Source organism: Arachis stenosperma, chromosome 2 (assembly GCF_014773155.1).
Source record: "Arachis stenosperma cultivar V10309 chromosome 2, arast.V10309.gnm1.PFL2, whole genome shotgun sequence".
Taxonomy (NCBI): Eukaryota; Viridiplantae; Streptophyta; class Magnoliopsida; order Fabales; family Fabaceae; genus Arachis; species Arachis stenosperma.
The window spans coordinates 115,388,864-115,460,952 of record NC_080378.1 but is presented as its reverse complement, the minus strand read 5'-3'; the positions used below and the strand labels follow the sequence as shown (position 1 = coordinate 115,460,952).

Sequence of the window (72,089 nt, the reverse complement as noted above, 5' to 3'; positions counted from 1 at the left end):
TGACCATAGACCCTTTTAGGTTACCCCCTAAAACCGTGACCATAGATCATTTTAAGCCACCCCTCAAAACCGTGACCATAGACCCTTTTAGGTCACCCTCCAAAACCGTGACCATAGACTCTTTTAGGTCACCCTTCTGAAAAATCGTGACCATAGGCCCTTTTTGGTCACTATAAAAAACCGTGACCATAAACCCCTTTAGGCCACCCCCCAAAATCGTGACCATAGACCCTTTTAGGTCACCCTTTATTGAAAAACCGTGACCATAGCCCCTTTTTGGTCACTGTAAAAAACCGTGACCATAGACCCCTTTAGGTCACCCCCAAAACCGTGACCATAGACCCTTTTAGGCCACCCCCCAAAACCCTGATCATAGACCCCTTTAGGCCACCCCCCAAAACCGTAACCATAGACCCTTTTAGGTCACCCTTTTTCTTAAAACCGTGACCATAGACCCTTTTTGGTCACTGTAAAAAACCGTGACCATAGACCCCTTTAGGTTACCCCTCAAAACCGTGACCATAGACCCTTTTAGGTCACCCTTTATTGAAAAACTGTGACCATAGGTACTCTATGGTCACCCTTTCCAAAAAAACCGTGACCATAGCTTTTTTTCTTTGGTCACCCTAAAAAACCGTGACCATAGAGGGTCTATGGTCACGGTTTTTTACCGTGACCAAAAAAACCGTGGCTATAGACCCAAAATGTTGTAGTGATTTATACAAGTATAATTATTAAATTATCTTTAACAAATAAATTTTATTAATTTATGTGTGCAAAAAGACTTTTAAATCTAAATTCTATCAAAGATTAATTTTTCTTTTTTGTAAATTGAAAGTTTTTTCTTATTTTTCTGTAAAAAAGAATTAATAGTGAATTTTTTTACTTTTAAATATTTTTATTGTGTGGTCTTTAAGACTAGTTATTTTAATTTCAAAAAATACTTGTTTTTTGTTGTCTTTTTTGTATTATAGTCACAACATATTATAACACTTACATTTAGTTTAATTTTATAATAGTATCTCTGATGTTTTAAATATATTTTAGTTTTATCTTCAACAGCTATTTTAGTTATACCTCTAAAAATATTAATACCATATAACATGACAAATTGAACTATTAGTAATACCTGAGTTAAGTACCGCTATATATAAGTGAAATTAGCATAACATTATGAAGTTATTAATTAGCTACATTAACTATTGGTTATTAATCCACTAAAAATCAACACTAATTTTTTTTATAAAATTAGTCGTGTGATTCTTATTATGAGTAATACAAAGCAAAAAAATACAAAATTAAAAGAAGAAAAATGTGCTTTCAATTATATTAAGTATAAAATAGACATAAATTTTATATTTAATTAGATGAAATTAAAAAAATACAAATGCGTGATCTTTTTATTTTAATTAGCAATTGAGGTATTATATATATATATATATATATATATATATATATTTTACTTATAATCTCATATAATGGATACTTACTCTTTTTTTTAGAGAAAATTTTACTTTCCTTCTCTCCGAGATGCTAAAATGACACTCGTCTTCCCTCTATTTTATAAATGTACATTCTCCTCCCTTCTAACTTTTAAAAAACTTCTTCTTTAATCCATTTTAAATTTTTTGTGTTAACTAATGTTAATTTTATTCATTTTTTAAGAAAAAATAAATTATTTTTTAAAAAAAATATCCATTAAAAAAATTTATTTTTTATCATTAAATTTTACTTACCAAAATACCCTTTAATAAATTATTCTTTTATTGATTAAATTGTATTTTTAAATATATTCATTAATCGTCAAAAGAAGAACCCCTATTGTACTTAATTTAAAGTATTTTATTTCTTATAAAGTCTATGACTTTACTTTATTTTTGATTAATATTCAAAATTTCTACTAAAATAACTTTTTAGGTTTCACAAAATATAACATACATAATTTTGATTGCAAACAAAATTAAGAACTTACCATGATTTTCTATCAAATTTTAAATAAATTTTTAAGCTCATTACAAACATATTTGTAAGTTAAAAAATACTATGTACATACAAAAAATTAAATATTAAGATAATTACTATGTATTAAAGTAACATGTAGAAACGGAGTTATGTTATATTTTGAAAAAAAAAAGACTAAAAATTAATTTTATAAAAAGAGAGTTAAATAAAAATGTATACATAATTTGTTAAAAAAAAATTAAGAAGGGACATTGCGCCTCTTCCTTTACACAAGATTTTGTCTTTATTTATACATATTAATTTACATATTTTTAATTAAATAATTAGCTATTAAAATAATTAAATTTCACATAATAGAATAATCAAATAATAAATAAATAATTTAATTATTTTATAGTACTATAATAAAAAATTTTATGAAAATTAAATGATATTTTTATACACAATAACTAAATGTTTTTTATATCATTGCATGATTTTTGTTGTGAAACTCGTTAAAAAAAATAAATAAATAACGCCATTTAATGCAGCTCAGCCAAGACATATCATATGTGGCGGCTGCGAAAATGGCTTTTAAAATTTGTCTACAAAGACAAACTAAGCTGACTTCAATCATACAAAACTTGTTAAAGGAAAAAACGGTTGCATGTCTATATATACCACCCAGCCTTCATGTTTATGTGTGTTTCACTCGCCAAATCTGGACCTTTTATTTTTTTATTATTATATCTAAATGGTTAACGTTGTTGGAATATCATATTTCAAAAAGGACATTGGCATACGTGAACATCTTCCTTTACTTTATTGCAGGGACATTTATAATATTTCACTGCATGCTACAAGACAAAAATAACACCTGCTACTTTACCGTACATGGATCATCAGAATTCCAAAAAAGTAGTTTGGACCATTTGAAAACTTTCCTAATCTTTTAACAAGTTATGGCTTAGCAGCTTTGATTTAATTGTTATAAAAAGATAGCAGAAACACGTGTCTTAAAATTAGTATACAAAAAAAAAATCTGTATATTAACTCTGTACGTAGTGTGACCCATCAAGAAAAAGGAGGCCATAATCGTATAGTACAATCTTTGGCATGATTGTATTGTATTTACCTATTTGGCCCTTAATTTTTTTAGTTTTCCTAACTAGTATCTACTTTACTTTCTTTCATATATATATGCACATCGAATTCCATTTTTTTCCCTTTTAAATGTTAAAAAAAATATAAAGTTAGATTAGAAGCAGAAAATAATAATCATGTAAAACAAATCTATTAAACTAAAAAGAAAAAAAAAGAATATATTAAAAATAACAGATTTTTTTTTACTTTTTACAATATATTTAATTACAAATACAAGTTAAAATTGTAAGGATCTTTTTATTTCTTATATAAAATACAAACGAAAATAGAAAAGAATTAGTTGAAAATTTAATACAAAAAATAGGTAATATAAAAATACCACATCAAACATATTTCACAAATATGCCTATAAAAATTTTAATTATGTTAAAAATTTTAAATTTTAATTTTTAAAAAGATTAAAATACTTTTATAAATAAGTTTTAAAAGAACAAAATAATTTTTGAAGATTGATTTAAAAAAAACTAAAATACTTTTTAATTTATTTTTAAAGGATTAAAATATTCTTTTAAGCATTAATTTAAAAAATATTAAATTATCCTTATATGATTAACTAAGATTATTAATTGTATTGGCAATTACGAATTTAAATTTAATATTAAAAATACTAAAATAACTTTTTATTTAATTCTAAAAGAATTAAAATAATATTTTAAAATTAATCTTACAAACATTAAAATTAACACTTTAAATTAAGATTATCAAATTATATTAGAAATTATAAAATTCAACTTTTAAGAATACTAAAGTACTGATAAAATTTATTTTGGGAGACTAAAACGTTATTTAGCATGAATTTAAAAAATTTAATTTTGATGCTATCACTGCAAAATAGTTTTACACGTACATGTATTTAATTATGTAGTGATATGTCAGCAAAAATAATTATATTTTATATTGATAGTTTGAATTGTCATTTAAAAGAAAGAATGTAATTGAATAATTATGTAAAATTATACAATTAATGTATTAAAATTATATTTTAATTAAAAAAATAAAAATATAATGATTGTTTGATTGAATTATAAATTAGAAATTCAAATTTAATTTTTAAAACACTAAAATACCATGTTGATTAATTTTTAAAACACTTAAATAAAGTTTTAAGATTAGTTTTAATCAAAAGAACAGAATACCAATTTAGGATTAAGATCATCTAAATGCTTTAGAAATTAATGCAGGTATGTTCTCACCAATTTTTGTGGTGGTGGCTATCTAAAAAATGAGCATCACTTTTGGAATAAGGATAAATGTGGGTAATTTTGATTTTTTATTCATATTAGGTCAAAGAATCAGTCCATTGTACGCATTGTATATTTATTCTATTGGCTCCCTAACGGGATTCTAATCTTAACCATATGTAATCATATACATATTAATATAAATTTAAAAATAAAATAATTATATTTATAAATTTTATTTTAATATAAATATTATTATATAATTTTTTATTAAGATTTTTACTGTTTCAAAATTTTTTTCAAGTTCTGCCATTGCATATTATAGAATCATTGAATAGGGATTATAAAAATATCTTTCATTGAATATTTATAATTTCATCAAATTTTTAATTAAATTTTTATATTTTTTTAATTGAATTCTTATATATTATTTTTTCTTTTTAAAAATATACAAGTAATTTCACAAATGACGTTTAATGTTAACAAAGATAAAATTAAAAGTATTCAATTATTATTTATCAGTAGTAAATTAGGCACTACCAGTCAAGTGTACTAAGTTGGAAACGCAGGTGAAAAGTATTTGTATTCTTGTGATTGTAGTGCAGACATACTTACTTCTTAGAAATGATGGCCAATTGAGACATATTACATCAACACCACCCACCAAGAAGATGCAAGATCATAAATTTTCATGTCTATGTGCACTTAACATTTCCATTGCTAATATGCCAAAACGTGTTTCTTGTGATAAAGTAGAAGTACCTCATGATAGTGCACCTATATGATTATAATAGAATAATCTCTATTTTGTTTTATTTCAACACTACTCCTCCTAAAGTTTTGGGTAACAATCACATTTTAACATCCTATCTTTTGTTCTTTTGCTTTTAGATTTAAATAATACTTAAAAGAGTGCAAGTTATTCTACTTTTAAATGTATAATATGAGTACTTTTTTGTAACTATATATTATGCCTTCATACTTTTTCTCTATAGTTAGATCAGATGTGCATGATGCATGTGTGAATTAGTTTAATTTAAATTCATATTCTATATATCCAATACAATAATAAAGATGTGTTATTAAGGGGAAGGGTGAAAAAGAGTAAAATACTAAGACAAAGCATTTGTATTGAAATCTTGAATTTGTTGATGTCCAAATAAGAAGAGTCCACATGTTTATGGTGACAATTAAAAGAGACTAGAAATGCACGATTTACATACATGATATATGATGGTTGCTTAAGATGAGTGCATTGCAGTGTGTACCTATGGAGAATTATTATTATTCTCTTGCGTTTCTGATGATATCATGCATATGTGTAGAGGTCCAATGGAGAATATACCAACTTTGTACATGGATTGATGGACATGGACTTGTCTTATTCACAGGGGTGATTTTAAAGGATGTTAGAGTTGGCAACTAGAAGTCTTAGCACAAAGTGATTTTAGTGTACTGTATTTTATTTATGTTATTTTTCTGTCTAATTCCATCCATATATACTATAAAATTATATTCATTCTACAAATAATACTCTTGAAAGAGTAATAAATTATGTCTTTAATTTAACTTCGTAAAATTGGGTGAGGATATTATATTATCACTGTTAATTATTAGCACTACATCTGTTTTAGGAAATAACTTTTTTTGAGGGTCAAAAATTCAAAAATTTATTTCATATATTATTAAATTATAAAAAAATTAAATATGAAGTGATCAGAAGCAAAGTTGTATATATATTAAAACCAACTCTTTTTTCTATAATAAAAATTTATTTTTCATATTGAAATGGATATTTTTTTAAATTTTAAAATTATTGTTTATAGATTTTATTTAATTTAAGTTTTATTATTTAAATTATATTAATTTATTGCTAAGTGTTTTTTATTATTTGAGGAATATGAATTTAATATATCTTATGTGAAATATAGATAAAATCTCATTAAAAGATTTTAAAATAAAATATTTTGAAAAAATTGAACAAAAAGTATAAATAAAATTTAAAATCTATTAACTTTAATTTTAGTTGTATAAAACTATAAATAAAACATGAGAATATATTTCACCCCTGCCCAACCCTTATAAATGAGAAGTCCATCTCCATGTGATGCTTTTGCAAGTTTTTTTGGGTGAGATTACAAGTTTAAATCCTTGGTTTTCGGTCACACAAACATCAGTTATGTGACCTTTCTTTTGGACATTTTGTCCTCGAGTGAGTACAGGGACTTTATTATTATTTTTTTTTGTCTAAACAAGGAAAGAAACCAAACAAAAACTATCCTAAATCCAAACGGATGATTCGTTGGAGATCAACACAAGGCTCAGACCAAATAATATGATTAGAGTTATTCTTGGCACCATATTTAGCCATCCAATCCGCAGCTCTATTTGCTTCTCGGGACACCCATTTAACGTGAACAAGCCAAAGACGAGATAAAAGTTCCTGAATCTTGTGAACGAAATCTGTTACTTCAGATGAATACCCACTTGTAAGCTCATGCATGATGGCCAGAGTGTCAAGGCAATCCGTTTCACATATAATATCCCTCAAACCGCAATCCCAAGCTAACACCAGCCCCCTCCAAGCAGCAAATAATTCACATCTGATTATAGATCAAGGGGAAATGCTTCCAGAGCAGCCCGAGATCCAATCTCCCTTAGAATCTCTAATAATACACCAAAATCCCGTTAAATTTGAATTCATATACAAGCTTGCATCACAATTAACTTTAAAACTATTACCTACCGGTGGTTCTCAACACAGGCAATTTCGGAGAGACCTAAAGGCATTGCTTCGATTCCTGTAAAACTGTAAGTTCTTGGCGGTAATTCTGGCCAAGGCAACAACCTTGTGGTCTGTCCAAGGGTTGTCAGTATTGAATATATCATTGCACCTATGTCTCCATACCCACAAAAGCCCTGCACTAAAGGACACCTCATTGTTAGCCAAGACCTTCCGAAACCACTCTTCAAGAGCAGTACCAGCCGTCGAGTCCAGGATACTAAGATCCAACATATACCAAATTGTTTTTGATCGTTCACATCTAAAATGTTCCTATAAAATATTAGAACATTACCATCCTAATAAACAAGGGAGCCACTCACATATGCTTATCCTAAAACATTTTTTGCTTTCGACGGTGAGGTGGCTTTTTTAAAACTAGGGAAGCACTACTGTAAAGACACCATTTTAATTTTTGGAGACAAGATTTTATACTTTATAAAATAAATCTTTTTTTCTTAAAAATTGTTTCTATACATATATTTCAGCTTCTTTTGTAAGAGATTAATTTATATACTAATAGCATAATAAAAATCTTATAATATTAACTAATCAAATAAATTGCAATAAATCAACAAGAAATGATGCTAAGCAGGCATGGAGACAAATACACAAGAATTAGCCAAATATGTTATGGGAAAATTCGAAGGGAAAATATTTCAAAAGTATTTATCCATTAAATGAGATGTCTAGCTATTATTTATGTCTATATTTTCTATCTCTGCACCTTTGCCTTGCATGTAGTTGTAGCATTATCTGAGGCCAGCATGCAACATTATTATGTGGGATACAAACCATTTTAGCAACTTTCATAAGAGTTTGAAGGTGGGGTTAGTTTTGAGGTACTAGGCCTCATTTGACTTAAGATCAGATTCAGATATCTTAATGAACCCAGTTCTATGATGTTATGTTTGTATGTTCTGGATTTTTGGTTACAAGTGTATATAGATCTTATATATATTGGTATGGGCCTACATTTCTCAATAACAAAACTATGTTCACAAAATCACAAAAAAAAACCTATGTTCACAAAAAAACATTCCATTTGCATTAACCAAGTTGGTTATTTCGGTATTTAGTTCATTAAATCGCCTAAACAAATATGCAGCGAGTCATAAAAAAAAAAAACAAGTATTTACTGTTAGAATTTTACTTTATACATGCAACAATTTAATTATAAAAATACTCTAACTTTTAAAACTTTTTGAATTTCTCGTTTTCAAGTTCTTCCAAATTGTATTATTAGGTTCTAATTTAAATTGACATTTTATTTATAATAAATGACCATATTATCATTTAACATTATAATTCTTAACATTTTAATAAAAAATAAAATTGTAAAAATATATAATAAACTCTCCAAACCTCTATTCTTTATTTAATTGCAATTTTGTTAAAGTTTAATTGTGCAAAAAACCCTTAATAATTTTAACAATACTTTCTTTATTAAAAATATATAAAATAATTTGGATAAACATAATGGCTGATTTTGTAAAATCTTAAGTATTATTTTTGTTTTTTTTTCTCTTCAAATAAACTATTATTTGTACCAATAAATATTTTAAATATCAAAAAAATAATTTATAAACAAATTTAACATTATATCCATAAAAAAATAAAATTTGATAAAATAATTGAGGTAAAATATACAAATAAACAATTAAAAGTATTTAATTAAAAACAATTTTTTTTAATAAAAAATGTAAGACAAGAAGTTAACCAAATTATTTTAAGGGAAGAAAAAAAAGCATATTTGAAAGCAAAAGATTCCCGCAGTTGTGCATGCACTTGGTTCCAAAGAGTAGATGAATTTTGTCGCATTTGACAGTGTTTGCAGAAAAGAGCACAAGGACACATCTCACACACGCGCCTTCACTACTTTCAAGCTTTTTCAAGATGTCAGAACCTCAAAGCATTACATAGACTGATGGACCTTATTCATAAGGGTGATTTTAAAAGATATTAGAGTTGGCAGCTAGAAGTCCTAGAACAAAGTATCCGATTTTAGTGTATTATATTTTATTTATGTTATTTTTCTGTCTAATTCCATATATATACTATAAAATTATATTCATTCTACAAATAATACTCTTGAAAGAATAATGAATTATGTCTTTAATTTAACTTCGTAATAGTGGATGAGGATATTATATTATCACTGTTAATTATTAGCACAATATATCTTTTTTATTAAATAACTTTTTTTGAGGGTCTAAAATATAAAAATTTATTTCATATGTTATTAAATTATAAAAAAATTAAATATGAAGTGATCAGAAACAAAGTTGTATATACATTACAGAAATTATTTTTCATATGGAGAGGTCGTTGGTGTTTTGGGAGATTATTGGGAAGTGGAATGATTTACCGGGGGGTGGAGGTAGCAGCCACCACGCAGGGGACGTGTTGTCCAAGCAGCCAAGCCGCGTGTATCACCGAAGCACCATGCAGGAGGCGTGCTGACCAAGCAACCAAACCGCGTGTCATCGCCCAAACACCACGCAGGGGGCGTGGTGAGGCCGCGTGTCATCGGGAAAGCACCACGCCGGGGGCGTGGTGACGTGCCAGGCATGCAAAATTCTGACACCACGGGGGGGGGGGGGGCGTGGTGGAGGTGGCAGCGTAGATTTCCAAGGCGATCTTCACCACGGGGGGCGTGTTGACTGTACTTCCATGCAGGAGACAATCCTCCACTCTGGGAAGCAGCAAGCAGAGACTAGGGGCTCTATATAAAGAGCCTCTCGGACATTGTATAGGCAATAGTAATAGCGTGTAATGTTTTAGAGAGTAGGAGGTTGCTGAAAAGAGTAGGTTGTTGAAGTGTGTTCTAACTACAAGGGAGATTAGTGATCAACAAAGAGGAGAAGGAAGGTTGCAGTGGAAAAAGAGGAAGATTGGAAAATAGGAAGAAAAAAATTTTTTTGTCTTTATTTTAAAAGATGGTTCGTAATTACTGTGCTCCGGAAGAACATATTATAAATTATTTGGATCATCTAATTTATGTAAGTTGGTACATTATATTTTTATTGTGTTTTAATTTTCTGTTATTTTTTGTTATTTAACATAGTAACGTATATTTATTTTTTTGTTATTTTGAGATTAATTTTATGTTATAAAAAGACTATAATATAATAAACTGTATATTATATGATGTAATAAAAAATTTATAATAAAATATATATTTTTTACAATAAAATATAAAAATACTATAGTAAAATAAATATATATTCTGTTAATAAACAAAAAATGTATGTTACAAAAAAGTAGAAAAATATTAGTTTTTCATGCATGAGTAAAAAAAATCGCTCATTTATATCAATTTAAAAATATAATAATAATAATAATAATAATAATAATAATAAAATACAAATAATAACAATATAATATAATATATACATAAATTTTTTAAATAGTAAAAATTTTGAATTTTTTAACATAAATATGCGTATGTTAATAAATAAATAATATTATAATAAATTAAATAAGTAAGGCGTATAAAATATATTTAAAAAATAAATATTATAATAAATAAGGATATTATAAAATACATATCTTTACTAACATTTTAAGAATATTCAACTATTTTAATTTTTCGCGATTCGGTTAGACCGGTTAATCGAGATTGATCGGTTTTCATCGGTTCATTTCCGATTTCACCGATTCATACTGGTTCGTTTCCTTATTCGGTTTAATTAACGGACCGGACTGGTTTAATATTTGGTTCACCAGTTTTTTCGGTCGAACCAGCCAGTTCAGTCCGGTCCGGTTAAGACAACACTGTTTATTACTCAATCGAACGTATAAAGTAACAAAAAATTATTATTTAGTGACCACGTACCTATGTTTGTATATTCCGGAAACTCGTCGGCATGCATGGCCTCGAGATCCAACTCACGCATAAAAGGTGGAACGTCCATCGGTTGACTGCTCGACGGACCCACCACTACATTCTCTGCTACTGCCTCAACTCCCACATTACCATCCTCATATTCGTCGCCGGCCTCATAAGTGGCTTCGAAGTCATCTTCGCTGTCACTATTCATTCCTTGGTACACTGCATCTCTATCATCATGTATATCTATATCATTCTGAACCGCCACTGCCTCTACAGTTTCAAAATCAACGTACACCTCAATCTGTGGGTGTCGCATCTGAGTCTGCTGGTGAATTTGAAACATCTTCTGTATACTCGCTTCATCAGTGATCGGCATGACATCAAACTATATTAGACCACCAAAAACCACAACCGGATTTCGGTACAGAATTCTGCTCACTCTCATTAACGTACCATTCTCCATGCTTTGACAGAGGCCCTTCTGCAGCTCCATTAATGTCATCGTGCATGGAATCACCAACGAAAACGGATTCTGGGACACAAACCTCACTCCCTCATGAGTATTATGTATTATCTCCCCGTTGCGATACACCACCAAATTTGTAGTTCCCTCCATTACACCAACAACAGCCTCAAAGAATCCTCACAACACACTCAAAACTCACTCACTATGGAAAACACTCTCGAGCTATTTCTTATATAGAGCAGTGCTGCCTGTCTCAACCAATCACGCTTTGACACGTGTCAAAACGCCCCTGTGTGGTGACTCATCACGCCCCCTACGTGCTGCACCTCCTGGCCAATCACTCGTCGCCACGTCAGCACGCTCCCTCCACGTGCTGACTCACCATGCCCCTACCACGTCAGCACGCCCCCTGCGTGCTGACTCAGCACGCCCCTTGCGTGCTGCCACGTGCTGCAACGACATTCTGCCACGTCAGCACGCCCCCTGCGTGCTGACTCAGCACGCCCCCTGCGTGCTGCTTACGTGGCTCAACCACAGCGTGCCACCTAGCCTCCACGCCCCCTACGTGTTGAAGGCACCACACCCCTTGCGTGTTATCCCTTCATCTGACACATCCATCTATTTGTAATACACACAGTAAGTCCATTTTTACCTAATACACCAAAATATTTCTCATATTTAAATTAAGGAGCCTATATATTAAAACCAACTCTTTTTTCTATAATAAAAATTTATTTTTTATCTATGGCAACAACTATAAAAACTACACGGCTATAAATAACATATAGTTAAATATAAACACACACTCTTTCGAAACATGGTGACAACCTCACCAATACCAGTTATCATTAGCCACATATCCCATTCTACTGTATTATTCTTAGTCGTATCTCTTCTGTCTTTTTATGGGCTTTTTTGTCTTTAAGCACATGCAAGACGACAACAATTTTACTTGCCACCGATCCGTACATGATAGTCTGCTGTACGAGTAAAGCAGCTAGTACATAAAATACAAAGTTTTTTTTAACTTTCATGTTTACAAGATTTAAAATTTAAAATTCAGATTTAAGATTTAAAATATAAAATTTGTGATATAAGATAAATATTAATTTAAAAAACTGAATGATATTAATTAAAAAATTATTTCTCTAGTAGATTTTTTAAAAACATATATTTGACATGTATTTTATTAAAAGAGGAGTGTTAGAGAGCCAACAATTTTTATAATTTGTAGTCATCAAATAGTCATAAATAATGATTTTAATGGTGTGAGATTGGTGTGAGATTTCATCCAATGATTCACTTTTTTTTGCTGGTTACATATTAGTCAAAATTTAATAAAGTTGCTGGTTTCCTAGACTTTTCCTTAATAAAAATTAGTATTTACATTAAATTATTTTGTTTAATTTATAATATTAAAATAAACAATTGGTTGTTAATATTTATAATTAATAAATTAAATATATTTTAAGAGTGAATATTATTAAAGTATATACCCGGAGTAAAATAACATATATTAACATATGAGGAGAGTTGTGGCTAATTTTTTTTATATTGTGTTGTTATTGGTGTTTTTTATTAATATTATGATGTTTTGGTGTAATACAGTGATATGGGATAAAAAAATCGTGAATAACGATTTTAAATAAGACAAAAAATTAAAAAAAGTTAACAGAAATTCTAAATTACGATTTCAGATAAGACAAAAAAAAAAGAAATCGTGAGTCATGATTTTAATTTTTTAATTAAAAAATATAATTTATAAAATCGTGAATAATGATTTCTTTTGTTATGCAAATCGTAAGTAACAATTTATATTATATATCATACTTATGAAATACATCTATTTCAACTCATATCAACGTATTATACCATTTTATCAGAAGAATAGAGAAATAGGAAAAGAAATGGCCAAACAAATGCACTATAATTAATTAATTATGATAGTGACCCAGCTCACTCCAGCAAGCTAAAGTACCTAAACTAGAGCAAAATACAATTTAACCTTTTGTAGAGCAGAAAAGGGTGTCTGACTCTACCTGGAAATTGAGGTGAGTTTTGTCTTTAGGTCATGGAAAAGACACAATCTAACTAAAAAAGAAGACTAAAATAATATATTGTCGTATTAATAAAAAATATTTATCCAATATCCAAAAAAAATTAACCAAAAGTTGTTAGTTGTTACGATACATAAAAACTTTGTACGAAGTGTGAAATAGACATGTCATGAGAGAGTGAAAGAAATGGGAACCAGCGCCGGTGCATTTAATTGCTTCCCATGTGTTATCTTGTCATTTTCCATTTCCATGTTGATCATCAGGAAAAATATTTTTTTAATTAATAAATATGAATTATTTTTTATTTTTTAAATTATTTTGTTAACTCTCATATATAAAAGATTTAGGATTCATATTAATATTTAGAATTTAAAATTTATAATTAATAAATTAAATATATTTTAACAAAAAGAGAAAAAAAAGATAAAAAAAGACAGAACTATAATAGAAAGGTAAATATAAGGTACAGATCAAAGTTTAAAGATATGCTTACGTGGCAAAATATAAATCATACATTCTAAAATCACATTTTTCACTCAAAACCGTAACTCTTCACAAAGAAAAGCGTCACCTAATGAAAAAAAATAAATTAGAAGATTTAAGAGAAGAAATAATTAAATTATCAAAATTAATAGATCAAAAATTAATGATTTTAACCAATGTTAATTGTAATGACACCGAATTCTTAAAATTAATACAAAATAATTTTTCTCAAAATCTTTATTTTACTATAAGTTTTATTGAAGGACTTCAAAAACCTGAAAAAACTTATTTTTCACACGGAATTTCTAAAAAATGCTACCATGGAAATGATTCCCCACATCTTTATCATACTTTTAACCCACAATTAAATTCTATAGTAGATATGCTTGAAGAAATATTAGTATCTATAAAATTTCAAAGAAATAAGGAAAAAGAGAATCCCAAAGAAGAAAAATTTCAAAATATAATCAACATAACAGACTTAAAAGTAAAACCACCATTGAAATTATGAATATTGAAGAAAAATTAGAAGAAGTTACAATGCTTTTTAAACAATTAAAAATGGCTCAAGAAAATAATATTATGGAACATGGTTTTCAAATAGAAGAAGAATTAGTAAATTCTGAAAATATAGAAAATGAAGAACACATTCTAGATTATTCAAGTGACGAAGACCCAGCAATTTCAATACAAGTAAAAAATGAAACTGGAACATCTAAGGATAATCAATCTCAATTTAAATGGAAAATAGGTTTTGATAATTATGCTTTTAAAAAAGGGTTTATAAATAAAGATTCAAAATATAAAAAAATACCATCAAAATACGTTCCTAAAATCCAGGAAATAGAAGGAGAAAGAATGCTTGACTTAGACTGTAAAAAGAATGAAAAAGAAATTTTCGAAAATTGGTTGAATTCCTTTTTATTAAAAGCTTTTACTAATCCAAAGCTTAGTGATTTGTCTGGAAGAGATATTTGGAATTACATAGGGTTTCATACTAAAGGAACTATAAGAGATTATATGACATCAATAGAAAATCAAATAATAGAAGATTTAGCAACAAAAACAACAGCTTATGATAAGATATTATATATAATGATGATTCTATATAAATAATTTTTTGGAAAAAATATTATAGATCATAGACAAGAAGTCTATAATAAAGAATATCAAGAAGCAAAAAACCATTTAGCTAATATTCAGATATATGATCTATGTAATGTGGAATCTTATATATGCGAATATAGAATACATTATTACAAATTAAAAGAAGAAGATAAAAATCATTATCTTAGTATGTATATAACAAAACTTCCATATCCTGCTAATAAATTTATAATGGGAAGATTTATAAGAGAAATAAATAGAGGGACAATTGAAAATAATTTTGGTGGAGCAACCTCTGCAATAAGAGAGGAAATAAAAGAACGTTGTATGCAAGATGCGACTCAAAAAAGATTTGCAAATATAATTAGAATTTGCTGTCAGGATAATGAAGAAATACCCCAAAAATATGGTTTTAATAAAAATTTTCAAAGAAAAAGAAAATATCAATTTAGAAAAAGAAAATACTATCCAAACTGGAGAAAAAAGAGGTACTTTAGAAAAAGAAATAACAATAAAAATAAAAGATCTTACTAAGCAAATAGAAATTGCTAAGTCTTGTTTCATGGAACCATTAGAGGAATCTGATAATAACTTAGACTATATTTTTTAATATGTCTCAGAAACAGACTCAGAGATTGAGTAATAATGCCACATTTATTACTATAAAAATAACAGAAAAGTTTATAAATGCTTTCATAGATTTTGGAGCAACACAATGCTTTGCTAGTTCAAATATAAAACTTGATTGAAAAAAATTAAAGAAACCATTAAGAGTTAGAATAGCTGACAAATCAATACATAAAATTGACCAAAAAGCAGAGATGGCTGAAATGTTTATTCAAAATTATAGGTTCATTGTTCCATCTATATATATGTTAGATTCTGGAATGGATTTTATTATAGGAAATAACTTTTTAAAGCTATATCATCCATTCATTCAAGAATTAACATATATAGTTTTAAAAGCTCCACACGATTCTTCAATAAATAAAAAATCAAAACGTATAAAAATACCAACTACTACTATAGATAAGATCTTAAAATTTAAAATATTTTCTATATTAGAGATATGTTATTTAAATTTATACTTTCAGATAAATATCCCAAAAAATAATCTTGAAATAAAGATAGAAGAACTTTTGGATGAAATTTGTGCTGAAAATCCTTTAGATATTAAAAATACAAATAACGAATTAGTAAGTATTAAATTAAAAGATCCTACAAAAGAGATAAATGTTCCAAATAAAATTTCTTATTCCGCAAGAGATAGAGAAGAGTTTTCATTAGAATGTAGAGATCTTTTGGAAAAAAGAATTATAAGATTAAGTAAAAGTTCTCATGCGGCTCCAGCCTTTTATGTCGAAAACAATAATGAAATTAAAAGGGAAAAACGAAGAATGGTTATTAACTATAAGAAGATGAATGAAGCAACTATTGGTGATGCTCATAAACTTCCAAGAAAAGATTCTATTTTAGAAAAAATCAAAGGAGCAACTTGGTTTTCATCTCTTGATGCAAAATCAGGATATTGGCAACTTCGTTTAGACGAAAAAACAAAGAAATTAACTGCTTTTACTTGCCCAACAAAAGAATCAACAAGTGTGTTGCTCTATGAATGGAATGTATTACCATTCGGATTAAAACAAGCCCCAGGTATTTATCAAAGATTTATGGAAGAAAATCTAAAAGAGTTAAATGAATTTGTTTTAGTGTACATTGACGATATACTAATTTTTACAAAGTAGGATAAAGAAGATCATCTTCAAAAATTATTAATAGTTTTAGAAAGATGTAAAGAAAAAGGATTAGTTCTTAGCAAAAAGAAAACAAGACTAGCAAAACAAGAAATAAAGTTTCTTGGATTAATTCTATCCACTCAAGGAAAGCTAAAACTTCAGCCAAATGTCTTAGAAAAGGTAAATTTATTTCCTAATAAAATAGAAGATAGAAAATAATTACAAAGATTTTTAGGGTGTATAAATTATATTTCTGATCAAGGATTTTTAAAAAATATAACAGAATACACTAAAAGCTTATTTTCAAAAATAAGTACTAAAAAAGAATGGAAATGGGATGAAAAAGACAGTATGCAAATTCAAAGGATTAAAGAATTATGTGAAAAACTTCCAGAACTTTATATTCCAGAAGAAAATGACTACTTAATAGTAGAAACAGATGCTTCAGACATAACCTGGTCAGGATGTCTAAAAGCTAAGAAAGCTATAAAAAGTTTGGAACAAGAAAAAGAATCACTAGATTCTAAATATTCCCCAAAGGAATTACTTTGCAGGTATATTTCAGGGACTTTTACTCCAACAGAACAGAGATATACCACTCATGAAAAGGAAACTCTAGCAGCAATTAAATCTCTTAAGAAATAGAAAATTGATTTACTACCCAGAGAATTTACATTAAGGACAGATTCAAGTTACCTAACAGGTTTCATACGATATAATTTAAAAGTTGATTATAATCATGGACGATTGGTAAGATGGCAATTATTTTTGTTACAATATCCAATAAAAATTGAATATATTAAGGGTGACAAAAATGTTATTGCAGATACATTAACAAGAGAATGGAGTTCGTCTACAACGCATTAGATCAAGAAATTCAAAAATATGAGCAAGAACTCGAAAAATGCAAGCATTGCCAGCAAATAAGGACACAGATCCAATCTCTCAAGAAGGCCATTGAAGCAATGAAATCAACACAACAAGCAAAACCATCAGAGTTCAGCCAGCTAAGCATGGTGGACAAATCAGGTGAAGAAAAAATTTCGAAAAATAAAATAATTGCTGAAATCATTAAAAAATCCACCCAAGATAAAAAATATTATGTAATTTATAATGGCCCCATGAAAGGAATATATGATGCCTGGGAGAAAGCAACACCATTCACACACCAGTCAAGGATAATTAATAAAGGAGGATTTTCAACACTAGAAGAGGCAAAGGAATCCTTCAAGGAATATGAAGCTCTTCGTCCAAAACAAACTCTAACAAGAGCAGATAAAGCTCCGATTCAAGCCCAGAGAACAGGAATAATGAGAAATATTCCTACAAGAGCTGAAATCAAGGAAAAGAAAAGGGTCTGTAGATCAAATCTCTGAGAAACCCTTAACATAGTCCTAAATTGGACTGAAAAAAAAGGACAATTTTGGGATATTATCCTATTGCCAAAGAACAGCTAACAAAGCTGGTTATATTTCCAGATGCTTCCCCATCGGACACATATCAGTTTTTCCAGTATGGATTAATTGATAAAATTTTAATTTTTAATGATCTAAAAATTATTAGTGAGTTTCCTGCAGGATTTGTTGATGCAGTAAAGAGATTTAAAAATATGATTGACAATGTAAATCCAAGGGATATATCCCTAAAATTTACGAATAGTCAACCTATTTTTTATGAAGAAGAAGAATGCTTGGTTCCAGCACATCAAGTAATATTCATGTCCGTCTTCCCATAAAATTTTCAACCAATTGATCAAGTTCAAGATTTAACAATCTACAGTCATGAAGGTAGACTAGCCAGCACACTAGCAAGGGTCTTCGAAAGAACTTAAAAGATAACAAGGGAATCTCACACAAGAATCAATTATAAAAGCAGAAATACTCTGCTTGTGTCCAGTAAAAGAAATGAAATTGAAGAAAGAGAGATGAGACTCTTGGTAGAGTTTGAATCTGCATTCTACAATCTATCCGGACTCTTAGAAAAACTCCCTGAAGGGATAAAAAGGAATCTCTGCTATTTGATAAAAAACAGAGAAGACCACAAGTGCCAGCTGTGTGTCTCAGAAATATCTGAAGAAAGCAATAATGAAATGGGATCCACCCACATGATAAAAGAAGAAGACAGCTCATCCACCCACATAAAAGAAGAGGACAGCGCATCTGAAGCATCCCTCGACATTATTGCATAATGACGTAAGCGCTTAGGTCATAGAGCACCAACAATGTAGCTGGTGCAAGATAATAAACAATGACGTAAGCAATGACGTCATAAGAAGGGTAAGGATGAGAATTGTCCATCAGACCCAACCATTATAAATAGATTGTTTAGGCAATTGTAGAAGCCATCAGACAATAGAAAGCAGGAGGCTAAGAGTACTCATATGCTAGGAGAGCAAGGAGGAAACTGCCGAGGCGATTCTGTAGTCTGACAAAAGAATTTCCTTAGGAAAAATAGTTTTAAACTCCCCTCTATAGTTAATATCTATCATCTCCCCTCTGGAGATAAAAACATCCTATGTAAAATATACTAAATAAAGGAAGTTTTTCTCCAGAAAGGTACGCCTTTATCCTAATCTCTTAGTTATGAATTATTTATAAAGCTTAGAATTAACGGAAGAATCTGATTATTATAGATTATCTGCCTTATTAGATAATGAAAAACAGGTTGTTCTAAAAATAGAATTAAATCTCAAATCAAATGAAAATTTTAATAAATAAAATTTTTTAAAAGAAGTTTTTAATAGAAAAAATATAATATACTATAGAAAAATTCAACTTGAAGCCCCTATAAAGATAAAATCCGCCAATGGAGAACTTGAAATAGCTTTGATAAATGATGAAGAATTGAGTAAACAGATTGAGAAAATTAAGGATCAACAAAAAAGATCTAAAATTGGATAGATTCATATTAGTACTATACAAGTCTTAATCAAATCGACATATATGAAAGGAATTAATTCACCAATAAGCTTAGCAATTTGTGATAAAAGAATTACTGATGACCCAATAGATCAAATAATTGGAATTGTTCATGGAAACTTGGCAAACGTAAATGTTAAATTCAATGCCCATCTTGGATACGCTATACCTTTATCAACTGAAAATCTTGGAAGATCTATAAGTTTAGCTTATAAATTTCACAGAAAGAATCTAATGGAACAAGATGATGAACCATTTTCAATTACATATGCAATAAATTATGCTTTAACAAATAGCCATCATAGTATAATATTTAAAAATAGAGAAAGAATTTATGTTGATGAATTATTTTAGAAAATTGTAAAAACAGAACTACCAAAATATAAAGCTATTGAAAACCCAGTTCTATTATTAAAAGAACCATCAGAAAAATTAGTTTCATCGAATTTTCAAATAAGAGAATATAAAATTAATAGCCCTTTAAGTTTATCTAAGTTAAAAATTAAAGAAGAAAATTCTGAAATAAAAGAACTAACAAAAAAGGTTGAAAAATTAAATGAAACCCTAAACACTAAATTATGACAATAGATAAAGAAGAAATATATGTAACTTATCAAGACAAGAAACAAGAGCTATTTGAAAGAAAAAATCGTTTGAATTATTTACAGTTTTCTGAAATAAATCAAAGAGCATTTGAAGCCCTAAAAATAATCTATGACAAGTTGAAAAGAGAAGTTGAAGAGCTAGAGAAATTAATAGAATTTCTAGAAAATAGTGATGAATCAATGATAGAGCTTGCAGAAATTTTAAAATAAATAATGAAGCATAAAAAGATTGAAAAACCAGAAAATAAAATAAAAAGAAATAGGACGAGAAAATTAAAAGGTAAAATAAAGGAGTATAAAAGGAAATTAAACAATCTTCAGATTGAAATTGATGATCTTATAATAAAAAGGATAGAAATAAGAATAAATATAAACAAGTTGGAATTAAACTTAAAAAATTTATAAATGCCTGAAAAACCATATTATGACTTAAAAGAATTAAAGCTGTTGAAAGAAAAAATGAGAATGAAATTGAAAAATTAAACAGATATTTAGAAACAGGAGAAAGTGTAGAAATAAAAGAAGTTATTGAGGATTTGAGAAATTATATTAAAGAAAAAGATAAACAGATAAAAGATTTTATATACAATAATCCATGCAAAAAATACTATTATAAACTAAAACAAGATTGAAAAGTTATAAATCAAAACATCAAAGACTAGTAATAAATGCAAGAGAAATAGTAGAAATGGTCAATACTTTTTATCAAAATCCTTTAAATAAAGCACTTATACAAATTATAAACTTATTCAAAATAAAATATGAAGAGTTAATAGAAATTTTAAAAAAGAAATTAAAAGAAAAGTCGAAATAAAAAATTGGTATTAGAGCCAAGTTAACGATTAAAGATAACACTTTCTCTTTAAGCAACACTTTTAGGCCTTGTTTGGGTGAGCTTCTAAGAAAAGATCTTTTTTCGAGTTATCTTTTTTTAAAAGATCTTATAGAGAAGTAAAAGTAATTTTATGTTTGGATATCTCATGTAAAAAGGTCTTTTTATCTATCAATTATGTTTGGGTATAACAATATAAAAGTACTTTTTTGTTTATTTATTACATGAAAAACATCTTTTTTTTAAGGAAAAAAGATCTTTTAAAAAAAGATGTAAATTACAGCTTCTCAAAAAAGATCTTTTTTTTATTTTACTAGTGCTTTTACTTTTACTACTAGAAATTTGCCAAACACGTTAAAAAATAAAAAAAAGATTTTTTTTCATTGAAAAAAGATCTTTTTTTAACAAAATAATAGCGCCCAAACATGCACTTAGTGATACAATTTTAAATCAATAAATAACCATAAAAGACAAAAATCTGGACATCTACATCTGTACACTAAATGGACTCTAATAAAAAAGTATCCAACCCATCTTCACGCGTGTTCCTTTTTATCCATAAATATCTCCCTCGTTATTCTCAAGTATCTCAATTACTATTGCATTTATAATATGAAATAATTGTTTTCTTTATTTTCAATGTGTTCTTTATTTTTTTTCTTATTAAGACATTGAAAAAAAATTAGATATAAAAGTCTTTTTAATTTTTATTAATCAAATCAAATTGTTAAAAATAAAATCTTATTCACATGCTACTCTCTTTTATTATATTTATTCTCTCCCTCATTTAATAATAATAGCTCACTCTCGATATTTCTTTTTTCTTTTTCTTTCTATTTTTCGTTGTATTCTGCTGAATTTTTAGTATATTTTATTCATTTTATATTAATTATATTTTATTTCAAAATTTTTAATCTACAACGTAGTGCATGAGAAATTAGATGAGTTTTTATTAAATATAGAAATCTTATTTAATAATAAAAATTCTAGTTCAAATAAGCAAAATCAATGTAAAATTTTTAGAAAGTATTACTTAAAAAAATATAAATAAAAATATGACTTTAATAACACTTAATAAAATTAATAAAAATTCGTGTGATGTTTTAAATGATTTTTTTCTTATATATTGGTATAATTTTGGTGTAATACTTAATTATTGGATTTTATGGTGTTTTTCGAAATTGTGAGAACAGTACAATACGCCCTCTTGTATTGACAATACGCCTCCCTTGTATTGTATATTTTAATTAAAATATACAATACATTGTATATTTTAATTAAAATATACAATATAAAGATGGCGTATTGTCAATACAAGAGGGTGTATTGTACTGTTCCCACAATTTCAAAAAACACCATAAAATCCAATGAATAAGTATTACACCCAAATTTTTTCAATATATAAAAAAATTAACCATTTTAAATCCTTGCTTTTCGGATTCACATAGTCACATAAGTTATGCAAGGTTTCTAAGATTCTTTTATTTACACAAAAAAAAAGATAAACAGAGCAATAATTACCAACCTGACATAACATTTTTACTTATTTTAAAAATATTATTTTAAATGCATCTATCTTTGTATCAATAAATGCATCTATCTTTATATCAATCAGTTCCCTCTCAAGTCTCAAATCTCACCAACAAACTCCATTTGCTCTCTTCTTCTTCATTGATGAGTTTGTTCTGTTTTCAACTATCACACCTCCTTTACTTTCTTTTTCTTCTTCACACCATCTCTTTTCTCTTTTCTTCTGTATGGATGAATGGTGTCTCTCTGTATGTCCCCAATTCCCAAAAGACGTTCACAGAGTTCCCGGTAATTTTTGTTTTCTTTCGATTCCCGTGTATATGGGTTAGTTCATTCCTTCATTTCTCGTTTTGATTCTGTCTTTTCTCCACCGTATGCGCAAACAGAAAGAGGAAGAAGAGAAACGATGGGTTAGTTTTTTGTTTGCCATGGTTCAGAATTCATTTTACTATGATATATTTTTGTCATGGAGCATTTTTTTCTGTATCTAGCTAGTTTTATTTTACCGAAAACATAACTATCAGGTTGCTTCCATGGCTTGCTTGCTAGTGCTCACTTAGTGTGGTTTTTTCATACCTTGTGTTGCATGTTTATAAGAAACACTTTCATGTATATTCCCCTTGATTGATTTCATGTTAAAGCTAGCATTAGACGTATTTCTTTTTTAACTTTCTTTTTCCTAGAAAAACAAAACTTTTTAAGGTTTGAATATCTGAACTTTTGGTATAATTTCACAAAAAGTAGCCAATTTTTGTTACAATCAAGTATCTATTTATTTTATCTTCTCCCTTTCCTTGGGAGGTAGACTTAATTTTAAAATGTTACTTTGGCGAAGTAATTGCAATTTTCTTCTTGTAGCTCCCATTTCCTGATGAAGTGTACTAATACCAATTAATATTGTGGATTAAAAATTTCTATTGTAATTTTCTGGTACATTATGGAAGGCTTGGTGTGTCTATACGGTTATGGCAAGGACTCTGATGTCATTTTCTGGTCGCTTTTTAATATATAATTAATAAAATTATTATATATTTTTATTATATTATTAATAATTAGTATATATTTTTATTATATTTAAATGAAGACAACTACAAATTAAAGAGAACAACAAATGGACAAAGGGTAGTAGGTCACCGGTGGACCCTACAAATTAAATGAAGACAACTGGCTGCATTGAAAATTTTGTTCTTTACATATGCATACTTCTGAATCACACTTCAATGACTTTTTTAAAGTCAAGTAAAATCATACCTTATATATAGCCGTTATTAATATATAATAATTAATTAATTGTGCAGACAGAATCCATGACAAATATGGTATTCTGTATTTGTTTAGAATTTAGATGGGTAAAAATAATAAATATCATTACCTGTATTGTATAGCAAGAGCTTTTGAGCGCAATGTTTCCTTTTTGATATCTAAGATTTGAAAACAAAATTTAAGCGCCAACTTTTTCTTTTTGACTGCACAAATTTAAAGTCAGCTTTAAAAATCAATTCCTTCCATTCATTTTCTCTATCTCTCTATCAGTTTTTCTCCTCTTTTTCTCTCACGGTCTCTCGCTCTCTGATTGCTGTAATTTGAAAACACAATTGCAAGATGACTGATGAAGCATGGTGAGGTGCCAACTGCGTTTGTATTGAGAGCAAATGGTCACACTGACACAACTGAGGATGAAATTAAGCAATTCGTTTCCAAAGAGGTCAATATAATTACCCTTATTTACTCTCCCATAAAAAATTTACATTTGCTGTGACTAATACTTTTATTATTGTTATTTTCGTCTGTGGAAATTTTTATATGAAGGTTCTGGGATCTTTCAAAAACGACCCATATAATTGGGGAAAGAGAATGTTATGATTGGAGTATAGTATTTATATTGGTTGGTTTTGTACTCTAATTAAATGGAAATTTTAAATTTCAGTTTGCTGATTTATTTGGCAGTACTATTATTTACGTGTATTTTACCTGGTTGATCCAGTAATAAAATTTTTTATCCTTATTATTTATCATCTATGTTTAACTTTAGATGTATGGAAATAAAACGACATCTGGCAACATACTATCATGGATCTCTATCTGATCAATCTCTCATGTATAGTTAGTTTTGGTTCTTCCAATAGGTTGGCTATTTTCAGTTCTTCTTTACTTGGTTTCTTTTGAATCAAGAGTACCGATTTTGGATGAACAACATTTTGGATTTACATTTTATATATTACAAGAGGTTGTTTTATGTGTAGGTGATGAAGACAAATTGATTTGGAACTATTTAGAAGATGGAAGTTACTTAAATAAGAAGCACTTGAAGATAGAGATCATCTTTTCATCCATCTGATGAGTGTTAACATGCTGAACTTAATTAATCACTTAATCAAATCCAACCGGTAAAAAAAAGTGATTTTAAAATATAGAATTTATTATTCGAGAACTATTTTTTTTGATTGGCGGCTAGGCTGGTCCAGCAGCTATCGTCATTGCGAATGACCTCGCATATTATCATCGACTGTTGTTGTTCTTCAAGTAAATAACCTCACTACCATATGCTTTTTTTTTCCCTTTCTCTTTTTCTTTTTCCTGAAAAAAACAAAACTTTTGAAGGTTTGAATATCTGAACTTTTGGTATAATTTCACAGAAAGTAGCCAATTTTTGTTACAATCAAGTATCTATTTATTTTATCTTCTCCCTTTCCTTGGAGGTAGACTTAATTTTAAAATGTTATTTTGGCGAAGTAATTGCAATTTTCTTCTTGTAGCTCCCATTTGCTGATTAAGTGTACTAATACCAATTAATATTGTGGATTAAAATTTTCTATTGTAATTTTCTGGTACATTAGGGAAGGCTTGGTGTGTCTATACGGTTATGGCAAGGACTCTGATGTCATTTTCTGGTCTCTTTCTCAGGTATCCAAGTGATGCAGATATTTGGTGGTGGACATGAGATATGTGCTGCTGCCGATATTTAACCAGTTTTTTGAGGCTACTTGGTAAGCAGTTTTTTCTTCTTCTATATATTTTAATTCTATCAACTTTTTTTTAAAAATCCTTGTTATGTTTTTATTGTTAGTTAAAAATTTAAATTGTATTTTCTAAAAATATAAACAAATATTAATATTTTTCATACTATTTACTATATACTTAATAATCTAATAGAAATAAAAATTAGTATATTATGATAAAAAAAATTTTAAAAATAAATCATATTAAAACTTTTTTAAATTCTTAATAAATAATTTAATGTTATTATACGATATATTATTAATAAATTAATATTATTTTTTTAAAATAATGTTCTATCTTAATTTACAAAATGAAAATCATAGTGGAAAATAATTAAAGCAAATTACAAAATTGAAGTATACAATTGTGTTATAGGTATACAGTTTCAACATAAACAAAACATCTTATATCATACTTTATCTACCAACCTTTATTAGTTTTTTTGAAATAAAATCTCAATCACTTCTTTTAGAATTGGAAGTGAACCAGAATGATACACTCTTAATCCACGTTTCAGGAAGGGTAGTTAAAACCTAATCAGAATCATAAGAATAATCAAAATTTAAGATAAGTAAAACCAAATCAAGAAAATAGAAGTTAGCAGCGAAATATACTCAAGGGAGGAGAAGACAGGACGATGGTGGCACGGTGACGCAAGGCAGGGCAGCAAAGGCACGAGGCAGGCTACCACATGACGACGCCATATAGGGTTTTTCGGAAAGACATGGGTAAAAAATGGTATCTAAAACAAGTACCGAGTAAAAGTACAAAATTACTAATAATCAAAACATAACAAATTAATAAATAACTAATACCATCAATTTAACAGTTAAAAAATTAACAAAGAATTATGCAAAAACACACCGTCAAATATAGAGTTTAGTTTCTGTTAAATATCAAAATTATAAAAGAGTAGCAATAATTATCATACATCAACTTTAGATGTTACATTTACAATATTTATATTTAATTCATAAAATAACATATTTAATTCAAAAATAAATAAAAGTTGATTACAAAATTCAAAATTTTTTGTGATCCTTCTTCTAACGTCTATTCTAGCGGCCTAAAATAAACAAATAAAATAATTAATATAATATTTAATAATAATAACCATAAAAATACTTATTTCATTATAAATACTTATGTAGTAATAAAAATATATTTCTTATATAGTAATATGTACATTACATCCAAAAAAATTATTTAGACATAATTCATGGAAAATTCTATCAACTTGTTTTTTAATATCTATCTGAAATGTCTATTAAAATAAAAATATATATTTAGAATTTTCATTAAGAATAATTAAAAATAACTAAATAAAAATTTTGCTTAATTTGATCCTGTTAATATGTGTCGATATATTTTGACAAAATCGGATGAATTGTCTAAATTCTAGAGTAGAATTTAGACAATTCATCCGGTTTTGCCGAGATTTATTCGTACATATTGAGATATCGGATTTAGTAAGATTTTTATTTTATTATTTTTAATTATTGTTAATAAAAATTCTAAATATATATTTTTGTTTTAACAGACATTTCAGATAGATATTAAGAAACAAATTGATGGAGTGTTTAATAAATTTTGTTAAAATTTTTGGTTGTGATACACATACTATTATACAAAAAATATATTTTTATTATTACAAAATAAATATTTATAATGAATTTAAGTATTTTTGTTATTATTAGTAAATATTATATTTATTATTTTATTTAATTTAGGCAGCCAAAATATACTAGAAGAAGAATGACAAAGAGTATTAAATTTTAGAACTAATTTTCTATTTATTTTTGATTGAATATGATATTTTATAAGTTTGAATATGAATATTGCAAATGGATGACCTTTAAAGTTGATGAATGATGATTATTTTTGTTTGTAGTTTTGGTAATTAATTGGAACTAAATTTCATGTTTTACTGTTTTTCTATGTGATTTTTGTTAGTTATTTATTTATTTGTTTTGTTTTATTTATTAGTTTGATATTTTTATTCTGAACTCGTTTTAGACATTTTTTTTTACGGATACCTTTACTGATTCATAATAAAGACGGAGTGTGGGTGTATGATATTCTTCACCAGTCACAGAAGAGGAAGAAGAAAAAGAAACAAAAAAGGAAAAAAAAAGAGATGGTGTAGTTGAACACCCCAAGCAAAACCCACAATTTATAGCGTAGCTTGTCTCATTCATGGACATGACTTGTCTCATTCAAGTACGATTCGATATCTTGTATAAATTTTTTTTATTTTAGTTTCTATTTAATTTACTAAACTAGTCTTTCAGTGAGAGGTGAAAGACAAAAATGGGTATCCTGTTAATTAACTCTTTGGCTCTCTACATATAAGTTGAAGAAACCCAGCAGCTAATTGAGCTGCATAAGCTGTTTGAGATGAATTTTTGTTTTTGGTTTTATTTATTTTTTTTTGAGGTTACCTGTTCCATGGTTTTGGAAAGTTCGCCAACGGTAATGTTGTGAATTTGGCTTAATGCTCTAATTTGTTTTTATTTGTGGGGATGTGTAATGATTTTTTTATGCCTTTATTATATTTTATTATTTGAGGAGCTGGAAAGAATGCTTATATTCTCATTTATCTAATTGTATTTTAAGAGATATATTTTTTAAAAAGGAAAATTATATATAACCAATAATATTTTTGTACAATGTGAATAATAAAGTTAAAAGAGGAAATTAATCCTAAATTTAATTGGTAGTACTAATTCTTTCCATTCTCATTTATCTAATTGTATTTTAAGAGTTATATTTTTTAAAAAGAAAAATTATATATAACCAATAACATTTTTGAACAATGTGAATAATAAAGTTAAAAGAAAAAATTAATCCTAAATTTAATTAGTATACTAAATTAGAGTGTAGTATTTTTAGTTGTAATGAACTAATTTTAAGGTTCGTTGTTTATGTTGTTCAAATAAATTATTGGTTACTTAATATTATCCTTTTAAAATTAAATAATTCAATTAAAAATAGCAATAAACCAATTTAATTAACACACGAGGTAGCTAGTAAACTCTAGTAATTAGCAATTGCAATGAGCAATTTTAGTTTGTTAAAGAAAAAATAAAGTGAGAATTACCACTAAGCCATTAATTTTTTTTAGAGAAATAAACTCTTGGTTCTGTAATATTGTTTCTTTCATATCATTTTATGGGTAACAATAATAATTTTTTATATCGTTATTATTATTACTTTTATCTAAATTTATTTTTAAATTATTAATAAACAGTTTGATGCACAAAAATCTTACGTTAATATAAAATTCGGAGAAGGACTGTATTCAAAAAGTGTAATATACGTTACCTAACTTGATAATTATATCAATTTCCACAACCTAAACTCATAATTTTGAGGGCACATAAATTTATATTTTATGCCATTGTATTTTATATAAAAATGTAAAAATGTCATCTTTACATATTACAACACTTCAAACAAGGTTATTTTCGAAATTTTTGATATTGTTAAATTTTAAATTCTAAAAATAATATTACTTGTAATCATAGGGTTTGTGATGGATATTAGGTATATATTATAATACCCTTTTAAATATGAATTTTTAGGGCAAACAACATTATAAATATAAGGTCTTGAATTACTAGAACACTGATTGTCCATTTTTTCCAATTTCCATAGCATTAATACATGTGTTCTTCAATTTAATTTTACAGACCAAAAAATAAAAATTGTTATCCTTCAGAAAAGAAAAAGGATTGTAAAATATAGTGCTATACTGCCATCACATGATCAAACCATATCATCATACTATGTTCTAAAGAAGGATGATGTAGAATTTAAAAAAAAAAACACATTTTCTTTATCATAAATACAAAATTTTGATTCAAAGGTTTTTCTACACCAAAAGATAGAATAAATACTTAAATTACAAAAGGATTGTATTATTGTTACTATTTAATATAATTTTTAACAAAAGAGTTGTATTGTCTCAAAATAATTTTATTAGGGATTTAAATTATTGTCTTTCAAAAAAATGGATAAAAATCAGACTGAATATTACTCAAAAGATAAATATTAGTAGACATACTTAAAATATCATTTTAATTAAATTATAAATCCTAAAATTGGCGATAATTGAATGACAAACCTAATAAAATATTTTATGTAACAAGTTAAGTGGGATAAGTGGTGAATGTAAGTAGAGTAAAAATTAATTATTTAATAGAACGAAGACAAAAATAATAGTTTTATAAAAGGAAGAAAAATATAATAGGTTAATAAAAGAAAAGTAAAAAACAGAGATAGATATAAAAAGGTAAAAATACATTGTTTAAAGAAAAAAAAATATAGAACTTGATCTTTAGAGTAGGTTGTACGATATTATTGTGATTTTACTGTTAAATATAAAAAGGAGATAAGAGTAAAAAAAATAAGAAAAATCCCGGCAAGAAAAATGCTCTATATGAAAGGGCAAATGAGAGACCTATTTATCGGTTGAGCTTGGCTTGGGAAAAAGAAGTGTATTTATTTTGTCGATTTTGTTAGCTTTATTGAATTTTTAATTAAATTTTTATATATTTTTTTGGATTGAGTTTTTATATTATATTAAATTTTATAATTTAATTTTTACTGTAACAAAAATATTAGAATTAATAAAATATTTTATTAAACAAAATAAATATATCTAATATTTAATTGAATATTTTATATAATTTAACAGAATATCTTGTTAATTTAAATATTTTTTGTTACAGTAAAAATTTATTTATTATAAAATATGATATGATATAAAAATTTAATTAAAAAATATAAAAATTTAGTTAAAAATATTATTAAATTTTAAGAACTAATAGAATAATTAAACAAAAAAATATTCTTAGATAATAATAATTTTATTATATTATTTCTATTTTCATATTAAAAATAATTTCTGTAATTTTGTAGTAATTTAATTTTTTATTTTCACAAAAATAAACCGAAAAAATAATCACTTTTAGTTTTTAAGTTGGCAAAAGTGAAGTATTTTACTATTTTTATAAGAAAATAAAAAGTTTAATTTTTATATAAAAAAAAGAAAAAGTTATTTTGTGAAAAGATAAAACTTTAAAATTATATTGAAATAAAAATTTCTTATTAAAGGAAAAATATATTTAAGCCTGCTAATTAAATTCTATAATCTTTATAAGAATCTTAGATTTTGGCAGTTATATGCAATACTTTAGCAGAAAGTCATCGCCATAAATCAGATCATCGTATGCGGCAGCCTCAAATTAAAGGGTTGACTATGAAGTATGTTGTTCAAATATCATTATTTACTTTTTTACATCTTTTCATACCTTCTTCTCATAGACTAATTATCAAGTTAATTAAATATCATCGTAAATTTTGAGATAAATTTATTAAATATATAATTATTTATATATTTTTTATCAATTTAATTTTTTTTAAAAATTATAAAAAAATTAAAAAAATAAAAAACCAACTTTTCAAGCCAGATTTTTTAAGATAAATTTTTCAAGTGATCGATGGTGGAAAATTTGTTTCACCAACTTTTAATTTTATTCTTTAACTAAATATTTGACTAGTCTTAACGATATACAATTAGGATATTATTAGCATAAAATCCTTTTGCATAAGTTAAATGTTTGATAATATTAGAGAAAATGATAAATAGGTCCCTGACTTTTTGTCCCGCAAACATTTTCGTCTCTGACCATTGAAAAATATTTTTAAATCCCTGACCTTCACAAAATTTGGACGGATCAGTTCCTAGCGAAAGTATTTGGACGGATCAGTCTCTGACGGAGATATTTGAACGGAGGAACTGATCCGTCCAAATTTTGTGAAGGTCAGGGACTTAAAAGTATTTTTCAATGGTTAAAAACGAAAATGTCCGCAGAACAAAAGATTAGAGACCTATTCGTCCTTTTCTCATAATATTATAATAGAGTCGGTAGAGGGGAAATTGAGTTTTTGTTGACTAGAAAGTTTGACCAAAATTCTGCTTTCTACAATTCTACTTATTATTTAATCAACACTGACGTAAAAAATTTTCTTAAGTAAAAAGACTATATTATTTTATATGAAAAATGAGTTCACATATTGCATGTTTCAATGCTAAATTAACTCATCATATGGAAAAATTTTAAAATATATCGCTATATTATTATTTTAATAATTTTTAATCGTTAATTTTAATTATTAAAAATATATAATTAAAATTAATAATTAAAAATAGCTAAAATATTAATATATTGATATATTCAAAAGTTACCTATGTTACTTTATTTGTTGTAACAAATTAATAATTAACATCTATTATTATGGACATATAAAGGGGATGATGATAACGCATTACGTATGATAACAAAATTACAAAGTCTTTGTAATGATAGCACATCACATACATTAATTTTTTTCCCCATTTGAGTGTTGTTAATTACATAAATAAAGTTATTTAAATACAATACTTTTTTTTTTTGGTTACCAATACTTTTTTACTAGAAGGTATCTTTTCAATTTTTCTTCTTCTCTTCTTTTTTATTTACATCTTAGCAACCGAATTTGCTTTGTACTTTAAAAAATGAAAAATGTTGGGACATTAAAAAAAGAGTAAAATTTTCTCAATATTCAACCATTTTTTTAAAATACTTATTTGAAATATTGCAAAAGTAGTAATTTTTTTAAAGGATTCAACGCCACTACAAGAAAAATGGAGAGTGGATCATTTTCAGTGGAGAAAAAACTGGATGGTATCAATTATTTAATCTCATTTTTCGTTCTTTTTTTCATATTTATTTTTGCTCCCACTTATAAAATTAATGGTGAGAGATCACAATTTATTTTCTAAGTGTTAAAAAAAATCAGGAGGATCAATTTCCAGAAAAATGGCCCATAGCCTCGCTTTTTTTTGCAACGCTTTAAAAACGTGGCCAAAAGTGGTCAGTGGCCACGCTTTGATGACAATGGCGATTGAATAGAGATTTTGCTATGTTTTTTTGCTACGCTTCAAAAAGGTGACGAAAGGGGTCTATGACCACGTTTTTATAAGGGTGACAACTGATTCAACATTTGGCCACGTTTTTTTGTCAAAGAAAAATTGGCACACTTTTAAAGCGTGGCGACAGATTTTTTTATTGTAACATTTTTAAAGCGTATCCGTTTTCTACAAGTCTTTTGACACGCTTTAAAAACGTGGCCAAAAGGTTCCCCCAAAAAAATTTCAAACTTGTGCCTACCCTTCACTGTGCCTAAGCCCTAACTCGTTCAAAGACCCCTAAGCTCTTTTAGAGAACTCCTTCTTCAAACATTAACTCGTTCAATGAACTCACCCTAAGCCCTCTATTCAATATTCATTGTGCCTCACCCACGAAGAACCCCAGCACTCCACGAAGTACCACGGCACTCCTGGAAGAATGTCGCCGCGCTCGCAATGCCTCCGCTGGCAATCCCTCTTCCGGCACCCCTAACCCTCCTTCTGCGGTGACTCTCTCTGGCGGTGACTCCCTCCGCTCACTTGCCGTCGCAATTCCTCTGTGGATGCTCCCTCCGCTGCCACTCCCTTCCGTCGCTGCTAACCCCTAAACCCTACATATTAAACTCTGTAATCAAACCAGATAACAAAAGAGTGTTGAAATTTAATTTAATTGGTTTGTGTGTATTTCTATACAGTTCCAACACTAAATGAAACTCGTGTTCAATTCCACGATTCCTGAGATTGACACGATTGGATTGTTTTTAATTTTATAAGATTGTGATTTGTGATGGCTGGTACTCTGTGTGTGGATAATAGGGATGTCTTTCTTTAGTGTAACTGTCTAATGATTTCAAATTCCTAACAATTTGATGTTGAATAAAGCTTTAATTTTCTACCTTGTTGCTTTGGCTGCTGTTTCTAAAAGGCTACATAGTACTTACATTTTCTTTGACATTTTATAAGAAATTGATACCACTAGACCAACTATTTATTCATTAAATACTCATGTTTTTCTCAGAGATTGCGTTGAAGAATATGATGGAGGAATTGAACAAGAGAATCTCTTATTTAGAAGAGAGAATTGCAAAGGAAGAATAAGATAAGTTGGTAAGAATGACTGGTTGAATATTCCAACTGAAGAGTCTATTTTTTCCCTCATTGTTATTTATTTATTTTTGAAACTGTTGAGTTTTGCAGACAAATTTATATCATGACATGTACAAAGGATTAGATGAGTTCAATATGAGCCTGCAGCGGTACAATAATCTTCTTAAGTCAGATCTTGAAGCAGCTAATGAGGCACAGAGAAAACTTGAAACAGAGATCGCTAGCAATTTTGGAGGGGGTCCTCATGTCGTTGTTGCTTTTAAAACAACAAGTATATGAGATCTGATATTTTGTTATTGAATTTTACTTGGTTATTTTTTCTTCAATGCTCTGTTTTCTTAGCTTAAAGGACAAATTCCAGTGAAAATTGTAGTTTGTTTGTCGACTATGGAATGAAAATATGTCCTAAAATTCATGTTATTATTATTATGAGGGTATCAAATTATAGTGAATTAAAGTAGATTGAGGGAGGAATAATGAAATGTATTTGCTTATTTAACCTTTGCTTATTTTGAATCAAATATTGGCCTCAGAATTATTCCTAAGCATTGATTCCTAATGAATATTGTTTTGAACTTTGCAGGTTGCAATGACACATCCAACGGCTTTAACTAACTGCAACATCGACATGGAAAGTTTAATTTCTGACCAGAATAGAAGCATTGCTACACTTGCTATTACCACTCTTTTAAAGACAGGATATGAATTAAGTGTAGACCGTCTTATGAAGCAGATTTCAACTTTATGTCTGATATCGCTGATGAATTCAAAATTGTTGTTGTAGAAGCAATAAGATCATTGTGCTTGAAGTTCCCTTTAAAATATAATTGTGATGAATTGAAGGTTCTACTTGGCTCTGTTTATTAATTATTTTTTCTAGTCGATGGTATTTCTCTAGGATTTTACTTTTAATTTTTTTATGTGATAATTGGTATAACTCAGTTTAAAACCTCATATAATTGTGAAAAGTATGAACAATTGATTTGCCTATTGATATTAACAATAGCACATTCATATACAAAAACGTAAAATCTAAATGTAATTTGTCACTATATTTTTCTTATATTTGATTACATATTTCATATAACATGATTCAGCTCTCTTCTTGTGAATCGCTTGTCAGGGGAAATTCCAAAGCAGCTAGGAAATATTATAATATTACTACTCTCACATACCTGTATGTTTTGAGCTTTTAAGTGTATTCATTCATATAGTGTGCTTTTTCTAATATTCACTGAAATGGTAGTTTTGAAACATTAATTAGGATGTTGGAAGCAAACAATTTTTCTGGAGTTGTTCCATCTGAACTTGGGAAGCTGATCAACTTGCAGACCTTGTAAGACCTTTGTTCCATTTATACTTTTTAATGATATGATTTTTTATTGATTTTAATTATTTCTTAAAATCTATTTCTGAAATATTATCATTGAAGGGTACTGTCATTAAATCAGTTGACCGAGAACTTACCATCGGCACTTTGAACTTTCCCCACCATACTCAACAGAAAATGGAAGACACTGTTCCTATTTCCGAAGGTCTCCTCCTATCAAAGATCTTCCAAGTACTTCTCTTCCTCCTTCTTGTCCTAATAATAATAAGCCTAATAGAAAAAGTCAAATCCTAGTATATGTTAATTTTTAAATAAAAGGTGTCGAGGTAGATAAAGCATCTGAACTGACATGGTTAGAGGAGACTCAACCGCCAAAGAACTTGATGGTTAAGAGAGGGCAATACATAGGCCCTACTATAAGAAGACGTTGACGGCGAAGATAAATATAACTAGTTTGTAAAAATTTATTTTTTTATATTTATTTTTGCACTGCTGTGTTTGATTTGAATAGAGCTTGTAATCATTTGCACTGTTATTTGAATTCCGATCTGTATATAATGTTTTAGCCTTCTTTTGATCTTACCTATTCGTTTACGATTATCCTTGCGAATGCGACATGATTTCTTGTTTACGCTTTTATTTAGCTTATTCTTCAATGCTCATAGATATGAACTCTTTCAACTATATTTATGTACGTATTTTATTTCTAGAGGTCATAATACCTTGTCACCTCTACTTTACAACTTTAGCGTAAGACTCTGTGTGGTAGGTGTTACAATTGATCGATCAACAAAATCAACTCTGGGCACAAGTTTTAATAGAGAAATACGGCAGACAGCAGAATTAACAATAGACCATTATTGCTAAACGTGGAGACTATCCTTTGGAAAAGTTTGGCTGAGATATAAAATTTGGTAACAACAAACATAGGTCACTTGATAGGTGTTGGAGAGAGTATCTTTATTTGGAAGGACTAGTGGATGGATGAAGGAATTATCCTTGCAAATGTAGCCTCTCCTGTTTTGTCGTTTGAGAAGGTGAACCAAAGGATGAGTGCCTATGTGAATAGAGATGGATGTTGAAAAATCTATGAATTAGATCATTTTCTTCCAAATAATCATCTTTTAAAAATTTTGAACACTTCTCCCCTATCAAAAGATGAAGGCAACGATATGTTGATTTGGAGGCCAAATCCAAAGGGGTCTTTACCATAAAACATACCTACAGGTCTCTCAGGAACCAGACTCAACCATAACAAGATGTGGCAAAGTATCTGGGAGTGAAAGGGTCTCCAAAGAGCAAAAATTTTTGTCTGGCAATTAACTCATGGAGAAATTCTAACAACGACCAGGACTGCAAACTGGAGAAGAGATAATAACCAGAATTGTCTGTATTGTGACTCAGACATTGATACCCCTATCCATGCCATTAGAGATTGTCCTGGAGCATCTATTGTGTGGACCTTGTTGCTAAATCCTCAAAGGGTGGGAGAATTCTTCAATTTCGGGTTGCAATATAGGATTCTAGCTAATCTCAATGAGAATTTTGGGAACGATTGTGAAATAGATTAGAAGGACTAATTTATGATTGCTACTCGGTCAATCTGAAAATTCAGGAATGAATTCATTCACTCAAACAACAGTTACCCCTTGAAGATCAAAGAGATGAAAATCAAAAGGTTAACTAGAGAAGTAAGGGAAGCTACAAGAGGGGAGGATGGAAATCTGCAATAAGTTAACATTTCACTCGTATGGCAACTTCCTCTTCACCAGTGGGTCAAGCTAAATACTGGTGGAGCCTTGCAAGGTAACCCTAGGCCTGCTAGTTGTGCAGGGGTGTTTAGAGATAGTGTGGAAGGTTGGATTTTGGGGCATGGGTATAAGTTGGGAACTGTCAAAGCAATTCAGGTAGAGGTGGAAGCCATTTTTAAGGGTCTCCAGATAGCTAAGAGGAAGAAAATCTCCAAGATTACCATTGAGAGTGACTTGTAAGGGGCCATTGAGTTAGTTAAAAATTTCCCGAAGTTCCATCCTAGTTTCACTCGTCCAATAAAAAAGATTGTGGCACACTTAGCAAAAAATTGACAAGTACAAATCAGACATGCTTATAGAGAGGAAAACCAGGTGGCAAATGGATTAGCCAGCTTAATGTTGGATCAGAATTGTAACCGTGTGTAATAAGAACATTCTCCCTTCTCGATCTCTTTAGCCTTCTTTACTCATAGAAATGGGGTTCAATTTTTTCGTTTATCTTAGTTTCTTTGTTTATTCTTGGCCTTAGGCCCTCATTTTTATATAATATATATATATATAAGAATTAAGAGTGGTAAAATTATTTTTTTCTGCCAAGGATCGAGTTGATCGCTAGGACCGACCCGACACAACCCGAAAACAGCAATTTTAAAGCAGTAACAACCATTTCGGTTTTAAAGATGAAGGCTTTCAAGATGTGATGTGTGCTGCTACTAACACAGGGAGTAACGTTGTCACAAGATGCCGATTAAAGGTTGCCAGAGAGAAGAGTCGATAGTTGAAACCTCATCCAATATACTAAGATTATGGGCTATTCGAAGGCTTTGCAACACGCAGTTGTTCCACCATATTGTTCTTCAATGCGAAAAGCTTCCTGCAGCAGAGAAGATGCTGCTAAGACAAAAGCACCTCGCAACCTGCTACCCAAAATGGCACACGAGCTCCATCAAATCCATTACCATTCTTCAGGTAAGTCTCTTCATTGCGGTATTACCAACAACCACCTCTGTTCGCCGTGAAGGTGGTTTGGACACGAGCAATGATCGATTACTCGCTTAAAGACTGCGTCGCTGAAACTGTATGTAACCCAAGAGATTGAATTTGCCGCTGAATATGGCTAGCAATACGATGCTGTGATTGAAGCCCTTTTCTGGTTGATGACTTATGCTATTTGGGGAGGGGGTTATTGCTCAAATGACTTGGAAGAGCATCTTTGCTTTTCATCCTTGCCACTGCGTGTGCCATCAAATTCGCCTCTCTTGAAACCCATACGAACGCGCAGAGAAGGGAATTTTCTCGTGATGGAGGTAATATCACATAGAATGGGGTCAACTTCCCACAGCTTCGTTCCTACTTTAATTGCTTGTATCAGTGTAAGGTTATCTGCTTCAATGACTACCTTCCCCAAATTTAAATTTTCAGTTAGAATGCTAGCTTCTCTTAAAGCTATTGCTTCATCCATTAGCATGATGAGGCTTTGATTGTGATATCAGATTCTTACTATCTCTGATCATGCCATTGTCGCATCATCTTTGGTCTCTTTGGAGAAGCCAGCATCAGTATTAATTTTGATCCACCCTTAGCTTTGTTCCTTTTTCTAGCTTTGGTTGGATTGTGGTTGTTTTCTTTATTCTTTACTTCCTCGATTTTGGCATAGAGAATAGTAAAATTAGGTTTTGATTTGTTAATATTAAAAATTGTTGCATTTTTTATTTTTAAATTGACCACATTACTAGTCTTAGGCTTCTTCATCTGTCAAATTTTTTCTGTTTACTCTCCTCTTTTAATTACCTCCATTTGCCTAAAAGCCAATCTTCTAATGATCTCACTGAAATTCAAATCGGGGTACATTGGATCTGTGTCCCAAACTACGTGGCTCTAGTCCACTCGTATAGCAACAAGGTATGCTTAGTTGTCTCATGTTCCTGCAAACATATAGGACAAAGGAGATTATCAGTAATCTTGTTTTTGTATAAATTTACTTTTACTAGTAGTATATTCTGAGCAGCTTTTCAAAGAAACTATCTAATCCTTTGAGGGACTTTCATATCCGATATTCCTTTTTAGAGGTCTATCAGATTCATGCTTGAACTTGTCCTAGTCTCCATACCTATGTTATCTTCTTTCTTAGCTACATGGTACCCGATTTCACCATATACTCTCCATCCTTTTTAAATGGCCAAATAAGTTGGTCCTCCACTTTGTATTTGCTAATCGAGATTTGAAAAATCTTGTGTCTGATGAAAGGTGAAAACTCTTGAATTTTTCTGAAGTTCCACCCTCCCTCTTGATTCAGAATCTCTGACACTTTAGTGTATGTTAGATTTTTCCTTCTAATTTGCCTGTCCAACTCATGATTATCTTCCTAAATTCTAATTTTAGTATCTTTTTTCAAACTCCACTTATCATTCCTTATCAGAAAATTGTTTTCCTGCAGGATACTTTTTCCAAGTCAGGTACTTCCCAAAAGTCTCCTTTCGAAAAATATATGGCCTTTAGAATTTACCCAAAGCGCTTCAGGATTATTGGCAAATTCTTCATGTTTGCTTGGCTAACTGAGATGTGTTCTGGTGAATAAAATCCTTAAAGCCCATACCTCCCTCCTTTTTACTTACACATAGTTTATTCCAACTCTTTACTAATGATTTCCACCAGAACTTTTTGGAAATCTCAAGACACCCATGGCATACGAGAGAATAGCTTGGATAATCACTTAAATCAACACCTCATTTTCCGCTTGATTTAAAAGACTTTTCTTACACCCTTCAATTTTTTCTTCAACTTTTTTCACTATCCAATCTAACACTCTGCCTCTAGATTTACCCCAGTGGACCGGGAGTCCTAAGTATTTTTCTGAGACAGTCGTAACTGTTGAGAATCTGCATTAGCTGGTAAACTTCCTCTTTCTCTGTTCCTCCAAAAATAATACAATCATTTGCAAACAATAAATGAATTAAAGTAGGTGTTGTTGGAATGAGTTTCATCATAATGATATATCAAAATAAATGTTTATCACCAGTCATCAAATAATATGTCATCATTTAATTACTAAAAAAACTAATCTAATTTATAGTTATTTTTTTTAAGATTCAATTGGACATCTATAATATTTCAAAAAATAAATTGACACACATGATTTTTAAGAAGTTATTTTAACAATTAACTCAAAAAAAAAATTAGTTGAAAAATATAAGAATGTCATGATAACTAAATAGTAAATAACAAGTTTAATATTTTTGGAGGGGTCCGCACCAATGACTTTTGCCCTGTTAAAAAAATTTTAGGTTATTTTATCTTTAATATATAGAGCCCTAATAGTTTAATATAGCAATATAATTCTACTTTTAACTCTAGGGGAAATTAAAATAATGAATGTTGTTTTGAAACCACATAACTGAGCATGCACTACTTGAAAAGCCTAAAGTTGATGGTCTATACACTGACATTTGTAAATCTCACAGGGTTAAGTATCTAAATATCAACAACTCTCTTCCTTTTTGTTTCAGCAGCAAATTGGCTTGCATGCTTTCATTTATATGGCCTTTCACAAAGAGAAAAAAAAATTTGGGAAAAAGGAAGGGGGGGGGGGGGGATATATCATACCTTAAAAGTTAACTGATTGCAATAGTAGTAGTTCATAACTAACTCATATCAAAATTATACAGAATAAATTACTAAAATGATATAAATAATAGAAAAAATACTAATGATGAATAAATCAACGAAAAATTTAAAAATATAATAAAAAATTATATATTAAATATATATTCTAAAACCTAATTTTAGAGATCAAATTTTAATGTAATTTTTTGCAAGTATCATTAAAAAAAAATTTTTAAAATTTGGTAATTTTATATCAAATAATTTTTTTTAAAAATATTTTATTGAGAATGATCAAATATTATTGAAAAATAAAAAAAATATAGAAATTAAAGTATGGTTCGAATTTTTTTATACACCTTCTATATATTTATTTAATTGATGTCACAAATTAAAAATTCGAATCAAATAGATAAGTCGTTTGATAAATATAAAATTTTTTTATTATTAATAAAAAATATAATATTTATTAATTATTATTGTTGCATTTTTATATTATTCATAAACTATTTTATCGATAATATCTTTTAAAAATATTTTGTATAATTAACTCTAATTATATACTATTGAAAAAGGATATTCTACTAATGTCCACGTGTGTAGATTTTGTCCGTGTATTTTTTTTTTTTTTTTGAACGGGGATTTTGTCTGTGTATTGAGTAAGCCACATACATTTTTATTGGGCCTGAATCGTTCAGTTAAAGCAATAGCCACTGTAAATGTGGCAGTGTGTCTCGTTGAATTTTTAATTAGTAGTTGACTTCTTGTAATTATTTGACTCTTTTTATGGACTCTTTTTGTTTACTCAGATTGAAGGCCTAAACAATCTAGGATTGGAGAATACTCTTTGGCTCCAAGCACTTTTTTTATTTTATTTTCCTCTTAATTTGCCGTTTTCTTGATTCTTTTGTTAGAAAGCTCGTCCGGAAACATAAGATAGACGTTGAACAAGACAAAAGAGAAAAGAAGAGGAATATCTCGAGACTAAATATATAATTTGAAATCCTATAAAAATTCTCTCTAGCAATCTTTTGCAATGAAAGAAAACATGCTAAGATAATTTTTAGACTTTTTGAACAATGAAATGAAAGGAAGGAACATAAAAATTTTGGGTTGCGAATGAGAAACGAATGTACATAATGCATGTTAACACGGTTATGAGCTTGTAAAAAACCATATCATTTGGTTTGGCTTGACTGATACAATATTGGTTGACCATAAGCCATTTGAGGAATTTTTAAATTTGTATTAAAATTTTTTTTGGATAGTGTCCGGGCTGGGCAGCCCAACCCAAACCAAGCTAGGGTCCAGGTCCCAACCAGTAGCACTACGGGACAGCAGCCCAACCAGTAGCACTACGGGACAGCAGCACAACCTTCCGCAATCTTCATCTTCTTGTATTCAAAATTTGGTATATCACTAACTTCCCCCTTCTTCTTCTCCCTTCTGCTCTCTTCAACCATCTATACTTTCGCTTTCTCTACTCTCTAACATGTCGAAATACTTGGACGAAACTCTCTACAGGATCGTCTTTCCTCTTTCGGAAGCGATCAACTTGATAATCAGATTCTTAGGACTTCCATAGATGTTCAGTACACTCTTCGCCAAGAGAATACGGGCCGTACATATGCCATCAATATTTCTGCACTTGACGCCGATGGAGTCCCATTTCTTCCGATATCTAAAAATGAACAACAAAATTTGCACCGTGAAAAGTGACATGCTGCTGGGCATGTCAAAGAGTATTGTAACGTTGAGCCCAAACAAATATGGGCTATTGCCAATGTCAAATCAAACAAAAGCTCAGTCAGGACATGCCATAGAGGAATCCGGTAGTTTTGTTGGAAGAAGACTTTGGTGTTATCTTGATTCTTTGATTTATGTTATGGCAAATAGTTTTTGTTATTTGCATGTCTTTTTTAACTTCGATTAGTTTTTGAGGAATAGTACTGTACGGTTAGTCGGTTACCGGACAATTCGGGTGGTGATATGAGATGGTGATGTACGGGAGGTGATCAACCGAGAATCCGAGGTCTCGACGTGGAGGAAAAGGGGGTGTTACCTGCAAAGACACTCCGCTCTAGTCAGTCAGGTGTGCAGGTGTGAAGTGGATAGGTGGTATGTGACGTACCTTGGGAGAAGGGCAGGTCCTTCCCCATTTATACCGTGTCAGAGGTGGGCCCTGCAAGGACAGGCCCACCTTCTTCGAGACCTCCCTTGCACAGTTGTTACGAAGCTGTCAGGGACGCGTGTCCGGGTTGGCGACCGGGCGCCTTGCTCCCAACCGTTCGGGTCGGGTGGTGCCCGAGTCGGGCCGGCCGACACTCAGTTTGGGTCAGGCCGTAACAGTGCCTCCGACGCGCCAGCAACGACTGTATGGATCGTTGGTGGCGTGTCATCTCTCCTTTCGTGCGTTGCCGCCAGGTCGGCTGTCCGTGGGGGACGTGCCTTTTACGCGCGTCTGTTCGTTGCTGGAACGACCGCTTGTCGCCTCGTTTTTCGTGTGGAGCATTAAATGCCCATAATGGGCTGAAAAATTTTGTATGCAAAGACTATTTTACCCCCAGGTCTTTCGCGCTTCCTGGGTGGCAGTTTTAAACAGTTTTTGCTTTGATCGCTCCCTTTACACTCACTCTTGCTCCTATTATCTCCTTCTTCTTCACCCAGAAGATCTCAGAGCTTCGTTCTAGCATCCTTGTGCATCTTTCCTTCTTCCTTCTCAGTTTTTGCAACCTATTCAGGTGATATTTGATCTTTTCTTTTCCCTGCTTAATTTTCATACGTTTGCTGCTTGCATTTGCTCCGTGTTCTTGATGTTTTTGTTTGATCTTTGTTGCTAGATGGCTTTCTAGTGCAAAATAGATGCGTTAGGGGAGGGGTACCAATCCAGGGTAGGCTTTTAGGTAGCTTGCATGATAGATAGCTTTAGCCATGCTTGGTCTTAACTGTTGAATAGGATGGACATAGTTTCTGGGTCTGCTCCGAGTTCCCGACCTCTTAGACTAACCCGGTGGTGCCCCGCTGTAGGTATGCCTCGCGTCGTCTCTCGAGCTTCCTCTTCTGCCGCGGCGTACGATCCTTACGCCTGGGTGGTTTCCGACTTGAGAGACTCCCCAAACCAAATGGGTGAGGAGGAACTCATCGCGTTCCATCATGCCGAGTACTTGTGCGGGGGAACCGACGAGGAAGCCAACTATGATGTCTTTGTTCCGGCCCCCATGAGCGGTTGTACGAGATCAACTTCAATTCCCCCCGGGTCGCCGATTGGATTTGGTTTTATAAATCTATGTTTACCCAAGTGGGGGTTCGCATCCCTTTTTTAGCTTTTCAAATGGCGCTCCTAAACCGGATTTTCGTGGTACCGTCGCAGCTGCATCCGAACAGTTGGGCTTCCATCCGCTGTTTCGAGATGGTATGTGAATATCTCGAGCTGCTGGTGTCCGTGGACGTCTTTCTTTATTTTTTCAACCTCACAAACCCTTCGAAGGAGGGAAAGGCGATGAAGGGGTTCATGTCCTTTCGATCTGCCCAAGGTCGGAGGATTTTTGGTTTATTCGAGGATTCGTATCATGGCTTTAAGGATAAGTATTTCAAGGTGCGCCCAGTCAGAGGTCGTCATCCTTTCTGGTTGTCGCTAGAAGGGGAGCGCCTCATCCCGACATATTGGAGTTTCGGGGCGGGGTCCAATTCGTTTATTAAGGTAACTTATAAGGGTATGTCCGCTGTGGACAAGAAGGTTGCCGACGTGTTGTCGGCCGTCTTTGGGAAAAACCACGTGAACCCTCACCTCCTTATGGGTGACCGGGAGGTCGCTCGGAATTATATTCGTGAGTAGTTCTTTCTTCCGTTTTTGCTGCCTTTTCTTTACTTTTTCTTATTTCTATGATTGAGCAGTTTCTTTTTTCATTGCAGTGGGTATGTCTGCCGAGGTGACGGGACTTGAGAGTTTGTATCGGACCTTCTTGGCCGAGAGTGACGAGGAGACGGCTGATGAGAGGTCTGCGGCACCTTCTGGAGACAAAGGCCAGGCTACCCCTGCTCAGGAGACCGGGGACCAAGAAGCTGGGACGCCGGTTCATAACTCCGAGGGGGCGCGTAGTTCGCCTTTCCGCGAGGTGATCGGTACCGGGGGTTCGATCTCTAATCCACCAATTGACGATGACCTGGAGGAGGTTCCCGACCCCAAGAAGAGGAAATTTTCTTCTAGTCCTGAAGGGGTTCTCACCGTGATGGAGAAAAACTTTGATGCCGGGAACTTCATAGATGCTCAGCTGATTCCTGGTACGGAAGTGCATTTTCATGAGACTTCTCTTGCCGGGTAGGCAAGATGGATGTATCGCACACTCTTGCGTGGTGCTGTGATAGCTCGGAAAGCTGAGTTTGAGCTATCTGGAATGGAGTCCCTGCGTAGGAGGCTCGATTCTGCTGGGAAAGCCAACAACGACCTTAAACTCGAAGTTGAAACTCTTCAGGAGCAACTTTCCCAGTCTAACGAAAAGCTCCAAGCTGCCGAGGAAAAGGCCTCCGTTGCTGAGCAAAAGCTACAAGAGTCTGATGCCACTATTTCACGACTTGTCGAGCGAGAAATGAATTTAGAGAGCCAAGTCGGTGCTGCTAAAAAACGGTGGCCGTTTTGGAGAAAGAGCGCGATGAGGCCGTCTCGTTGGTGGAGGCTGCTCAGGCTGAGCTGGCCGAGTGGAAGGCTAAGCATAAGGAAGTCGTGAAGCAGGGAAAATGTGCGATCCTGATGACTGAGGAAGCCCTTAAGGCCCAGATCTAGATCGTTGCTCCTGAGTTCGACACGTCGGCAATAGGAGTCTTCAAGATGATTAAAGACGGAAAGATTGTCGACATGCCCAGGAAATGATCTCTTTATGTCTTGATGGTTTCAGTGGCTAAGAGAAGGGGGGGTTGAATCTTAGCCCCCTTTTTGCTTGCTGACACTTGCTGGACTTAGAGAAAGCTTTTCTGTTTTTAGCTCGTCCCTAGTCACGAGACATTTTCATTTTGTCTCGTCATTTGACACGAGACATTTTTAATTTTTCATTTTGAACAGTAAAAACAGAATTGAAGTAGGAAGAGAGAGAAGGTAACACCCAGATATATCCTGGTTCAGCTGCTAAGTGCAGTGCAGCCTACATCCAGTCTCCATCACAACAATGGTGGAATTTCACTATAATCATCCAGATTACAACTTGTAAAGTGCTAACCCAACTTACAAGGGGATTCCCACAGAATCATGAAACACAACACAGATGTACAAAGGAACTCTAAGACATCTATGGCTTTTTCTTTTAATTTTGCACTCTCTGCCTTTTTCCGCTCTATGGCTTTTTCATACAAACCTCATTGTTTGCCTTTTTCCATGAGACTCAAGACATGACAAAATTAAACAGAAAAATATTAAACAGAAAACATTGAAGGAGAAGAAGAACTGCTAGCTTAGGTAGCTCTGAGAACTCTGTGCCTTGCACTCTCAAATCTTACTCCTTGAATCAAACCATGACTGTTCACTTCTTTTATAGAGAAGTGAAGCCTTCACAGTTGAAACACAAACCCGAGCTCAGCTTTTTTTCCTTCACAACAAAACCGGTTCGGCCACAAAGAGAGAAGAGGTAACTCATGCAAAAACCAACATGCAAATACCTCTAGTCCTTCCTTGGTCATCACTCTTCATCAATCCGAGCGCTCCATCCTTGGCTTCCTATCCAAGATGGATTTCTGGCCCTTGATGCTTCATGATGATGATGACTTCATCTGCTTCAATCTCTGCCTCAACCATCACTTCGCCACTCTAGCTACTTTCTGTGGTGGTTGAGCAGAATCAAAGACAAGCCATGCCTCCAAAGATCTTCCTTGCTGGCCGAGTCTTCATCCTTCTTTTGAGTATGAAGGATCCGAGATTACCTCACCAAATCTTACCAGATTAGGTGATAATCTCAGCCACAGCATACTTTTCTTTTTCTTTTTCGTGCCATCAACTCGATGGTCTTTAGGCTTGCTTTCCTTTCCTTTTGGTAGCTCCAAGTAGCTTCCATGGCTTCCTGTGTAATAACCGAAGAGAAGAAGCAAAGGTAAGAGAGAGGAGAGAGAAGTTTGAACACAAACTAATGGGTAATAACAAAGTGAAATTAAAGTCCCACTTCCCTAGCTTAGAGTGGCGTGTATCATTATGATCACCATCATGTCAATCACACTTTCTCTCTCATGTTCCCCATGCTAGTTAATTAAATTTCAAATCCTTCAAAAGAGTGAAATGGAATCTGTTGGAAGCATTAAGGCTTTGCTTCATGGATTCGGGTAAGGCATGGAAGCATTCATTAATTTTGGGCTTGGTTGCAATAAGGTTTATTCTTGGCCCAACTAGTAACAATTGCTTCCCTGATGGATTTTGATTTCGGATCAAACATAGGAAGCTTTCTTTGGGCTTGTAGTAACAATATTAATCTAGCCCAGTTAATCATCACAATAATTCAGCCATATATCATTGAATATTTTTGAATCAATGCTGAATTGAAAAGCAAATTCACACTTGGACTTTGCAACATTTCTTTTGTTTTTGTTCGGCCCAAATAATAATTCAGTTTCATAGCATGAGAAGCATGTAGCAAGGCTAGTTGGGCTTAATCCAGAATTTCATTTTCGGCCCAACACAAAATCTGCACAACAAAATTATTAATTAAGCAAATATGAGTTGAGATCAAATTAATAATTTTGTAATTAAATATTTAATAATGTTTGTTCATCATCAAAATTAAATAAGAGTTTTCCAAACTCGTCATGTCTTTTGGACGTCGGGTAGCTTTTGTAAAAGTTTGTGAAACTCTGCTTTTTAAACCGTTTTATAGAACTTTGTAAAAAATGACTTCTTGGGCCATTTGCTCGGCCAGTGTAGTTAGTACTTCTTGTTCATATGATGTGTTCGTGTCTTGATTTGACGTCGCTTTATCGTTATCGATTTGTCGCTTGCGTTTGTTTACCGTATTATTGGTATTTTAGTTAAGCCGGGTCGTGGCTTTTGATGTAGCCGTTCGTTATGGCGTTAGCTTGGGGGCTCCCGGGTGATCAATCCCGAGGCCGTGTATCGTGTTACTCGGCACGCGTTGCGTGGAACTCGTTTGCGCGATGAGTTGATCAAGAAAAGCAAACAACATAAAAACTTTGACAAGTATGATTTATTCGGCAGTTAAACAAAGGTCTAAAGTCGTAATGTACAATATCAAGTTAACTACTTAGCTCGTTTGGTCGCCGAACCGGCATGTAAGCTAAGAGTAAAATCTTCTCAGGTTGCTCGCGTTCCATGTTCTCGGGATCTCTTTACCATCGAGCTTTTCCAACTTGTAGGCGCCGTTGCCGATCACCTTTTTGACTCTGTAGGGACCTTCCTAATTTGCCGCAAGTTTGCCTTCTCCTGGGGTCGGTAAACCAATGTCGTTGCGCCTTAGGACGAGATCGCTTTGTTCAAATTCTCTTTTGAGCACTTTGGTATTGTAACGCAGGGCCATTCTTTGCTTCAATGCTGTTTCTGACAAGTGGGCCATCTCTCTGGCCTCATCCACCAGGTCCTTCTCCACAGCTTCCTCTACTACTTTTAAGAGCAGTCGTGGGCTCAGTTTGCCGACTTCCACGGGTATCACCGCGTCTAGCCCGTATGTTAGCCGGGGGATTTCCCCGTGGATGACTGCTTGGTTGTTCGGTAGGACCAGAGGACCGAGGCAAGTTTGTCAGCCCAAGCGCCTTTTTTATTATCCAGGCACTTTTTGAGTCCTAGCAGAATGACCTTGTTTGCGGACTCGACCTGGCTGTTTGTCTGAGGATGTTCTACCGAGGATAATTTCTGTCTTATGCCTAGGCCGGTGAAGAATTCTGTGAACTTCATGTCGGTGAACTGAGTCCCGTTATCCGAGATGACGACCTCTGGGATGCCGAACCGGGTTATCACCTGTCTCCACATAAACTTCCTGCAATTGGAGGAGGATATGCTAGCTAGTGGCTCGGCCTCTATCCATTTGGTGTAGTAGTCGACGGCGACTATGAAGTACTTGACTTGTCCTGGTCCAACTGGAAAGGGTCCCAAGAGGTCGACTCCCCACTGTGAGAAGGGTCGGGAGGTCGTTAGGAGACTCAGTTCGGAAGCTGGTGCTCTGTGGAAGTTGACGTTCTCTTGGCACTTGATGCATTTTTTCACGAATTCTTTAGCATCTGCCATCATGGATGGCCAGTAGTACCCAGCTCGGATTAGTTTCCTCGCTAGTGCTTTACCCCCTATGTGATGGCCGCAACACCCCTCGTGGACTTCCCTGAGTACGTAGTCCGTTTGGTCGGGGTGTAGGCATTTCAATAAGGGTTGGCTGAGTCCCTTCCTGAACAACTGACCCTGGATGATCGCGTACTTGGCTGCCTCCCTTCTCAGTGTCTTAGCGTCTTTTTCGTTGCCGGGGAGTCTGCCGCTTTCCAGGAAGCTAGTGATGGGATCTAACCAGGAGGGGCTCAGTGTTGACAGGTGTAGAGTAACTGCTGGCTCCTTCATCATACCCTGAATGAGAGACCGGTTGCCTTCTCCCGGTTTGGTGCTGGCCAACTTGGATAGGAAGTCTGCCCGTGTGTTCCTTTCCCTTGGAACGTGTTGGATCGTGACCTCCTCAAATGGCTCGCTTAATTCCTTGACCTTTTCCAAATATTTTTGCAATAACGAGTCTTTGGCTTGATAGCTTCCGTTTACCTACGAGGTAACGACCTGCAAATCGCTGCATATTTCCAGCCTCGTTGCTCCGACTTCCTCTGCCAGGGCCAAACATCCCAGGAGGGCTTCGTACTCTGCTTGGTTGTTCAAAACGGGGAACTCGAACTTAATCGATTGCTTGTAAATGACCCCCGCTGGGATCTCTAGGATGATTCCGGCACCCCCAGACGTTTGGTTGGAGGCCCTGTCAACATGGAGCCTCCACCGTATGCCCGTGTCCTCGGTTGGCTCCCCCGTTACTTCTACCAGGAAGTCTGCCATTGCTTGCGCCTTGATCGCATGCCGGGATTCGTACCGTATATCATATTGGGAGAGCTCGATGGACCAGGTCATCATCCTTCCTGCTAGATCGGGTTTTTGGAGCACTTGTCGGATTCCTTGGTCCGTTCTCACAACAATCTGGTGTCCTTGGAAGTATTGTTTTAACCTTCGAAAAGAGGTCAGGAGCGCTAGAGCTAGCTTTTCCAATTTGCTGTATCTCAGTTCCGCCCCCTGTAGGGCTCTGCTCACAAAGTAGACTGGTTGTTGAGCCTTCCCCTCTTCTCGCACCAAAACCGTAGCCAAGGCTTCCCCCGTTATGGCTAGGTATAGGTAAAGTGGCTCTTCTGCCTTGGGCTTCCTGAGCACAGGGGGTGTTGCTAGAATTTCCTTGAAGTGTCTGAACGCTTCCTCGCATGCGGGAGCCCATTCAAATGCTATTTCTTTTCTCATCAGATTGAAGAAGGGCAGGGCCTTTGTAGCCGAGGCTCCGAGGAAATAGGATAACGAGGTGAGTCGACCTGTCAGTCTCTGGACGTCCTTAACACAGCCCGGGCTCTTCATTTGGAGTATTGCTTGGCATTTCTCAGGGTTGGCTTATGCTCCCCTTTGGGTTATCATGAATCCTAAGAACTTCCCAGCCTGCATGGCGAAGGCGCATTTGAGGGGGTTGAGCCTCATGCCGTGTTGTCGGAGAGAGGCAAATACGCTTCCTAGGTCGCTCAAAAGGTCATCAGGCCGTGTAATCTTTGCAAGGATGTCGTCTACGTAGACTTCCACTGTCTTGCCTATGAGGTTGCCAAATATTTTGTTCATCAACCTCTGGTATGTTGCTCCCGCGTTTTTCAGGTCGAACGGCATCACTTTTTATCAATAGGTTCCCCCAGGTGTTATAAATGCTGTCTTGTCCTCGTCGGGCGGTGCATCAGTATCTGATTGTAGCCGTAATAGGCGTCCATGAAACTCAGATATCGGTATCCCGCAGCCGCGTTGACGAGTGCATCTATGTTGGGTAGGGGAAACAGTCCTTGGGGCATGCTTTGTTGAGGTCGGAATAGTCTACGCACATTATCCATTTGTCACTGTGCTTTTTTACCAGAACTACATTTGACAGCCAGGTCGAATAATCTAGTTCTCGTATAAAGCCTGCTTCTAGGAGGCTGGCCGTCTGCCTGGCCACCTCCTCTGCTCTCTCTTGCGACATCTTTCTTCTCCTTTGGGCCACTGGATGGGTATCCGGTTTGACAGCCAGGTGATGCGACATGACTTCGGGGTTTATGCCCGACATGTCGGCTGGTGTCCAAGCGAATAAATCTCCATTGGCCCTGATCATTTCTACTAAGGGCTCTTTCAATTCATGTGGGAGGTTCTTGTTAACAAACGTGAACTTTTTCTCCGTGTCACCGACCCTGAACTTTTCCAGGTCCCCCTCTGGCTCTGGTCTGGGCTTATCGTTGACTCTGGCGTCTAGGTCAGCGAGGAACACTCCAGACGCTTCTTTAGACTTCTTCCTCAGGGAGAGGCTGGCGTTGTCGTAAGTAACTGCCGTTTCTAGATCTCCCTTTATGGATCCTATCGATCCGTCATCGGCGACGAATTTCATGACCAGCTACTTCGTGTTGATTACCGCCTCAACATCGTTAATCGTCTTCCTCCCCAAGATGATTTTGTAGGCTGTGGAATCCCGTAGAACTACGAACTCGGCCATAGTTGACCTTCGGCCTTGCCCCTGTCCCACGAAAACTGGTAGAGCTATTACCCCATCTGGCTTGATGAAGTGATCGCCTAGCCCTATGACCCCGTGCTGGTGAGTCGATAGGTCGGCATCCCGCAACCCCAGTGCGTCAAACACGTTGCGAAACATAATGTTCGAGTCTGCTCCCGTATCCACAAGGATTCGTTTGACGAGGCCGTTTCCCACCATGGCCGTGATGACCATGTGTGAGTTTTCAGGGGCCTCGTCGAACCATTGATCTTCTGGGCTGAAATAGATGGATGGAGGCTTCTTGGAACTTCGCACCAACGAGGAGGAGACTGCCAGGACCTTGGTGTCTTTCCTGTGCGCCGGCCTTGACCTTGGCGCAGTGTTCTTGGCGGTTACCACGTTTATCACAGTGTGGCCGTGGTCATCTTCTGGCTCTTGTCGCCGCTTCGCCGATCGGGTTTTGCCTTCCTCATCTTGGTCGCGATGTCGTCTCCTCGGCTCCCTGATAAGATGGGAGAATTCAGCTAGTTTACCGTCTCTTATCGCTTGTTCTAGCGCATCCTTCAAATCGAAGCAGTCCTGTGTTTGGTGGCCATAGCCCTTGTGGTTGTCGCAGTATAGGCTCTTGTTTTCCCCGGTGCGGTCTTTGAGTGGTCGGGGCTTCGACAAGATTCCTTTCTCGGCTATTTGCTGATAAACTTCCATGATGGGGAGAGTGAGTGGAGTGTAATGGGTGAATTTTCCAACCCGGGAAAACGGCCTGGGTGCCTTGCTTGAGCTGCCGTCTCTGGCATGCTCCTTCTGCCTTTCTCCGTTACCTTGTTGTCTGGGCTGATTGTAGAAGGGCTGCCGTTTGTTGGCAGCCACGACCTGGGTGACTTCCTCATCATTTATGTATTCTTTGGCTACGGTTTGTATCTCGTGCATCGTGCATACCGGCTTTGTCGTGAGGTGCTTCCTGAAGTCTTCGTTCAGGAGCCCATTTGTTAAGCACAAACTGGCCACCGAGTCGGTTAGGCCGTCGATCTCCAGGCATTCGTTATTGAACCGGTCCAGGTACTTTCTGGTCGGCTCCCCGTGTCTTTGGGTTACCCCGAGTAGGTTGATCGGATGTTTTGCCTTTGCTATCCGGGTTGTGAATTGAGCTAAGAAGGCACGGTTGATGTCCGAAAACCTATAGATGGATTCCTACGGGAGGCCGTTAAACCACCGAATCGCGGGTCCTGCCAGGGTGACCGGGAAGGCGCGACATCGGACCTCTTCTCCTACCCCTTCTAGATTCATCCTGGCCTCAAAGGCCGTCAGATGCTCCAGGGGGTCTTGTGTCCCGTCGTACCTCATGTCCGTCGGCTTGTCAAAATGCTTTGGCAGCCGGACCTCGAGGACGGAGTGGTGGAATGGGGTTGCACCCATTATTACGGGTCGTCGTGTTCTCTCGGACCTGCCTTTGCCCCCTCCCGTTCTTCTTCGTTGGCACGCGTTCTTCTGTTACGGGAGTATATGAGGGGGTCGTGTCGTCTTCTCGGGCGCTCGCTATCTTCTTGACTACTTCCGGTCTCGTATGCTGGGGTGGACGCACGCCGGGAGTGGCTTCTTTGGGAGGTCCTCTCCCGACTCTCGAGAGAAGGGGAATAGTCTGGGTCAGAGGTATGCTGGGTGCGTTCCTGCTCCGCCAGCTGACGCTCCAGGTTCTGCACCCTGTGGCGCAGCTCTTGCATTATTCTGGCACTGTCGCCGCCGATTCCCTCGAAGGGGCGCCCTTCGGCAGCTCGTGCGGTCATCCTGGCCCGTCGTGGGGGGGGGGGATCTTGCTCGTCTTCTGGAGGAAGCCGCAGAGGCTGCCCCCCTGGGATTGGACCTGCCATCGAGCTCTGCCGCACCAGTCGCGATGTCCATCTAGGCCGCGTTCCCACAGACGGCGTCGATGTACGGTTAGTCGGTTACCGGACAGTTCGGGTGGTGATATGAGATGGTGAGGAGCACCTTGGTCAACGTGACTGCGCGGGAGGTGATCAACTGGGAATCCGAGGTCTCGACGTGGAGGAAAAGGGGGGTGTTACCTGCAAAGACACTCCGACGCTCTAGTCAGTCAGGTGTGCAGGTGTGAAGTGGATAGGTGGTATGTGACGTACCTTGGGGGAAGGGCAGGTCCTTCCCCATTTATACCGTGTCAGAGGTGGGCCCTACAAGAACAGGCCCACCTTCTTCGAGACCTCCTTTGCACAGCTGTTACGAAGCTGTCAGGGACGCGTGTCCGGGTCGGCGACCGGGAGCTTTGCTCCCAACCGTTCGGGTCGGGTGGTGCCCGGGTCGGGCCGGCCCACACTCAGTTTGGGTCAGGCCGTAACAAGTACTTTCTAGGGATTTCGGTTTGCATATGGCTGAAAAACATTTGTTGCTTATTAGACTAATATTGACCTTGTATGGCTTCTTTGTTAATCATCAATTGTCTTGTTGTGTTCCCCATTGTTGCTGAGTATTTTTGTTGCAACTTACAAAATTTTATTGTCGCCATTTTGATAACAATAAGACATTCTGTTGTACAAATTGTTGTGCATGCAGAGATTGTTTGTTTCTTTGATTATTTCATAAAATAAATCTCTCTACTTTTCACATTGAAAAATCCGATCATTTTGGTGAATGGGAAAATGGGTATACAGCAACCTTACATGCCTTGCTTGTGAACAAAGAGGTGTTAGATTTGTTCCTTGGTAACAACATGGTTTGTGCCATGTTAATTGGCTTTGCAGATGAGCATCATAATTGCAGATGTCCATTGTTTTATGTATCTGTATTTCATTTATCTATCATGGAGGATGCTATTGATATGAATTACATTAACAGTTCTGCTTCTCAAAAGGTTCAAAATTTCTTAACTGTTAATGTAAAGAGGAGACATGTCTATTCCATGGTAGATTATTTGGAAACTTTTGACAGAGGATGACTTGTGCCCATTTTATAGATGAAATTAAGGAATTTCTTTAGATGGAGTCAAAGGATCCTCTTTCTCCTGTGTCAAAGAGGCCAAAGCTCTTCTAGAGTTATTTCCATTTTAACATCTTTTATTGATGTTTTGTTTAGGTTTTTCTTGGATGTATTTATGGTTTAAGAATTAAGATTCTAACTGTGTTTTGTGCTTCACACCGAAAGAATTGGGATGAGTTTTTGAAAGAATTCCTTTGTAATTCAATTCTCACAACAGTTGTTCAATTTGGAATGAATGTGATGTTATTAATAGTATTTTTAATTTCTTTTACATTAAAAATACAAGATGCGGGATTAAGATGGACACAAATAATATTTTTGCATCTAAGTTAGACTGTTTCATCAATTGGCAAACACATATTTAATTAGATTAAGAGAGAAAATTAAAAAGTATACCATACATGTGAATAGTGAACTAAGACCCTTGTTTTTTCTTCTGATGATGATAGATATGCAGAGTATTAAGCTATCCAATTCAGTAACCAGTATTATAACTGTAGAAATAGAGATCATTAACCTGATCAGTACTTTCTTTTATCCTGTTTCAGTGACAATCTCTCCAGTGCATAGCAACACAAGAAAACAATAAATCGAAACGATGCCATTGATAATTTGATGTAACACAACTTCATTTATCAAGTATGATTATATTTATAAGCAAATTATTTTAGGAAACCAATCTCTACATGCACAACAATTTGAATATCAGGTACTCATATTATGCAATTCAAAACAACAAAAATAAATGTAATTAGACAACTTGCATAAATATAGTGCAAAACTACTAATTTTCGGAAGCATATCTACATAAGAAGAATAAAACTTTTATTGTCATGGGTCCAAAAAGAAAAAGCAGAAACTAGCTACGATCAAAGGCTAGACTGATTAGTAGAAACATGTTTGAAATTAATTCTCATCTCATAATCTTTTAAGCTACTGCATAAAAGTCCGAAACCGTTCCTAGTTTCCAACCTCTATTCATTTATTCATTTAGATAATCACGACTTAGACTTCAGTGGCTTACATAAAAACCTTTATTCATTTATTTATTTGTTCTTTTTTTTAAAAGAAGAAAATCAATTATTTTTATTTATTTATATTCTTAATTAAACTTTTTCAGTGCCACCCAAAAGTCCAGCTTGTAAAAATTCTTTTGATTCTGAGGTGCAGGGAAGAGATAAAGGGGTTGTCACAAAGTCACACAAGCAGAAAAATTTTTGTTATTTTAAGGAAAACATTAAAGGGAAACCTTAATTCTCTCATAGAAAACACAACATAGTTCAGTAGCTGTGTTTGATGACTTCTTTTGGTTGCTCTTCAGCAGGGCTTGTCTTATAGCAAGAACTTGCCATGTTCAGCAACATTTTCAAGGTAACTAACGCCTTTTTTTATAGAATCAAAAGTCATTGCAAAATTTTTAGATTTTTTTTTACTGTGTAATGATATTGGGGTTTTGATGTGATGGTTTCAGTGGCTAAGAGAAGGGGGGTTGAATCTTAGCCCCTTTTTGCTTGCTAAAACTTGCTGGACTTAGAAGAGACTTTTCTGTTTTATCTCGTCCCTAGCCACGAGACATTTTCATTTTGTCTCGTCACTTGACACGAGACATTTTTGTTGCTGCATCTGAATAGTAAAAACAGAATTGAAGTAGGAAGAAAGAGAGAAGATTACACCCAGATATATCCTGGTTCAGCTGCTAAGTGCAGTGCAGCCTACATCCAGTCTCCATCACAACAATGATGGAATTTCACTATAATCAGCCAGATTACAAGTTGTAAAGTGCTAACCCAACTTACAAGGGGATTCCCACAGAATCATGAAACACAACACAGATGTACAAAGGAACTCTAAGACACCTATGGCTTTTTCTTTTAATTTTGCACTCTCTGCCTTTTTCCGCTCTATGGCTTTTTCTTACAAACCTCACTGTTTGCCTTTTTCCATGAGACTCAAGACATGACAAAATTAAACAGAAAAATACTAAACAGAAAACATTGAAGGAGAAGAAGAACTGCTAGCTTAGGTAGCTCTGAGAACTCTGTGCCTTGCACTCTCAAATCTTACTCCTTGAATCAAACCATGACTGTTCACCTCTTTTATAGAGAAGTGAAGCCTTCACAGTTGAAACACAAACCCGAGCTCAGCTTCTTTTCCTTCAACCAAAAACCGGTTCGGCCATACAGAGAGAAGAGGTAACTCATGCAAAAACCAACATGTAAATACCTCTAGTCCTTCCTTGGTCATCATTCTTCATCAATCCGAGCACTCCATCCTTGGCTTCCTCTCCAAGATGGATTTCTGGCCCTTGATGCTTCATGATGATGATGACTTCATCTGCTTCAATCTCTGCCTTCAACCATCACTTCGCCACTCTAGCTACTCCCTGTGGTGGTTGATCAGAAACGAAGACAAGTCACGCCTCCAAGATCTTTCTTGCTGGCCGAATCTTCATCCTTCTTTTTGAGTATGAAGAATCCGAGATTACCTCACCAAATCTTACCAGATTAGGTGATAATCTCAGCCACAGCATACTTTTCTTTTTCTTTTTCGTGCCATCAACTCGATGGTCTTTAGCCTTGCTTTTCTTTCCTTTTAGTAGCTCAAAGTAGCTTCCATGGCTTCCTGTGTAATAACCGAAGAAAGAAGAGGAAAGGGATGAGAGAGAAGAGAGAAAATATTCAATGGATTTAATCAATAATCAATGAACAAAGAGAGAGAGAGTAAAAGTGAATTCAAGTTTCCCACTTTCCTTTGTTGAGTAGCGTGTAGTGTCATAATAGCCATCAAATCAATCTTCTCTCTCTTTCTTATGTTTCCAATGCATTAATTAAATTTGAAATCCTTCAAAATAATTAAGTGGAATCCGTTGGAAGCTTCATGGATTCGGATAATGCATGGAGGCATTCAATAATTTTGGGCTTGGTTGCAATAAGAATTATTTTTGGCCCAAATAAAAGCATTTGCTTTCCTGATGCATATTGGATTCGGATCATGCATGAAAACAACTTTGGGCTTATATCAATAATGAATAAAGTTGGCCCAAACAAATAATTCAGCCTCATAGTGTGGGAAATATTCAACAAGGCTGAGATAAAATTATTCCAATGGGCTTGCATCATATAATTTAATTTTCGGCCCAATTCAATTCCTGCATTACAAAATTATTAATTAGCATATAATCAAATAACATTGTATTAATAATTTTGTAATTAGATATTTTAATAATGTTTGTTCATCATAAAAATTAATTTGGAGTTTTCCAAACTCATCATGATGTAAAATATTTATGTTTTGTTTAAAATTTCAAAGTATGCTAGCAGTAATGAATTGGTTTCCTCCAAATGCAAATTGGATTGTAAACTGGCTTAACTCAAAGCATAATAGAGTAACTCAATTAGAAGACAAAATTGGCTATGTTATGTTTTGTGACTTTGTTTTAGTAACTTTTTTGTTACAGTTGTATGACTGAGAAATTTGAACATCAATACATGCATAGTTTTACAGTTGATTAACACAATTTGTTTGTTTGTTCTTGAAGTCTTGTTTATGGCAGGGTTCTCAACAACTGTTGTTCTCTGTTGCATGGAAACCAGAGATCGTTAGATATCAATATCCTTGTCTTAGTCCGATTCTTGGCGAGGAATCAAGAAAATCACAAAATGAGTGGTTAAATTTGAACCAGTTTGCCAATGTTGACTTCACAGCTCAAAGGCCGATGCTTGTTGATTCCCAAGGTGTGCATGCTGCTCATTGAAGTGTTATATAGTTTCGCCGATTATTTCCGTGTACTATTAGAACTTAGAATATTTGTGAGGTACATGAGTTATGTATTCTTCTATTTTCTTTCTAGTTGTCTCGTGGCAAATGTAGAAGCTTTGGCTAGTTTCCCCAATTGAGTTCAAATTCTTGTAATCTCCTCTTATTCTTAGTTAATTATAGTAAATATTTCTCTTCTGTATTTTGGTATGTGGATGTTGGATTTAGTTCATTTTAGGTATTGTAGTTACAAGAAAGGTTGTGTTATTTCGACATGATGATCAAGGCACCAATGACTTACTTCAACTCTTCAAAAGGGTGATCAGAAGTTTGGTTAGAGTATAAGCTCCAAGGACTTGTGGGTTAAGGCACCGGCGTTAAGAAGGCATGACCATGATGTTTGACTATTAGTATTTACCCGTTTACAAAAGCTTCTACACTATGTTTGTCTTCTTTAGATTTCATTAGCTGATAAATTTCTTTTGGCTGCATTTGATGCTGAGATAAATGTAACTTATTCTTATGAAGTCTATTTTGCTTAATTTCGTTCATCTTTTGTTGCAGCAACATTCCCAAACACAATTATTTTCAGCTTTGACATTGATGACTGTCAACAACTGTTTACACCTCTTAGCTATCAAATCGGCGATACCCTAAAGCCTTTGCTAGATGTTTTTCAAGACACTGCTCTAAGTTCAAAGATACAAGTTCATCTAGATGGTCAAGTTACATTTTTGGGTTCCGCGATTGAGATGAAAGATTTTCTTTCTCTAGTTGCTGAGTCATACTTATCACAAATCTCATATATGGGAGAGACAGTCTATTCTTGTTCCACACTACAGTAGGTATGAATTTGTTGATTTAGCTTCAACTGCATGCTTGAAATTCTGATTGTTTCTAGAAAAAAAAAAAGGACTATTTATGTTACTAAAAGCATACTATTTTGTAGTTGCACTTGAATATGTCAACTGTGTTTGTAACACACTACTAATCATTGTTTAATGAATCTTCTTTTGAGTAGATTTTTCAGTTTGTATCAAGGAACAGACTTTACTGAGATTTCTCTATGGCCAGGTTGATCATGAACATGTATGCAACAAAAACCAGAAGTCATTCCTCCACAATGGAGATTCATTCTACAATAACTGTTCCTTTAAGAAGGTATTCAAAACATGATTTCTTTGACAGTTGACCCCTTCTCCTGATTTTCGCTCAATGTTACCCTGAGAAAATTAAATTTTTCCATCTTTCATAGCATTTAAAATGTGTTTTTTTTCCCTCTGCTGTTTCAAGATGAACCACTTATTATGTGTAGCTTTAACTTGTGTTATCAAATCAAAAAAGAACAAAAGAAATTGTATAATCTTTCTTATGTAATGGCTAATGTAATATCTTGGTAACGAAATGTATTAAGTTAATGCTTTTCTCTTGATTTACAGTCCTGAGATAGTTAAAGCCAAGCCATTGACAAAAAAAAAAAAAAAGAAAATTGTGACCGAGAGGGATCTCTACAAGAAGAACTACTTACACGTGTGTGAGAGTCTTCTATCCTTGATGGTTGACAAGAGACAGCACCGGAAAACAGCAATTCTCTCGCTAAAGAAATCCTGCCCCGAGCTTCCACACCTTCTGACACAATTTTCTGTTGGCATTGCTGGTACTGGCCTTGCTGTCCTGCTTTCTGTCGTCTGTAAACTCGCATGTGGGAGAGTTCCCTTTTGCACATCTAAGCTCTTAAATACTGGATTTGGATTCGGGCTAGTTTGGCTTTCTTGGGCAGTAAGCAAGCTAAGGGATACAATCACCAACATAAGCAAGCATGCAGGGAAGTTAGGACTAAAAGATGAGGGAGCAATTTGAAAGGTGGATAAGAGTGTAAAAGAAGTTTACTTTCGAGCTGTGGCGTTGCTAGCTCTGGCTGTACTGAGGCTTGCTTGAGTACTACCTCTAACTGCGTGGTTGCGAAAACGTTCGAAGGAACACTGAATTTGTTGGATGTATACGGGCCATGGCTTTTGGTGAAGTGATAGCAAAGCTGAGAAATCTTGGTTACTTTCAAGCACTGAGATTGTGAATGTTTTGGCTTGATCAGCACTTGGCTATGTTATTGCATAGATTCAATTATTCAAGCTACGAATATAGTAATTGCTTGAAATTAGCACTTGGCTATGTTATTGCATAGATTCAATTATTCAAGCTACAAATATAGTAATTGCTTGAAATTGTGGCAGCAAAACAAAGTGTAGTGTGTGATGGTTTTAGTGGCTAAGAGAGGGGGGGGGGGTTGAATCTTAGCCACTTTTTCGCTTGCTAACACTTGCTGGACTTAGAAGAAACTTTTCTGTTTTTAGCTCGTCCCTAGCCACGAGACATTTTCATTTTGTCTCGTCACTTGGCACGAGACATTTTTGATTTTTCATCTGAACAGTAAAAACAGAATTGAAGTTGGAAGAGAGAGAAGATTACACCCAGATATATCCTGGTTCAGCTGCTAAGTGCAGTGCAGCCTACATCCAGTCTCCATCACAACAATGATGGAATTTCACTATAATCATCCAGTCTCCATCACAACAATGATGGGATTCCCACAGAATCATGAAACACAACACAGATGTACAAAGGAACTCTAAGACATCTATGGCTTTTTCTTTTAATTTTGCACTCTCTGCCTTTTTCCGCTCTATGGCTTTTTCATACAAACCTCACTGTTTGCCTTTTTCCATGAGACTCAAGACATGACAAAATTAAACAGAAAAATACTAAACAGAAAACATTGAAGGAGAAGAGAACTGCTAGCTTAGGTAGCTCTGAGAACTCTGTGTCTTGCACTCTCAAATCTTACTCCTTGCTTCAAACCATGACTGTTCACCCCTTTTATAGAGAAGTGAAGCCTTACAGTTGAAACACAAACCCGAGCTCAACTTCTTTTCCTTCACAACAAAACCGGTTCGGCCATACAGAGAGAAGAGGTAACTCATGCAAATACCTCTAGTCCTTCCTTGGTCATCACTCTTCATCAATCCGAGCGCTCCATTCTTGGCTTCCTCTCCAAGATGGATTTCTGGCCCTTGATGCTTCATGATGATGATGACTTCATCTGCTTCAATCTCTGCTTCAACCATCACTTCGCCACTCTAGCTACTTCCTGTGGTGGTTGAGCAGAATCAAAGACAAGCCATGCCTCCAAGATCTTCCTTACTGGCCGAATCTTCATCCTTCTTTTTGAGTATGAAGGATCCGAGATTACCTCACCAAATCTTACCACATTTGGTGATAATCTCAGCCACATCATATTTTTCTTTTTCTTTTTCGTGCCATCAACTCGATGGTCTTTATGCTTGTCCTCCATTTCTTTCGGTAGCTTACATTTGCTTCCATGGCTACCAATATTTTCTGTGTAATAACCGAAGAAAGAAGAAGAAAGAGATGAGAGAGAAGAGAGTAAAAGCAATTCAAAGTGATTATACAAATTAAATGAACATAACTTGCTTTTACTTCCCTGGGTTGTTTAACGTGCAGCATTAATCATAATGATTCCCATCAAATCAGTTTCTCTCTCATTGTTCCAAGGTCTGCAATAACTCCATTTAATAAAATTTGAATTCCATCAAGGAATAAAAGTGATATCCGTTTGGAGCATGCAACCATGAACAAAGGGAATGGGTTTCTTTTGTTAATAAAACAATGTTGTGCCCCATTGCCTTAGGATTTCGGACCAAGCATGCAAGATGAATTGGGCTTATGATAGTTTGATTTTTGGCCCAATAATAAGAACAATAATTCAGTCATAACAAACAAAATATTTTTGCATCAATGCTGAATGTATTCATGAAATACTTGGGCTTGCAATTTTTTTTCTTTTTGTTTTTCGGCCCATGTTAAAAACCTGCATCACAAAATTATTAATTAACATATGATTAATGAAGATTGAATTAATAATTTTGTAATTAAAATATTTTAATAATGTTTGTTTATCACAAATATTAATTTGGAGTTTTCCAAACTCATTAGTGTGTCATATGAAATTTTAAATTTTACATGCAAAGAAAGTCTCATAAGTGAGTGTTAGGAATTCTTATAATCTCTCATAATTAGAAGCTTTGGCTAGTTTCCCCAATTGAGTTCAAATTCTTGTAATCTCCTCGTATTCTTAGTTGATCATAGTAAATTTTTCTCTTCTGTTTTTGGGTATGTGGATGTAGGATTTTAGTTTATTTTAGGTTGAAGAATGTTATCATTACTTTTTATGAAGAAACATGATAGTTAAAAGTAAGGATATGTTATTTCTTGAAAATTCAATGGAGGCAGACTTGGATTATTGGTTGTATTATGTTGGTTTCAGGGCTTGAATGATTACTCAAACCATACACTCATATCTACTAATAAAATATATTACTGTCTTATTATATGGTCATTATTTTAGTTCTTAGAATACATGGATATGTCAGCTTGTCAGCCACACAAAACAATAAATAAATATGAGAAATTTTGAATATTCAGAGTTTATAGTTGACAATGACTAAAAGAATTTATAAAAGGTAGAATATTATTTAAAAAATATATTTGAATTGTTTCTGATTTCAGTTATTTAAACTGTGATACATAATTGAAAACGTTAAAAATGAAATAAGAATCTTTGATTGAATATTCACTCTCTTTTATATTAAAAGCTATATAAGCACTTGATTAAAATCATTTACCAATGAGTCATTCTAGAAAAGTTTGTCATAAGTTGATCAAGAATTTTCTTTCAATTTCATATTCATACAGCAAGTGATATCAGTGGAGTTTTGATTTTCCTTTGCTCTTCCGGATCATCATACTTTTTACTTCGTCCAGATTTATCCCTGGGATGGGGTTATGATGAGGCTTCAAGTTGAACTCCAATTCAAGATTTTGAATGGCATCCAAGAGAGTTGAGGCATACATTGGAATAACCCCACACTCTTTGATAAAACAATCTTCATCATTTTCTCTCCTTATTTGGACTCTCTTCCCTTTCTTAGGTCTATCAATACTGAATCTGAATGACATCTTTTGGTTGCAAGTGCTATCATCATCATCACTGCCACCTCTGAGTCTGCACCTCTCAATTTCACTCAATATGTTTTCACTACCAAATGGATCAGTCCATATTAAAACATGATCACAGCAACATCGTCGTTTAGAAACAAAGTTTAGATTTTTACTTACAAAAGTGTCCTTTACGCCATCTCCGAAGTAGCGGTATTCGCACTTGATATTGACAAGATCCAATTCTTCAAAATAATAAGGAGGTAAGTTTTGAGAAATAACACAACAGAAGAAGAAACCCAACAACTCGTAATAAGGTTGATGAAGTTCAATTATTATGGATGCTCCTCTTGTTTCACATCCGAACCACTTTGGAACTTTGTACCCAGGATAACAAACACAACCTAACATTTTATGATAATAATAATAATTTATCACCTGATCTGGATCTGCTGACAACAATAAAACATTTCTGAATATTGTGAGATGAGCATCTTCCATAATATCATTCACTGACTCTTGTTCCAATCTCACACAATTTGCAAATGAGATCTTTCTCCTGTTCAAACTAAATACTGCCTTCAAATTGAATATTGTTTCAAGTGATGTGCAATCAACAGCATAAAGCTCTTCAATAGATGGTGGAAGTTCTGGTATAGATCGAAGACTACTACAACCACTTACGTCAAGAGCCCTTAACCTTGATTGAGCTTTGATGTTGCGTGGGAGATCAATTAGCTTTCTGCAATTACTAAGACAAAGATACTCAAGAGAAAAAAAGCTACATATTTCATTTGGTAGACTTTTAATTCTCCACAAAGAGATATCCAAATCCGACAGTTTTTCTGATGACACTGAAAATTTCTCCAGGCTTAAACAATTATAAGCATAAAATGTTTTAACAGACTTCAAATTGCTTTTGACACACTTCAATTTTGTGCAACCAGTAAGATATAATTCCTCAAGAGTTTGGATGGATAAAATAGATGGATGAAGTTGACATAGTTTTTCACAATTCCAAAGATCTATAGTCTTAAGCTTTGTTGCTTTACTGAAATCTGGAAGCTCTACCAACTTTTTACATCCATAAAGGTAAAGCACTATCAAATTCGGAAGTTCCTGTAACAATTCAGAGATACACTCATCACATTCAAAAATCCTCAATTTCCAATCGAAACAAAACGGCTATAAATGAAGTTCATGTTGGTATTAGTACCTGCGTTCCATCCCAAAGTTTAGAAATTTGACTGTTTGGCATCCTAAGCTCAACAAGCTGCTCCACACAAAACATTGATGATAGAGAATTCAGAGGATAACTATTCCACTCCAAATACTTGAGTCTAGCAGAAAATGACTCCAAGGGTATGGGAATGTACACATTCAACTGTTTTTCATCCCGTGGAGCATAAAACTTAAGAAACCTTAGTTGAGGCATATTTTTAAAGGTGTCAGCATCTAAGTGTAGATCTCCAATTTGAGACAGGTCTATCATAATACCTTCAACTAAATTTTTTCCCTTCAAAACAAAAAACTTATAGTAAGAAAAGGCTATTGTATTAGTTCAAAATAAGTAAAAACAAAATGAGTGTACCGTGTACTTACTTTGCTATTTTTCAATAAATTGTGAAAATCTTCAGGCTTATTTATTCGAGTGAGCTCTGTAGGATCTTTATTTGATTCTTGGCGAACGACTTCCCAACCCATTTGCTGTATCAAGTCATGCATTTGTATTCTATTGTAGGAAATAGTTATAAGAGCTTTACTTTCAAGATTGTCTATTCCAACATCCGCATAGAAACTACATGAGTCTAGAAACCTTATGACATTATCCTTGCATTCTCCTTTGAAAAAGCATGCAATGTCAAGGAATATGCTCTTGTCCGAATCATCTAATCCATCGTAGCTCAATTTCAACACATTGAAAATCCTCTTATCAGGGCAACTCTGGAGTTTTTTTAGTGCATTTTTCCAAACTACTGCACTTTTTGAGCATAAAAAGGAGCCCAATACTTTTAAGGCTAGTGGAATGCCATTTGCATAATTAACTGCCATTTGTGAAAGCTTTTCGTATCCATTTTCAGGATAGATTTTATTAAAGGCTTTTATGCAAAAAAGCTCAAGGGAGCTCTTAAAGCTCAATCGCTTGACCTCGTATATTCCATGTGCTCTTGCAGCAATTAGTATCTGCTTGTCTCTGGTTGTTACAATGACCCTACTAGCTGGTGCCAAGCAGGTTTGTTCTCCAGTTAGATAATCTAATATATCTGATGTATCCACATCGTCAAGTACTATGAGAACTTCTTTCTGACTCAATCTTCTCTCGTAAATGGCAGATATTGCGTTGGCAGGACCTTTCACAAGGAGATTTTGTTTCTTCAGCAGTTGAGAAAAGAGTTGCTCATACAAATAATCCAGACCGTGCCTTTCTGATTCTTCTCTGACATTTTTCAAGAAGCAACAACCTTCATACTGTGAGGAATATTTATTGAATATAACTTGAGCAATGGTTGTTTTACCTATACCGCCCATGCCCCAAATTCCAAGGATTCCAACATCATTCGGCTCCATTTTTGCCAATAACGATTCAATAGACTTAACTTGTTCATCAATTCCAACAGCACCTTTGGATTTATTTGGACAAATAGGCGGCAACTTCTCATTGACAACTTTAATAATTTTTTCAATGAGCTCAACTTCATTTCTATCATGTCCCATAAAGAACAAAAAAAGGCAGATATATCACAAATTCACACTATAATCTAGAAGAAATAGATTAAACAACAATGAACACAAAAGTAATATAAAGAAAATGAACAGGTCTAAGCTAATGATATTAATATTTAAAACACTTTAATTTTTTCTTTTTCTTTTTTTCAAATCAAGATTGCCAGGATATCGTCGTTTCTTACTCTAAATTCTAAAATACATTGACCCCTTCCTATTGAAAACCAATAAAGGTGTAGTAGTTTACAAATTTCTCATCAGTTGAAATTCAAAAGAAAAACCTAAGGTGATTTTTGTCCAGTAATGTACAGAGGTGCTTCAGGTTTTGATGAAAACTAAAATGCTATAATTCTGTTTGCATTAATAAATCAACTTTTTTTGCCCAAATTTTCTCTTTTATATATTTTCATCTACTATTTTGTTAGCTAAATTTTAACTGAAGTTTCCTAATAAAATCAAATAAATAAGAAGAAATAATGATCTTATATATAGGGGAAAAATATGTTATTTACCTATCTATTATCTATTATACAGAAAATTATCCAAGATAAAAAATAAACATATATTTCAATAATGTAATATTTTAAAATAGGTTATATAAGTGTGATCTTTTGGAATTTGTGTTGAATAAAATATGACATCACTTTAAACAACCAATATATATATATATATATATATATATATATATATATATATATATATATATATATAAATGACATCGCTTTGAGCACTTTGCTAAATGCTATGACTGGAGTGTCCCATTCTATAACAAAGAATGCAGTGTTTCATATATAAAAAAAAATTGCAAAGAACGCTACATTTTGTATGTACTACTATGTAGTGTTTCATTTACAAAAGATATTAATTAAATAATAACAAAGCTTGTATTGAAGAGGTATGTATAATTCGTCTTTTCTTTTTCCTTGCAACATCCATTATTTTAAATTTTTTAAAAAAGCTTAAATATAAAAAAAATTAAGAAAATATTATAATACATATTTTAATTTTTTTGAATAATTTTCTCTGTGTTATAATATAATATTACAATAGATCAATTAAAATTAATACACTACTAGAAAATTTTTGTTAGTGTTGATGAAAAAATACTTAGATGTGTAGCAATCCTGAATTTATATATATTGTTTGGATCTAAACCTAGTTATTACACACAAGCATATATTCCATGATGAATACTTGAAAACTAAATAAAAATGAGCTAATAACTACTAGATATGTATATATATAATGTATCCTTTTTTGTGTGTGTGTAAATGTAACACAATAGTATTAAACTAGGGGTAACACTAATAATTATATGATGAGAAAATGTAACACTAATAATTATATCTCTAATACTTCATAAACCTCCATTGTACACATTGTATAAATATTTCATTGACTCCTCATACTTTCCCTAAATTAAAACATAAAATAAAGAGTCTAAACAATGAAAGCATGTTTTTTCCTTTGTTTGGAAGTAAATTTTGACCTGATCAAGGTTGATGGATAATGGATTCCAGACAAATCAGCAGCCTTTCTTAATGCAGATCTCCAATTCTGCACCTTTGCCATGTTTTCTCTATACTTCTCAGTGTGGACATCAAAAGCCTCTTCAAAAGTTCGTTTCTGGTGCCTTACATGAGAAGGATCAACATTGTAAAAAACAGGTACCAGAGTCCTTTGATATTGTTCTTTGCATTCAATAATCTTCACAAGCTCCTCCATACACCATCTCGAAGAAGCATAATCTTTCGAGAAGATGACCAATGAAATGGAAGATTCCTCAATTGCTTGAAGAAGTGCGGATGAGATCTCGTCTCCAGCACCAAGATTTTCCTCGTCAACAAAGAAACTAATGATTCCGTCATCGCGCAATCTTTTTATCAAATGGCAAAGAAAAGAAGTGCGAATTTCTCCTCTAAAGCTTATGAAGAGATCATGTTTGATTAAAGGAACATTGAAAGAAGAAGATGCCATTGAAAGTTGGACAGAAACCCTAGTGGTTGATGATGCTTGTAGTGTTGTTGTATGCGTGTGATTCCTTAGCTTGTTAAGGGTTAAATAAAGAAGCAAGTGAAGTCAAGTCAACGAAGATATATATAGGTAGCTAGGTTCTTCAATTCCTTGTTGTTTCTTCGTTGATTCCTCTTCATTATTGGAGATTTGGAGCTCTCTATTATGATAGCTTTTAATGAAATCTAAAACACATTATCGTGTGGTTGTGCTTGTGTTTCGTGGGTGGCTACTTTTTCCCAATCCGCCATAAATTTGATGTAACTCCATGCTTTGCTTTCCTTTTCTTTCGTGGGCTCATCCCCCTTCAACTACACCATAAATTTCCAGCCTATTATTCACGTTGTTTAGATTCTCCATTGTCTACCTAGCGAAGCCGATTCTCACATAGTAACAAATAGAAATCACATCTTACTATAATATAATATATGCATAAACTACCACTGCAAATTACGATGAAAAAAATAGCAATTTGTAAACTACTATAGAAATGCATGGGCCTATAAGTATCAATAATGCAAAAACTAAGGTGATATGTGACAAGAACTAGTCTTCAAAATTAACCAAGGAGAAAATGCAAAAAAATACTATGTGAAAACTGACAAGGCTGATCTAAGGGGCATATGAAATCACCTGGAGGATGCGGATTGAGGGTTCACTGGTTTAGATTCTGTTTTCTTGTAATTACATACTTTTTTAAGTTTCTTCCTCAAATTAGATGCACTAGCTTTCTTTTAGCTATTTTGGTCTTTAAATTACATGTACTAGCTTTAAATATCTCTTCTTGCTTGCTTGGTCTTTACACCCTCATATAATCTCTCTTTCATCAAATGAGATTACATTTAAAAAAAATGGTATAGTCTTTTGTGCATTCTGTTATCAACTCTGTATAGAAATCATTACAGATCATATAGGTTTCTTAGTTTGAGAGCAAACTGATCTCAAAACTTATTTATTTTAAAATGTGGTGTTTTTACTAGGAATGTGTACCTTGATCTGTTTAAAGGTCAATATTTTGGTAAAAGAAGATATAAAAGGAAGGTGCATATACAATATTATTGCATTAATATTCACCAGTTGTTGCAAGTCATTCCTTATTTAGCATTAATATTCTAGTTTGCAGAAAGACCAATATATTTACAATGAGTACTTTTTTCAAAAAAGCAGAATTTACCTTATACTATTACTTAGGGGATGATATCAAATGCAAGAATTCCTGAATTGCCTTTCATACTATCCATCCACATTATTGCCCAGTATTCAGATAGCCATTGAGATACACAAAAGTGAATGTAGGTACATCAGTTTGTACTACAAGGTGGAATTAGGCCATGAAGCTTTTGCTAATGTTGAAATAGCTAATGCAGTGTTCCCCCTTGCTGCCTTCTTCTGAGTCACTCCAGCTTCTTCAGTGGAGTTTTGATTTTCCTCTGCTCTTCCAGATCATCATACTTTTTACTTCGTCCAAATTTATCCTTGGGATGGGGTTATGATGAGGCTTCAAGTTGAACTCCAATTCAAGATTTTGAATGGCATCCAAGAGAGTTGAGGCATACATTGGAATAACCCCACACCCTTTGATAAAACAATCTTCATCATTTTCTCTCCTTATTTGGACTCTCTTCCCTTTCTTAGGTCTATCAACACTAAATCTGAGTGACATTTTTTGGTGGAAGCTCTGGTATAGATCGAAGACCACTACAACCACTTACATCAAGAGCCCTTAACCTTGATTGAGCTTTGATGTTGTTTGGGAGCTCAATTAGTTCTCTGCAATTACTAAGACAAAGATACTCAAAAGAAAAAAAGCTACCTATTTCATTTGGTAGACTTTTAATTCTCCAATCTCCACAAAGAGATATCCAAATCCGGCAGTTTTTCTGATGACATTGAAAATTCCTTCAGGCTTGAACAATTATAAGCATAAAATGTTTTAAGAGACTGCAAGTTGCCTTTGACACACTCCAATTTTGTGCAACCAGTAAGATATAATTCCTCAAGAGTTTGGTTGGATAAAATAGATGGATGAAGTTGATATAGTTTTTCATAATTCCAAAGATCTATCGTTTTAAGCTTTGTTGCTTTACTGAAGTCTGGAAGCTTTACCAACTTGTTACATCCATAAAGGTAAAGCACTATCAAATTCGGAAGTTCCTGTAACAATTCAGAGATACATTCGTCACATTCAAAAATCTTCAATTTCCAATCAAAACAAAACGGCTAAAAATGAAGTTCATGTTGGTATTAGTACCTGCGTTCCATCCCAAAGTTTAGAAATTTTTTGGCATCCTAAACTCAACAAGCTGCTCCACACAGAACATTGATGATAGAGAATTCAGAGGATAACTATTCCACTCCAAATACTTGAGTCTAGGAGAAAATGGGTCCAGGGTTATGGGAATGTACACATTCAACTGTTTTCATCCCATGGAGCATAAAACTTAAGAAACTTTAGTTGAGGCATATTTTTGAAGGTGTCAGCATTTAAGTGTAGATCTCTAATTTGACACAAGTCTATTATAATACTGTCAACTAAATTTTTTTCCCTTAGAAACAAAAACTTATGGTAAGAAAAGGCTATTGTATTAGTTCAAAACAAGGAAAAACAAAATGAGTGTACCATGTTCTTACTTTGCTATTTTTCAATAAATTATGGAAATCTTCAGGCTTATTTATTCGAGTGAGCTCTGTAGGATCTTTATTTGATTCTTGGCGAATGACTTCCCAACCCATTTGCTATATCAAGTCATGCATTTTTATTCTATTGTAGGAAATAGTTATAAGAGCTTTACTTTCAAGATTGTCTATTCCAACATCCATAGAAACTACATGAGTCTAGAAACCTTAAGACATTATCCTTGCATTCTCCTTTGAAAAAGTATGCAATTTCAAGGAATACGCTGTTGTCCGAATCATCTAATCCATCACAAATTCACACTATAATACAGAAGAAATAGATTAAACAACAATGAACACAAAAGTAATATAAAGAAAATGAACAAGTCTAGGCTAATGATTTTAATATTTAGAACACTTTAATTTTTTTCTTTTTCTTTTTTCCAAACCAAGATTGTCATGATATTGTCGTTTCTTACTCTAAATTCTAAAATACATTGACCCCTTCCTATTGAAAACCAATAAAGGTGTAGTAGTTTACAAATTTCTCATCAGTTGAAATTCAAAAGAAAAACCTAAGGTGATTTTTGTCCAGTAATGTACAGAGCTTCTTCAGATTTTGATGAAACCTAAAATGCTATAATTCTGTTTGCATTAATAAATCAACTTTTTTTGGCCAATTTTTTTCACTTTTAATATATTTTTATCTACTATTTTGTTAGCTAATTGCTAAGTGCTAAGTGCTAACTGAAGTTTCCTAATAAGATCAAATAAATAACAAGAAATAATGATCTTATATATAGGGGGAAAATATGTTATTTACCTATCTATTATCTATTATACAGAAAATTATCCAAGATAATAAAAATAAACATATATTTCAATAATGTAATATTTTAAAATAGGCTATAAGTGATATCTTTTGAAATTTGTATCGAATAATATATATATATATATATATATATATATATATATATATATGACATCACTTTGAGCACTTTGCTAAATGCTATGACTGGAGTGTCGCATTCTATAACAAAGAATGCAGTGTTTCATAATTCATACATAAAAAAAAAAAGATAACTACTCTAATAAAAATGCTAAAAATATCTTTCTATGATGATTTTTGTTTAAAAAGTATAATTTATTTATTTGGTTATACTTTAAATAAAAATAACACTTTTATAATATATAAAAATCAAGTCCTATAATTTATCATCTAATAATCAAAATAAAGTATCTTCACGTAATAACAATAATAAAATTTTCGTTAGACCACCTAAAAAAAATGCAAAGAACGCTACATTTTGTATGTAGTGTTTCATTTACAAAAGATATTAATTAAATAATAACAAAGCTTGTATTGAAGTGGTACGTATAATTCATTTTCTCTTTTACCTTGCAACATCCATTATTTTTAATTTTTTAAAAAAGCTTAAATATAAAAAAATTAAGAAAATATTATAATATATATATATATATATATATATATATATATATATATATTTTAACATATCATATCCTCTGATAAATAGTTAAATTCAAGCAAAACATTTCATATGGAGTAACTTACCTAATTTGTCAACAAACTAGATGGGGTTTAATTATTAAGCAAACAAAAAGTATATTAAAAAACAGACTAAATATCTTTTAAGATTATTTTCAAAAGATTAAGTGTGAGCCTTATTAAATCGATAAAAAAAGATATTTTTTAATGAAAAATGATATTTTTTTATTTTTTAGTGAATTTGACAAATTTTTAATAGTAAAAATAAAAACACTAAAAAAATAAAACAAACATATTTTTTGAGAAATTATAATTTATATATTTTTTTTAAAAAGATCTTTTTTTTTTCTAAAAAAAGATATATTTTTCATATAATAAATGAATAAAAA

General features: G+C 33.1%; 1 protein-coding gene, 1 long non-coding RNA gene and 1 pseudogene across 6 annotated transcripts; 2 read left to right on the top strand and 1 right to left on the bottom strand.

Annotated features, from left to right (window-relative positions):
• Positions 1 to 22,759: 22,759 nt before the first annotated feature.
• On the top strand, positions 22,760 to 27,900 carry LOC130961987 (uncharacterized). Of its 3 annotated transcripts, none has more exons than XR_009079675.1 (4): positions 22,760 to 24,342; positions 24,881 to 25,024; positions 25,542 to 25,624; positions 27,695 to 27,900. It is a non-coding gene; the product is annotated as an uncharacterized LOC130961987 (long non-coding RNA). The 3 variants fall into 3 exon arrangements; XR_009079677.1 differs by having other exon boundaries at positions 27,654 to 27,900; XR_009079676.1 differs by having other exon boundaries at positions 24,881 to 25,160.
• Positions 27,901 to 55,252: 27,352 nt separating this feature from the next.
• LOC130961981 (uncharacterized) lies at positions 55,253 to 60,287 on the top strand (annotated as a pseudogene).
• A 2,222-nt stretch (positions 60,288 to 62,509) lies between these two features.
• Positions 62,510 to 67,866, bottom strand: LOC130962774 (disease resistance protein RPV1-like). 3 transcript variants are annotated; one of them, XM_057888944.1, is made up of 6 exons: positions 67,054 to 67,866; positions 64,443 to 65,541; positions 64,057 to 64,356; positions 63,279 to 63,959; positions 63,021 to 63,085; positions 62,701 to 62,940 (listed from the first exon to the last, which is right to left on the bottom strand). In XM_057888944.1, the coding sequence occupies exons 1-5, from the start codon at positions 67,539 to 67,541 to the stop codon at positions 63,032 to 63,034; spliced, it is 2,622 nt and encodes an 873-aa protein (XP_057744927.1). In that variant the 5' UTR covers positions 67,542 to 67,866; the 3' UTR covers positions 62,701 to 62,940; positions 63,021 to 63,031. The 3 variants fall into 3 exon arrangements, with proteins under 3 accessions (XP_057744925.1, XP_057744927.1, XP_057744926.1); XM_057888943.1 differs by having other exon boundaries at positions 63,021 to 63,959; positions 67,054 to 67,863; XM_057888942.1 differs by having other exon boundaries at positions 62,510 to 63,959; positions 67,054 to 67,859.
• Positions 67,867 to 72,089: the final 4,223 nt, after the last annotated feature.

Bases quoted from the DNA above. Each gene is read 5' to 3' on its own strand.
- LOC130962774 (XM_057888942.1), bottom strand. From the start codon at position 67,541: ATGGCATCTTCTTCTTTCAATGTTCCTTTAATCAAACATGATCTCTTC. The intron at 65,542-67,053 runs GTCAAAATTTAC...GGGACATGATAG, and splicing joins TATCCATCAACCTTGATCAG to AAATGAAGTTGAGCTCATTG. The intron at 63,960-64,056 runs GTACTAATACCA...GAATTGTTACAG, and splicing joins AACTTTGGGATGGAACGCAG to GAACTTCCGAATTTGATAGT.